The sequence below is a fragment of the Theropithecus gelada genome, chromosome 11 (assembly GCF_003255815.1).
Source record: "Theropithecus gelada isolate Dixy chromosome 11, Tgel_1.0, whole genome shotgun sequence".
NCBI classification, from domain to species: domain Eukaryota; kingdom Metazoa; phylum Chordata; class Mammalia; order Primates; family Cercopithecidae; genus Theropithecus; species Theropithecus gelada.
This window is the reverse complement of record NC_037679.1, coordinates 56,232,989-56,305,077: the sequence shown is the minus strand read 5'-3', so window position 1 is coordinate 56,305,077 and position 72,089 is coordinate 56,232,989.

Here is a 72,089-nt window from a genome sequence, read left to right as displayed (position 1 = left end):
GTTTTCCTGATGGGACTTATTTAAAGATTTACCTTTGAGAATTCTCCCGTCCTCTTTCTCTCATTCTGCCAGCTCTCCTTTTGCTGTTTGTCACATTCACAAAACAGAATGCTGGATTCTTTATTCTATTACCTATTATGAATGTAAGTAAACTAAGTATTTTATATTTATCTTTTTTAAGTCACATACATTGCTTTGGATTTTGTGCATGACTTACCAACGTTTCTGCCCCCCAAAGAAGAAAATACTCAGTTCTGGTTATATAGAAATATAAGATTTTCAAGATTGTCTTTTAGATAAAAAGAAGAAAGATGAGATAAATTCAAGTCCACTATAAAATCCAAGGAATAAGTCACTTGGGATATAAAATCTATTCCATAGAGATCTTCTGGAATTATAGCTAAATACTCCTGATTTAAATAGAGCCTTTCTGGCAACCCTTGAAATGGCCTTTCCCAATTCCTCACTCAAATACCCATAAAGTCATAGAAAAATATGAAACTCACACTACCAGTAAAATAAGAATTACAGAAAACTTATTACTAGACTCTAAGAAGTATTTCAACTAAATACATGGCTCACAAACATGGATTAAACTTATGCTTGCAGAGCCTCAGAGACCCTGATCTGGAAGACCATAAACCTCAGCAGCCAGAGGCTGTTTACTCACTCTCCTCACCTTCCCCTCTACCTCCCCTAACCCACTCGTCTTTCTCTCTTTAGACTGAAACTCCCAGAAAATAGCAAGGCAAGAACTAAACAGTGAATGATGCATGACTTGCTCTTCTAGTGCTGGACATTGTAGAAAAACCTCTCTCCTTCCCCAAGGGAGAGCTCTGTACTTAGAGGAATCAGAAGGAATTCTAAGAATTAGCTTGGCAGCCTCAATTGAGTACTGTGCAAGAGGATGTGTCTTTCATGATCCTCAAAGAGAAAGCCATTAGGAAAGAAAAGAGTCAAGAATAAAAGACAACAGGATGAGTTCTGGCAGCAGTAAACTGAATACAAAAGTTGCTGAGTGAAACAAAACAAGGAAGAATTTCAAGAATGTGAAAATTGCCGTAACAGAATTAAAAATTGAAGCTCGTAACAGTGGAATTCATATTGCAAAAAACCAAATCAGAAATAGGGTGGGAGAGAACATGAGAACTCAGTTCTTTGTGAATGCCAGGTAAGAAGGCAAGACAAATAACAGAAAGTGCTCAGTATGGCCTTGGTTGTGATAACAGATGCAGACAAAGGCATGAGAGAAGATCAGCAAATTACCTCTTATGAAGGATGGCTCTTCATGAAGATTCTGCGAATGAATCAACAGTCCAATCCGGCAACAAAGAGGTTAAGAAGAGAGTTAGCTGCAACCTTAGTAGGAAGATGACAAAACTAAAAACATAACTTGAACTTAGGAGACGTCACTGCCCTCTAAAGGCTTGGACTCTGGTCTCTTTCGATCTTAGCTACAGTACAAAAATAATACTTCCCAGTGAGTAAGCATAAAGACAATGCTAGGGTTGTAATCCTGGATACATCACTATGTGACCTTTTATTTCTTTTTTGCCTAAAAACTTAAAATTATAATGCAATCATAAGATAGGAAAAATCATAGTTTCTTTATCATAGAACTATGATAATTAAAAGAGTTACATTATACAAAGCACTTAATCTGGCACATAGCAAATGCACAGTAAATCAGTTGTTGTGTGTTATTCTTATTGTTGTTATTCCAACCAGAGGAAAGAACTTACATACATGGCTCTAGAGATGAAGAGAAATACAGTAAAATAGAGACATTAAAGAAATGCAAATTCCAAAAAAGCAGTTTTGGAATTAGTTGCAATATTTAGTAGGCTGCATAATTTGATCCAATAGGCACCAACCTTATCCACAGGTAACAGATTAGGAATTGCCTGTTGTCATAACAACAATACTATGCTGCCAAGCTAGAATCTATGCACTCTGGTCAAAAATCTCTCAGCAATATCCATTCTCAGCCAATTGATGAAACACTGAATGGTACCATTCTCCCTGAATGGTAGTTCCATCCTCCAGAATTGTAGCTCCAGTTTTGGCAGAATAGCTACCTCAATTTTTTGATAATAAAATTTAGTGGCTATATGTCTTTGCACTATAAAAATATTTGTATTAAATATAGACATAAAGTAAATAAAATCTACCAACTAATACTTTTGTGTTAAGTTTGGGAATAAGGTTCTAATCATGGAGCAATATAAAAAGGTTTAATGTCTAACAGCATATGGCATATCAGTGAATATGACAGATTAGCCTTGGGAATTCAATTTAATGGTGTATTGAGTAATAGATTTTAGACTTCTACCTTTAAGTGGAAAGATTTAGAGAATTTAATCAAGTTTAAAAGTATTGGAATGGTTAAGAGAACATGTGATTCGTTACTTAATTTATTAGATTTACTGGAGTTGTTAAGGTTTGGCTGTAGGTCAGACATTTGAAAAGCTTAAAAAGAAAACTGAATGTATTAAATTTATAAATGGAGTTTAAATACTTAGGGGAATTTTATTAACCAAGTTGTAAAGGGACTTGCTTGGGAGTTCAATGTGTTCAACTTAAATTGACCAAACCTTATTCAAAATCTCCCTTGAAAGCAATTGCTAAAATTTACTAGATTCATAAATCAAGTAATAAAATATGTAAGGTGAACTTAAGGGCTTGAAAAATGCTGGAGGTTTTTTTTAAATGTACCTTTAATAAGTGAATACCTTCAATAAGTGTGTATTAAATTAAAACTATGGATAATAGCATAGATTTTTTTTCTCCACACAAAATCAACCCTCGCAACTGACATGGAGATTCCATCTAAGAATTATAAATACTTTTAAACTCTGTACAAGTGAAACAGAAGCAACAAGACTGAAAATTACGTTCTAAAGCTGGAAAAAAATGACTCAAGTGTGCAGACCAATTGGGCTTACTTTGGTCTAAGTAAAATTAAGAATTAAGATTACATGCTAGGGGGAAAAAAGTGAATTACAATGATAAAGGGAAAAAATCATATCAGACTTCAGATAGAAAAAAAGGTTGTGATTCACAAAGGAAAAATAAATCAGGCTAGTCTCAGACTTCTCTTTATAGTAAAGACTAGAGGACAACAGATCAACAGCTACAGGGTTTGAAAGGAAGAGATTACTATCTAAATATTTTATACTTCACAATTTGTTATTCATGTACGAAGCGAAGATAAAGACATTCTCACATATGTAATGAATCTAAAAAATACTTGAAAATACATTCCCATGAACAAAGATGAATTTTAAAAAGGAGCTAAGAAATCAAGCAGTCACGTCTAAGACGATGGAGATGAGCATCAGCATGAGTTAAAAGGCAAGCTAAAACCATTGCAAGTATTTCTTTCAGGCCAAATGCATTAAGTCCAGCCATTTAATTTCTTCCCTCCCATTTTCCCCATGAATAGAAGAGGAATCTTTTAGCAGTATGCCCTGGAAGGAAAGGAGAGGATCCATGTGGCAAAACACTAAAAACTTTCTCATTACTGAAGATAAAGCCAGATTAAGAGATGACTTAGATGCATTCCATTTACATGGCCCCTTCCTAAGAAAGAGCATTAAATCCAGGATGAAATGAAGGGAGTCTTGGCTCCACCTTCTTGATATTTCTAACCTGGAAGCTTGGGCTAGATTTAGGGCAACGAGACATCACTTGTACTCTGTTTCACCCCTGATGATTATCATTGACATCGGAAAGAAGGTGGTCCTAGGTTCCACTGGGCAACCACTTAAAGCAAAAAGCTGGCATGATATTGGGAATATTCTGGGCTGTGTTGCAGAAGGAGACCAGATACTAAACGCAAGTACCAAGCCACAGCTCGATCCAGACATGGTGCATACAGAAAACTGGTCTGTGGTTCAGAGGTTTCACCAAACCCAGAAGAAAAAAAAACTTCCACTGCCATTTATTTATTCATCCATTCAATAAATATTTACTTGAGTGTCAACAAGGGAGTTAATGAAATAGTCATGATCTTTGTGCTCTGTCTATAGAAGACATGAGACAAATAAATAGGTAAAGGCCATAATATGCCCAATCGTAGGTGAAGTATGTGGAGATAGCAGACTGTCCACAGAGGCATCCAGCTCAGGCTTATGCATCTGGGAAAGATTTGTTAAAGGAAATTGTTATTTGTATGTGAAAAACAAGTTGTAGTGAGAGAAAGCTTTGCAGTTAGAGCAAGTGGGTAAGTACATAATAGAAGACTTCAAGCAAAGAGAGCAGTAAGTGTTAAGGCCAAGAGCCAAGAGGACAGAACCTGAAACAGAGGCAGCGTGGGGCTAGGTCATAGAGAATTTTGTGAGTCATGTTTAAAACTTTGAACTTTACCCCATGAACAATGTAAGAGTGCTAACGGGTTTCAAACAGTGGAATATGATTCAATTTTAATTTTGAAAGATGATTCCGCAAAGAATAAATTGGGGTTGGAGGCCATAAGACAAATGGCAGAGTGATGGGTTAAGGCAGCTGTAACAATGCAGGGAATGCATGATCATGCCTGAACCATCTGATGGTAGTCAGGGAAAATATATCAGATTTGAGAGGTATCAAAAAAACTGAAATAACAGAACTTGATAATTAGTTTTATATTAGTTATTTATTGCTGCATGGCAAATTACCACTAACTTGGCACAAATACATTTTCTATCTCACAGTTTCTGTTGGTCAGGAGTCTGGGCATGGCTTATCTGGGTCCTCTGCTTCATGGTTTCACCCAAGGCTGCAATCAAAGGGATGGCCAGGGCTGAGGTCTCATCTGAAGGCACAACTGGAGAAATATCTGCTTCAAAGTTCAAGTGGTTTTTAACAGGATTCAGTTCCCTGCAGTAGTTAGATTGAGGGCTTCAGTTCCTTGCTATATGGTCCTCTGCAACATGGCAGCTGGCTTTAGCAAAGTCAGCCAAGTATACAGTCTAGTAACCAGGCAGAAGTCATAATCTTATGTAACCTAATCATGCAAGTGATATGCCCATGCCATCTATTGGTGACAAGCAAGTTGCTAGGTTGGCCTACACTCAAGAGGAAGGGATTCCACAAGGGCAGGAATACCAGAAGGCAGGATCATTGAGGGCCATCTTTGAGTCTGCATGGCTATGTGGGGTAGGATGAATAAAAAGGTGGCTAGCCATATTATTGGGAACACTGAAACAGGGATTAGTTTTTACCAGAAAGTAATGAGTTTTGAAGATATTGAGTTTGGGGGTCTAGGAGTACATCCATGTAGAGTTGAGGAATGCTTGCTGGAATACAGGGTTCTAACACTTAGGATAGTCACCCGGGCTAGGGTAGGAATCATAAGTCCCTCAATTGTAAAGTGCTTACTGAAGCTTTGACACTAGATGAGATGACCCACGGAGGGCAAGTAGATAAACAAAACCCTAAAGTATGTGTAATGCAGCCCAATTAAACACTTTGGAAGAAAGTGTTTTAAGAAAAGACTTACTGAATATGAATCTCCAGAGATGAGGTCTGGTTATTCATATTTTTTTAAGCACCACAGTTGATTCTGATGTGCAGTCAAGCTTGAAAACTGCTGAAATGTACTCATTAAAAAAGAAAAAATGATTAAACATATGTACACATAAGCTTCTACGGTGGTTATCTCCAGTAGGTAGGATTACAGGTAATCTTTATTTTCTCCTCTTTGCTTGCTTATACCTTCCACCTTAAATGTATTTCTTTTTTTTTTTTTTTTTTTTTTTTTTGAGACAGAGTCTCACTCTGTTGGTTCACACCATTCTCCTGCCTCAGCCTCCTGAGTAGCTGGGACTATAGGCACCTGCCACCACATTCGGCTAATTTTTTGTATTTTTAGTAGAGACGGGGTTTCACCATGTTAGCCAGGATGGTCTCAATCTTCTGACCACGTGATCCACCCACCTCAGCCTCCCAAAGTGCTAGGATTACAAGCGTGAGCCACTGCGCCTGGCTGTATTTCTTTTACAAAAAGGAAATCAACTTTTTATTTTTAAAAATACTTCTAGCACAAATAAGCATTTGGAAAACTCAGAATATACCCATTTTTCACCTGTACTAAGATTTTCATCTTAGTGATGATATGGTTTGGGTCTGTGTCTCTGCTCAAATCTCACGTCAAATTGTTACCCCAGTGTTGGCGTTGGTGCCTGGTGGGAAGTGACTGGATCATGGGGATGGAATTCCCCTTTGGTGTTGTTCTCATGATAGTGAGTGAGTTATCATGAGATCTGGTTGTTTAAAATGTGTAGCACCTCCCCCATCTCTCTCTTCCTCCTGCTCTGGCCCTTTAAGATGTGCCTGCTTCCCCTTCACCTTCTTCCATGATGGAAAGTCTCCTGAGGTCTCCCCAGCCATGTTTCCTATACAGCCTGAAGAACTGTGAGCCAATTAAACTTCTTTTCTTTAGAAATTACCCAGTCAAAGGTATTTCTTCATAGCAGTGTGAGAATGAACTAATACATGATAACACTCAAAGCTCATAATGCTATCACTGAGGTAGGAACTATTACACAGTATGGGTTGGAACATAAATTAGTACACTCTTCCTAGAAGGCAATTTGGCAGTGGGCCTCAAGACCTGTAATATTATTTATACTCTTAGGTTTAATTATACTTCCAGGAATTTATCCTAAGCACATAATCAGAGATACAGACATAGATTAATATGCAAGGAATTCACAGTCCTATTATTGATGATAGTGAAAAATTAGAATGAGCTGTTACATAATCAGACATGTTGAAACAAATGGTTCATAAGCATGCCACCCTAACATCCTTTGACCTCATCCAAGTATATATAAATGTGTCATGTTCTTATAATACTATGTATATTTACTAGATACTGTAATACTATATACTATAATATATACTTTAAGACTATACATGTTATATATACAGTCATATATTGCTTAATGATAGAGATTCAAATGTGTTGTTAGACAATTTTGTCACTGTGTGAACATCATAGAGCGTGCTTACACAATAAGCTATACGGCATAGCCTATTGCTTCTAGGCTACAAATCTGTCAGCAATACTGTAGGCAACTGTAACACAATGGTAAGTATCTAAACATATCCAAACATAAAAAGGGTATAGTAAAACACAACATAATATAAAAGATAAAAAATGGTAAACCTGTATAGGGCACTTACCATAAATTGAGCTTGCAGGACTGGCAGTTGCTCTGGGTGAATAAGTGGTGAGTTTATAAACACTGTACACTTAGGCTGCGCTAAATTTATTTTTTTTAATTCTTTCTTCAGTAATACATTAATCTTAGCTTACTGTAACTTTTACTTTATAAACTTTTTAATTTTTAACTTTTTGACTCATAACAACACTAAGCTTAAAATAAGAACATTGTACAGCTGTACAAAAATATTTTCTTTCTTGTTCTAAAAGCTTTTTGCTATTTGAAATTTTTTATAACTTTTTCAACTTTTTTATTAAAAACTAAGACACAAACACACCTATTAGCTTAAGCCTACACAGAGGATCATCAATATCATCATCTTCCACCTCTACATCTTGTCCCACTGGAAGATCTTTAGGGACAATAAATCACATGGAGCTGTTATCTCCTATGACAACAATGCCTTCTGCTGGAATACCTCTTGAAGGACCTGCCTGAAACTGCCTTACAGTTAACTTTCCCTTTTTATAAGTAGAAGGAGTACACTCTAAAATAATGATAAAAACTGTAGCATAGTAAATATGTAAACTAGTAACAATTATTTATTATCATTACCAAGTATCATGCACTATACACAATAGTGTGTCCTCTACTTTTACACAACTGGCAGTGCCACATGTTGGTTTACACCAGCATCATCATAAGCACATGAGTAATGGGTTGTGCTATGACATTTCAATGGCTACTATGCAACTAGACAATAGAAATTTTTTAACTCATGATATAGTTTGGATATTTGTACCCACCCAAATCTCATGTTGAAATGTAATCCCCAATGGTGGAGGTGGTGTCTGGTGGGAGGTGATTGGGTCATGGGGGCAGGTTTCTCATGGGCTGGTGCTATCCTCGTGATAGTAAGTGAGTTCTCAATAGATCTGGTTGTTCATAAGTTATCAAGAGATCTGGTTGTTCCTAAGTCTCTCCTGCTTTCACCATGTGACATATCTGCTCCTGCTTCACCTTCCACCATGATTAAAAGCTCCCTGAGGCTTCCGCAGAAGCCAAGCAGATGCAGTTGCCATGCTTGTACAGCCTGCAGAACCATCAAACCTCTTTTCTTTATCAATTACCCAGTCTCAGGTATTTCTTTATAGCAATGCAAGAACAGCCTAATACAGCTCCATTATAATCTTATGGGACCACTATGGTATACGCAGTCTGTCACTGACTAAAATATGATGCATCAACACAAATGTACTAACACATATTTACCATAATACTAAGCTATAAGGTCTCACTGGCTTGATTATCAGTAAGACGAGACTTCTCAGGAATGCCTCCCCTAGTGATCCTCTCTTTGATTCTGGGTGGAGGCAAGAGGAGGGTGAAGAGGAAGGTGGTCATAGAACCGAGCTACCCAGCCCCTCTTCTCTTCACCTAGCTTTCCTGATCCCCACAGCGCCTCTCCCTTGACTGCCACCGTCTCTGCTGGTCTCCTCAGGAGGGCCACCACCTGGTGTTCATCTCTGGCCAAGAAAATAGGTCCTTTCACTTCCTATAAAAAGCTGCCTTCAGGGCTTTCCCACAGCAGAGTTCATGAGTCCTCAGAGACATGATTCTTTCCTAGATTCAAGAACACACGGCTCTCCAGAGGCTTGGATTAGGTACAAGGTATTGTACCCAGAACCACCACTCTCTCAGAGCGATCATCCTAGTCAGTGCGCTTTGGCCAACCTCCAGATGTCTGCCTGATGTGATTTCACTCCGAGTCCCTCATGTGCTTCCCTCAGTGTGGTTCCCTCAAGGAATCCCAGTCCCTTCCACAACATAACTTCAGGGATGGACCTGCATCTGGTTCCTCCCAGAAGCAACTCAAGGATATGACTGAGAATTCTTTTCAATGTCTCCAATTGTCCATGACAATTTAGAAGTCCTCTCCCACATTTGACACTGATGGAAGCTGATCTTCTCAGAGAATGCAGAGAACCTCCACCAACAAAACTCTCTTTCTCCCCAAGCCAGCCACATCATCCCACACTGCTTTGTTTTTTGCATTTTTAATTGTTTATTTTTTTAACTGACAAATACAAATTGCATATATGTATGGTATACAACATGATATTGTGAAATATGTATACATTGTGGAATGGCCAAGTCAAGTTAATTAACACATGTATTATCTCACATGCTTATTTCCCACTGCTATTTAAATTAGATCTTCAATGCTGTGTTTTTCTATTTTGTATGTAATATACCATTCTCACAAATATGCGTACATCTCTAAGTAATCAAATAGATTTTTTAATTGTAAATAGCTTCCTTTGGATATATAACAACCCCAACTTTTATTATACTGTACTCCATTAAGAACAAAGAACCAAGAAAATACTTAATTACCTATTTAAGAAATACTATTTTTTACTTACAATGTAGATACTGCAAGGGTCACTAAAATGAGTGAAAGTTTGGTCCCTGCTCTCAAGAACAGGAGAAAGAGGTGAACAAAAATAATTGTGACACAAAACAATATAAATTAAGTGTGACAACAGTGATAGGAATAATGAAATATGATTATTCACTGAGGGAAAAATGAATTTCAAAAGAATAATTTTAAAAAGTGTTGTAGAGGCAGTGATAAAATAAGAATAAATATTAACATTTCAAGAGTAGCCTGCTGGGTTTTAACTTGTTGCTTTTTAAAAAAGCAATTCAAAAATTAATGTATTATAGTTTGTAAAAATTTAGTTTTGGGTTTTATTTGTTGGAATTCTTGGTTGCAGATCTTAGAAATCCAACTCAAACTTTTTGGCTTGGGGAAAAAAAGGAGTTTATTGATTTGGGGGAGAAGAATACTGGAGACGTCTCAGAAAGGGTTACAGACAGAGTCGTATTATGACTGGTTTTTATCAAATAACCATACCTGAACCAATCAAATAAAGCTGTGAGCATGGACATGTTTTATAAAAATGGGAGCTCCCAGGAACTCACAATGTTGAAATAAAGGAAGTATAGTTTGCAAAAGGAGAAAGGGAATATGGAACGAATAAAGCCATAAAGTTATGCATATTTAATTGCATAAAATTTTAGTCCTTTATACTGCAAGAAAGACCCCTCCCTGAAGATTATTCAATATCACATAAATATAGTTTGGCAGCCATCTCTCCCTTTCTGTTTGAGGCTTATATACATTATAAAAAGCAACACAACAACGTGTTCTATGAGCCAGGTGGGGAAGGACAGACACCTCTAGGCATTCCTGATAATCTTCATACCAGAAGTACAGAGAAATTCCAGGTACAAATTTCTCAGGAATCACCAGAAACATAGGCTTTGGTGTAATCTATTTCATGTAACAACATTTAAAACAAAGAGATACATCTTATTAAATTGCTCCAGTTCTATAACCAGGGCATGAAAAATGCAAGTTTTACACTGGTCTCTTCTCTGGATATCTGAATAAGTTAAACAAAACTTTATTTAACATCCATTTTACCAGGTTAAATGTAAAGACAACTGCCCCAGCGCCTAGCATTTCATTGTTCCCAGGCTATGACCTCATAGAGGGAGAAACACTGATTGTCAGGGGTTTTCAGACTCCTACAAAACTCTATGCCTATTTAAATTCACTTTTATAGAGTAAAGAGAGCCATTACAATGTATACATATTAGAGAACAGCAGGCTTTGCTCTGATAAATATCAGCACATTGCAGAGGAATATTCATGGTCCTCACTAGCACTCTCCTGAGATTTCCTGAAATAATGGAAAGTCCTGGGGCCCAGCACACAGCACTACAAACAACTCTCAGATTGTTCTCTGAGCCCTCCAAGTAGACCTGCCAGGTTTAGCAAATAAATGGACGAGACATCCAGTTAAATTTGAATGTCAGATAAACAACAAATAATTTTTTAGAAGAAGTATGTCCCATGCAATACTTGAGATACACTTTTCCCATGCAATTCTTGAGATACACTTTACTAAAACTTAATTGTTACCTGAAATTCAACTTTAGCTGAACCTCCTGTATTTCATCTGGCAACTCGATCACCCAAAGTCTTTTTGATATTGCCTTTCATTATTTTCCCCAAAAGTTTGCAGTTTAAACAGCTTCTCAGAATTAATCTTTACCATGTTTTTTGTTTTTTGTTTGTTTGTTTGTTTGTTTTGTCAATCCAATAAGCTTTTAACTTCTTCCATTTTCTGGTCATGAGACTGAATCCAGAGAAGATCCAAAAGATAATAATAAAAAGAGGGAAAACAGGAAATAAATAATTAAAATTACTTTTGCTTTTAAATAATTTCTTCCCACCCCCTATGTCACTATACCCCCAAAATAAAGTATTAACAGTGCTGCCAGTGATTCCTTAGGTTAAGCCTATCCTAGATTCTTTCCATTTTTACTTCCTAAAATCCCTTATAAGACATGCTGGTAACCCCAATATGTCCTTGCCGGGATACATGAGGGCCAATGCAGAGAAATGCTACTGCCATGGCATTTTCCTGTCCATAGATCACAAGCATGTGCACATCCTTGCAATAGGCTTGCCGCAAGGGAAGGAAGAGGTCATATATCACCTCTCAACATCTAGAATTTATATTTAAACCTACCCTTGCAATGTCAGGTCTGGGAGGTCCTTGTATTAAACACAAATCACAGAATACTTGAAGAAAGAACACGAAAACCATAACTCTTCCTTCAACTCAATGCCTCTACTGTCACTTCTGCTTGAAAATTTTTACTAGTTTCTAGTCGGAGGCAGGAAGTATGTGAAGCAGTAAGAGGGCTGCATATACTCAAGGAATTAATATAATTCTAGACAGGGGAACAAAGGCATTTCACCAGTGACCTTAGCAAATCGTTTAAAAACAACCCCCCTCATTACATGTTAGGTGGCCACCAATCCGGTTGCTGGGGCCCCAACAGAGGACTCTTAAGGCTGATAAATGAAGAGAGTAGATCAGGCATTTATCCTGCCCTTCATGTACTTTATGGTGAAACTTTCTGTGTTTTATGATAATCAAATCGTTGATGAGGGAAATTCTTCTTTATGGAAAAATTTCCACTAACAAATGCAGGAGTGATAGAACTAGAAAAATCACCTTTTGCAAGCCCCTAAATGAAATAATGGATCTAGGCAGCAATCATCAATGGAATGGAAAGTTGATAATGCAGGGATGAGGCTGACACACCTGAACCCACTCATTGATCTTAGCATCGCTTAAAATGGGACAACCAGACCTTTTGGCCTCACGACGTGAAGGAACAAGAGCTGCAAAGCACTGCTCAGAAAAGAGGCTTGCCTAAAAAATTGAACTTGAGTCTAATTGAACCTCTAGATCATTATATCATCCTTTCTACTTGTGTGTATGTTTGAAATTTTTCATGTAAAAAAACAACCCGGTTTTTTAAAAATGTATTCAGAATGTTCTTGAACTCTTTGTTTCAACTCTTGTTTTATATCTTTCTAACATGCGTCACTAGATCCCATTCCAGCCTATGTACTTTCATCATCCTGAACACAACTGTGTCTTTCTTTGATGACCGAGCTCATCATTTCAAGCTTATTATAAGAAACTTCAAGTAGGAGTCTCCATAGCTACTGATTTAAACCATGTAAAGTAGATAGAACTGACTCTACACTAATCCCAGAATATTAATTTATTGATCATAAATAATTCTCAGGACGCTTCATGTATACCATACTACCACCATCTATGTTCTTGATATTTGACCATCTTCTGATAAAATTTTACAAAATCTTCAAAACTACAAGGAGTAGGGGTGGAAACTGGGACTACTAAAATGTCCTGCTTAATTGGGTTCTGCTTAGGGAGGGTTTACCTTTTCTACAAAAGAACCTAGAGCAGAGGATGGGGAAGTTTGGTTAGTTGCCAGAATCTTGGCTGAAATAGGATCAGTTGCCGGAATGCAATAAAACCAATGAGGTTAATTTGAGGCATTATGAAGATAACAAGTGTAATGAGAATGAACGAAACTTTACTCACACACAAATAGAGAGGAAGGAGAAGTGAGTCAGGTTCTAAAAGAAACATGTTCTTTTTTATGCAGTACTTGCTGAAAACCCTCAGCCATCGGAGTGGGGGGTTGGCCTTCTGATAGTACCCGAATTACTCCTTTTCCTCTATCCTCACCATCTGATTCTTATTCCCCTCTGGTCCACAGTGGAGTAGCTGCATTTCTCATCAGTGCCTTTTTGTTATGCCTGTCTTAATGTACTTCAGAGTTCACTTTCTCCACCTTAATTATCAATCATATTGCTGAGGGCGCTTTGTTTTCTTCCAATATCCTCTGTAACATGCTGGCTGCCTACCTTCTGTGCCAAGTCCCAAAATACATTGTTTATCTCTCAGTTCATGATGTTTGGGGACTTCCTGCCTGCCTATTCTCTGAGCTCTCGGTGAGCTGTTCTGTATTTTCTGTCTGCCTGTGACAAAGGAAAGAGAAGGTTTTGGTTGGTCGGTTGCTGTTTGTTTTTATTTTATATTTGTAGGAAGGTTAACTTCCTGGTTGGAGTCCTTGCTGAAAGCTGACTTTTTTCTGCCTTCGTTTGTTTCTGATCCAAGGACATTGGTCTTGGATCAGAAATACACTCACTCTCCCCTCCGGCTGTCTCTGAGGGGGGTGTATGCTTCTTATCATGCCAGGCCCAGTACCAAATAGGTTCCAATAGCAAACTTCCTGAGGTTGGTTTTGCCTTTTCAAATTCCACAGACAAATTGCTGAAGCTTTGCTTATTGGTAGAAGTAGAGATCAAGGCTCTAAGAAAGAAAAGGAAATTCTACAAAACTCAGAATGGAGTTTAATAGAAAAAAATTCCCTGTCTCTGTGACTCTTGCCCTTTTCCGATAAGAGTGAAATGAAGATCTCTTGCCTCTTTCTTCTTTAAATACTCCTTTTCTCCCCTCATCCAACCCCATTTCCTAGACACAATAAAACTTGAAGATTAAGCCCACCAAGCGTCTGCTACTCCGGAAGCACGATAAGTAGAAGTCTCAAGTTAAAGACCTGTGAAAAACTGCCATTGCCTAAAAAGGACATGGTAAATTCAGAGGGCAGAGATGGAAGTGCTAATAGGTACCTATAGAGAAATGAGGGCAAAGAACAAGAAAGAGTCCAGGAGAGTAACAGAAGACTTGATAAGAAAGAAAATAATTATCGTTCAGATAGAAGAGGATCAGAATCTACAATAAAATGAAAGAGCCAGGAAGCAAGGAAAAGAGTCCTAAACTAGGGATTCTCAGCAACTGACTACCAAGGGAAAGAGGTGAGAACAGGGAAAATGGGCAAGTGAATGGAAAATCACCCTAATACAGATCCAGAGGGAGTTACTTCCCCTAATGATCCAGGTCTCAGGCCAGAGGAAGAAAGGAGATTCCGAAGAAATTGGATAGACCTTTCTCTTCCAGTTGACAAAGAGAAAAGGTAAAGATAGAAAATAGCTCAACTTGGAATTTCAGGGTAGAAGTTGGGTATACTAGCCAGCATTCATAATTGAAGGTGACAGAACCCAAAGAAGAGACTGAAAGCCTGAAAAAGAGATAAATCTGTGCCATTATTGGCATAGCAGGGATGGTATTTAATGTTCCAGACTTGAGTGGGGTGAACTGAATTAAGACAGCTGTATCCATGGGAGGCTTCCAGGCCTTCTCACTCCAGGAGTCTTCAGTTCTGCACCCAAGCTGTCAGCATTTGCTGAGCTATAGTGGGTGAAGTACCAGGGAGGGAAGTACCACTGGGGTAGAGAGAAAAGGAAAAAGGTGGCTCCAGGAGGTCAATTTTAAATGAAAGAAATCTCTTTCTTGCCTTCCTAAAGAGAAGGACTCCCAGGTTATCCAATGCTACCATCTGTTTAAACCTAGACCTATGGCCAACAATCCTTTAACAAATAGTTACTGTTCACCTACCACATTCAACGCGCCAGCCATCAAAGTCAGAATCAAAAGAAAATAATCAAGAAGGTGACATTGAAAGGTATGGACCAAAAGAGGAATTCATTTCCAAGTTGGAATATTAGTAGTCTGGATCATAAAAAATATCAGACTACTGACTATCATCTGCTCTAAATACAGACTATTCATCCATGCATCTATCCAAGTATCCAACAGACAGGCATGCCAAACATTTACTCTGTGCCAGGATTTGTACCAGATGGTGGAAATAGAAAAATGTCAGACATGATGCCTGACCATGAATAGCTCTGCCTTGTAGGGAAGAAAGGGAAAAAGACAAAACACAAAATTACCATACAACATACCACAAATTAAATAGAGGCCCAAGGTACTATGAAAGCCTAGGGATGATAATAGTTTACCTCCAAATGGTAAAAGTGGAGAGAAGCATTCTAGTGAAAGGTAGCAGAATGTGTGGAGATAAGGGCAAGCAATGCAGTATGGGCCTGCTCATGGAGGAGCAAATAGTTGCCTGTGATTGGAGTCCAGGTTGCACAGGAGAAAGGAGCAGATCACATAATAGCAGGGCTTCTCAACTTCACCACTACTGACGTTTTGGACTGTGTCATTGTTTGTTGTGAGGGTTGTCCTGTGCATTATAGAAGCTTCAGCAGCATCCCTGGCCCTCACCCACTAGATGCTAGTAACACACATACACATTCCAGAGTGATCATCAAAAATATCTTCAGACATTGTCAAATGTCTTCTGGACAGTAAAATTGACCCTGCTTGAGAATCACTAGATTAGAGAGGTGGAAATGGATCCATTTATGACTGGCTTTGCATGGAGTCTGGATTTTATCTTCTAAGCAAAGAAAATCATAGAGGGTAGAGTGTGGGATAATAGATATTGGAGAATCTGAATGGTGGAATGGTGAGAGGTGGGTGAGGGCTGAGATATCACTTAATGTGTACAATGTAACTATTTGGGTGATGGTTATACTAAAGTTCAGACTTCACCACTAGGCAATATATTCATGTAACAAACTATACTTGTACCTCCTAAATGTGTACATTTTTTTAAAAAGAAGGAAAAAAAGAAAATCGTGGAAGGAATTGTGATCAGTTGTATCCCTCACACACACCATGTTCACATGGAGTATGTGCAGAGGGTCAAATTTGGAGTAAGGAGTCTGCTTGGGAAGAGGCTACTGCAATGGTCCAAGCAAGGAAGGATGCAAGCTTGAACTAGGGTAATGGCATTGGGAGCAGAGAAAGCAGGACAGAAGGTGGAAAAGAGATGTGAAAATGATGTCATGCTCTCCTCCTTGCCCTCACGGTCAAAATAATAACCAAAGAGCAAACAAACTAAACCTTAAAATGATTATAACTAGCAAATAGGTTTACAGTGTGGTGATAGAAAAATGAATACTTCATGAAGCTTTCCTGAGGAAATGTTACTGCATTTTCAAAAAATCATTTCACATTAAAATTTATACATTCATTTATTTAACAACAACACTATTAACTTCTAGAGCTACCAGAAAATAGGAGAAACTATGTGTAAACATATGTAGGATTACGTGTATAAAATGAAACCATGAGACTTGCTGGGTTGGAGGCCTGTGAATTCCAAAGAGACTTCCATCTCTCTCTCTTTCTGCTACCTCAGAAATTTACCCTATTCCGAGGGTGAGAAAAAAATAAAACTTCTAGCAAGCAACACTGCCTTTTCAAGGAGATGCTTTCTTTATATACGTAAGCACATTCTATTCTTGAACTTATATATTTGTCCAATGACCATAAAGTGTCAAGGCATTTCAGAAGCCAACTAATTGTGTTTCCTCTGAGAGCACTTTTAGATGAGAAAATAAAATGTTTTTGCTAGGATGACTCTCAGATCATGACATATAGATCTACACTTACCATTACCTTGATTCCCACTGAGACCTGCAAAAGCAATGACAGGATGAGGCTAGACCACAGCGCACCACCATATTCCACACACGGGACTGCCCAGTCAGACAGCCCACCTGGTCATTCCTCTAACACCATCTCCAGCCTCTGCTGCACCAAGCCTAGATCTTTACATTCACCATTTTCTCCGTATCAGCTCTGCATAACCAAAACACAAAACCCTGTGTTTGTGGCTACCATCAAGCAAACTGAAATGAGAGGGTCAGCCAGCCTTGAATAGCACTTTGGTAGGAACAGCACTGAATTGGCTAAATTAACATTTTTCTCCTTCTAAGTCTTTTTGATTCCCCTACCTTTTCTATTTCATTTTCAACACTCAGGTAACTGACTTATTAACCAATCTCTCTAGAGACGGCTGGTCTTTCTAAGGAGGCTGTTGCAGAAAAATCTTTTTCTGCCCAAACTTACCATTACTGGAACACCTCAGGAGACATAACATTTATAAACTTCCTGTCACCCAATATGCTGTTCAGAAGCCATTCATTTTAACTTAATTTGCAGGACTGAAAATCTCAAGCTCACTTGCTATATAAAAAGTGACTTTTTCGCTATTACCCATTATCATTTTGCCTCCTGCCAACAGTACAAAGTTAAAGAGCACTCCAGAGCTGGAAATCCTTCATTTGTAGTTAAACAATGAGCTCCAAGACAGTTCTTACCTGGAAGGCGACCTTTCTCCCCACTCAAAATCTAATAATAATATCAATATACAAGCTGCTACTTTTCTTAGGGTGCTGAGGCTGGTAACGTACTACTGTAGTGTCAATGAATACTTCATGGCAATCTTTGAAACATGTGGTTTAAGGATTATTTTTCCTATTGCCTTGTTTATTCTAATGTTTATCTGAAAGAAAACAAAATGTCCACCCGCTCCCCCAAGAAAATTCTCTAACTGCTTATAGAAGAAATTATGGACCATTTTATGGTATGGTAATGGATAAAATAATCAAGTAACACACACGTCTTCCTAGTAGAGATTGCCAACTCACAGCTAAATACAATCTATACCATTAAGATCCATAATGATATGTAAATTACATTCCTGGAAAATAAATTGATCTTCTGAACAAACTTGGCCCAGCTTGTTTCTGGCCTGAGGTCATCACTGCCACTCATCTGGAACCAGAAGGGACAATTAATGCGTAGTAGGTAGTTTTTGAGTAAAAGGTAGAGGCTGTAAAGTCACTATCCATTAAACTATAGATGAGTTGGGATTATATGCTGGTAATGAAATACAGGATTCCTTTCTACTAACTTTAAGCCATTGAGCCAATCTTCTTAAAGCAACCAAATAGAACCACATCATTTGGATATTTATGTTTTATCCATTCTATTGCTCCTGTGAAATTATTTTTGGCAAGACCACCACCAATGGCATCATTTTTGCTAAATCCATCCACTGGACACTGAAATCCTCATCTTTTTTTATTATTATTTCAATAGTTTTGGGGGTACGGGTGGTTTTGGATTATAGGAACAAGTTCTTTAGTGGTGATTTCCGATATTTTGGTGCACCCACCACCCAGGCAGTGTACACTGTACCCAATATGTAGCCTTTATCCCTCACCCCACTCCTACCCTTCCCCGAGTCCCCAAAGTCCATTATATCATTTCGAACGCCTTTGCATCCTCACAGCTTAGTCATGAGGCATAAGAACATATCCTATATTCTTAGGCATAAGAACATAGGCATATGTTCTAAGGCATAGTTCTAAAGCTTGAGAACATAGGATATTTGGTTTGCTATTCCTGAGTTACTTCACATAGAATAATGACCTCCAGCTCCATCGAAGTTGCTACAAAAACCATTATTTCATTCCGTTTTATGGTTAAGTAGTATTCCACAGTGTATACATACCACATTTTCTTTATCCACTCTTTGGTTGACGGGCGTTTATGTTGGTTCCATATTTTTGTAATTGCGAACTGTGCTGAGATAAACGTGTATCTCCGCGTCTTTTTCATATAAAGTCCTTATCTTAATTGACCTCTGTTTTATCTCCTCTTACCCTCTCCTGTTGTGCTATTTTTGAGAGATTTCCTCAACTTTTTCTCCCACTCATTCCAGCAAATTTTTTTCTTTTTTCTTTTTCTTTTTTTTTTTTTTTGGACGCAGTTTCACTCTTGTTGCCCAGGCTGGAGTGCAATGGCACGATCTTGGCGCACCGCAACCTCCGCCTCCCAGGTTCAAGCAATTCTCCTGCCTCGGCTTCCTGAGTAGCTGAAATTATAGGCATGCACCATCATGCCCGGCTAATTTTTGTATTTTTAGTAAAGATGGGGTTTTGCCATGTTAGTCAGGCTAGTCTCAAACTCCCAACCTCAGGCGATCTGCCCACCTTGGCCCCCCAAAGTGCTGGGATTACAGGTGTGAGCCACTGTGCCTGGCCACCCAGCAATTGTTTTATTTGAGTCATCATCTCTCTAATTTCCAAGGGATCTTCCTTTTTTTTTTTTTTTTTTTTTTTTGTATTTTACATTTTCATAGCGTTTTGTTCTCCCCTTATGGAGGTAATAGCTTTCAGTATCTTAAATTTCAGAGAACAGTAGAGTTGTCATCATTTTAAAATTATCTTCAGTTCCCTGAATTTTGTTTCTTCAGAGGTCAGTTTTTGTGATTATCTTCTACTTTATCTTCCAGGAGGTAAACATCCTTAAATATAAGGCTGACTAGGAGCAGAATTTATCAACTGGTAAGCTTCGCTTTAGGGTAACAGGGTGAGGAAGTGAAAGCCAGCTTTACTGAAGTCTATCTAAATGATAGAATGTGAAGGGCTTTACTCCAGGGCGAAAACACCCACACTAAAAACCCAAGTTCTTCCCAAATATTTGTTCAATTTCTCTAAAAAAGAACATTCTGGGCTTTTGTTTTGTTGCTGCTGCTGTTTTTGCCTGGAGGAAAATATTGGGTTGCTGGGCTTTCTGAAGGAGAAAGTGGACTATGTGTCCTCACATAAAAGGGTCTTTAAATATAACCTTTGATTCTCTGCTTTCTGCAAACTCTCACTCCCCCTCTCTCAGCTGCTGTCTCTGAGCCTGAAGTCTGGAGACATTTTGGAATATTCTAGACGGGCCCTCCTTTCTCAGCTGCAACCTCTAGTGCAAATATTATAGCAGGGCATCCTCCATTCAGTTCCACCAATCTTCGATTTGCTTTTAGAAGTGGAAACAGTCCATTTGTCATTTCTTCCTATGTAAGGTGAGCATTGTCTTTCCCTTAACTACTTGCCTATCTTCATATTGGTAATCCAATATGAAATTCAATAATCATTATTAAATTTCTTGTAGTGTGTATTTTATCATTCCAGAAGCCATCAGCAAACTTAACTTCAATTTTTTTCTAGACATGATACATATGTGAGTCTTTCCAACACTTGTATATATGAAAATGTTCCGTTGATTTCACACATTAATAAAAACTTGGATGACTTCTTAGGTCACACTTTTTTTTTTTAAGATGGAGTCTCACTCTGTCACCCAGGCTGAAGTGTTGTGGTGCGATCTCAGTTCACTACAAGCTCTGCCTCCCGGGTTCACACCATTCTCCTGCCTCAGCCTCCCGAGTAGCTGGGACTACAGGTGCCCACCACCACACCCAGCTGATTTTTTGTGTTTTTAGTAGAGATGGGGTTTCACTGTGTTAGCCAGAATGGTCTCAATCTCCTGACCTTGTGATCCACCCACCTCAGCCTCCCAAAGTGCTGGGATTACAGGTTTGAGCCACCGCGACCGGCCACAACTTTTTTTCCTCAAAGCCTACCACTATCTACTGCTTCATATTATAGAGATTGCCCTATCATTTTCTGGTGTTTAATAATGTAGAAATGAAGTCTGAATTTAGCTTGGGTTTTATTTTTTTAAAAACGTTGGGGACTTGGGGTTTTGCATCAGTGCTTTTGTGTGTCTATGAGGTTCAAACATCTTTTGCCACGATGAGTCTGCAAGCAGGTCTTAACTCTTTATTTTCTCTGGGAGCTATAAAGTGCTATCAAATGCTGACTCAATCTTTCTTCCATTTGGAATGTTTTCTTTTTTATATCTTTTATTATTACTTTGATACCATTTATGCTGACTTCATCTTCAGAAGCCCCTGATACTCATGATTTCACTGTCTATTCTCTGGCTTCCATATTGATTAACTTTGCTGTCATCACGCTTTCCTCTCTAATGACTTCTGCATTCTAAAAGAGCCTCTTAACTTTCTCTTCATGGGAACTGATAACAACTTTCTGCAGTTTCTGTTACATTCTTTCATCCTTCTAGAGAAGATTTCAAAGATATTATTCTGTTTCCTTTAGTTTCCTTTTCAAATATATTCTATCTCTATCTCCAAGGTGATGGTCCCCTACTCTCAAGTTGCAGAAACTTTGCAAAGGCCTCATGTTGATTTTTATTTGTTAGCTTGCTTTACCAAAGAGAGTTTTATTCAGGTCCTCTCTTCTAATGGATAAATATTGATCTTAATCCCCTGCCCACCTTACACCCCCTAATAAACAAATCCTGTATTCCCTGACACCTGGATGCCAATAAAATTCCTCTCTCAGATCCTAACATGAGAAAACAGGTGATTATTTATACACACAGACACACACATATACATCCTTGTGGTAGATCGTATTTCATTTTCCAACATGGCCATGACAAAATCCACTCTTCTACATGCTCCTCTGCCACAAAACCTCACCATTTCTCCCTCAAGGAGAATCTAATGCCCTTCCCTTGAATATGGGCTTGCCTTAGTGATTCACTTATGTCAAAAGAAGGCAGAAAAAGTGACCACTTCATGATATTTGAAACTAGGCCATGTGGCTCCATCTGCTTCACCTCTGGATGCTTCCTCTTGGAACCAGACATTGTGCTGTGAAAAGCCCAAGCCACATAGAGGCCATGTGTAGATGCCCTGGTTGACATTTTCCATTGAGTCAAGGCTTCAAGTCATCCCAGTCAGACATGCGAGTGAAAAGCCTCCAGAGGATTGCAGGCCTCAGCCATTTGGAGGCCCCATTCATTGTGGAGGAGGGATTAACCATCCAAGTTACTGGCTTATAGACTCTATAAGCATAATTCATTGCCTGTTACTTTAAGCCACTAAGTTTTGGAGTAGTTCGTTGCACTGCCATAGAGAACCAGAACAAGCTTCTAATCAAATTTCTTATATAACTCAGCCATTTCTGTAGTACAATTTTGATAGGCTGAGAAGGAATCAACTCTTAGTCCCACTGTTTGGTGAACTATTTGTAGAACACTTTATTTCTAGAGATAGTTCACTCAAATCTGAGAAAGAGTTTAAAAGAAGCTAACAACCGCTGCTTTTACATCCCTTCTCATCTTCGTCTCTTTCTATGGCTGACTTCACATCCCAGGATGCAGGGTTACACTGTCTATCTACTTCAACGGTCAGCCCTTTGCAAAACTGAGGAGGGATGTGAAGGTAGAAAGGCCACACCTGCCCCAGAAAGGAGTTCCCATGGGTGGCACCAAGGCTAATTATGTGGCTTTCTCACTAGTGTGGGCCTCATGGGGTACACGATAGCACCAGTGGAAGTCCCAACCTGTCTTTCCCACCCTCCACGCCCCCTGCCCCAACCATGGTAAGCTGGTTAGAGGTTACATAATGCATCCACATTGCAGTTGCTTCAATCCCACCCCAGCCTTCTTGTGTTCACAAAAATAGCTCCCAGCAACTGACAAGCCTCAGGCCTTCCAGAAGGAGTAGAGAGTTTTCTTAAAGCAAGACATCCTTACAGACTGAGAAAATGGCGTCCATTATTTAAATTTTTTGAGGCATTTGGCAGAATAAAGTGTTTCCTCTTTAAGGACATAAGTTTTGTCTTATTAGATCAACTGCAGAGTAAGCATAGCTTAGCATTCTGTCTTTGACATAGTACCGATCCAAACATTAAACTCCAGAGAGGTACCACAGGACAGTGTAATTCACCCTCTAAAAACCACTGTCCCTCTATGACTCATAAATACATTACACCTTCTTTGAACCTTTATTCTTTTCTACCCAGACCATGTCTTGGGAGTGATTTGTTCCAAACATTTATGACTCACTGTGTAAACTAATTTTTGTTTTCTATTTTTTTCTAAATTTCTCTTCTTTCAGGCTTCAAAGAGTCTTCCCTGCTCCTTCTCATACTTTGGAATTTGGTGAACACAAACATATTGATGCCCTTTGTGGCTTCGCTGTCTTTGATCATCTCTCCATGCAGCCTTCATCTCTGTGGGCTGAAAGTCTTAATCTTCTTAGTTTGACCTCATGTTTTAGCCCACATATTCCCTCTATTCTTCCATGTGCCCTTCACTGGCCTTTCTAAGAATCATATTTCTTTGTTAAGAGGCACTAACCACACACACTCTTTCAAGAGCAGGTGTTCCCAGTCTTGCCTTTAACCCTCTCCAGTGGGCTATTCAATCAAGCATGCTTATATGTTTGCAGTGGGTGGGGGCAAAGAGGAAGGGAGAAATATTTCAAAGTCAATGTCAGAGCACAGTTTGGAAATATTTTGTCGCCCAAACGATGCAAGGAGAAATTACTCCCCGGGCTCCTTTAGTATCTGTTCCAACTTGAATGGCATGATTTCTAAAGCATGTGGGAGCTTCAGCGGTAGGCAGTGTAGAAAAACAAAGAGCCTATTTTTATACACAACGTTCAGAGGTTGGGGGTGGGGGGGCGAGAAACAAAAAACAGAAAAACAACCCTAAATTTTGTGCACAGGGAAATAATAAAAATAGGATGGCAGCTTCATTTTGATATTTTGGTTCTTAGACGCTGTTGTTTTTCTAGGAATGGGAAAAAATAAACAAATGGAACAGAAGGTGTTATACACAGGAGGAATATAAACACAGACTCATGGTATGTTAGTGCTGGGAAGAGAATGCCAAAGTTCCTTCACAACAGCAGTTTCCAAAAACCAGTCTGTCAACCAGAAATGGGCTGCGCCTGTGAGGTCCATGTAGGGGGTATTATCAAGGCCTCTGGAGACCCTATTCTTGGAAATACTGATTCCATAAGTCAAGGGTGAGGTCCAGGGAATCTGAGTTGTTTTCCTTTTCTTTTTAAATTCTTTTTTTTTTTTTTTTTTTTTTTCTTTTTTTGTGAGACGGAGTCTCGCTCTGTCGCCCAGGCTGGAGTGCAGTGGCCGGATCTCAGCTCACTGCAAGCTCCGCCTCCCGGGTTCACGCCATTCTCCTGCCTCAGCCTCCCGAGTAGCTGGGACTACAGGCGCCCGCCACCTCGCCCGGCTAGTTTTTTGTATTTTTTAGTAGAGACGGGGTTTCACCGTGTTAGCCAGGATGGTCTCGATCTCCTGACCTCGTGATCCGCCCGTCTCGGCCTCCCAGAGTGCTGGGATTACAGGCTTGAGCCACCGCGCCCGGCCTTCTTTTTAAATTCTTTGGGGTAATCTGATGTACAAGTAGGTTTGGGAAACACTAGTCTAGATCAGTGTTTTCCAAACTTTTTTAATTGTTTGGGTTTGCATTGCTTTTTATTTCAGCAGCAGAACCCTCCTCTGAAATGAAATCATACACAGAACCTAAACATACAAAATCCATAAGAGTGGCTGCCCCAGTTGAACTGAGGGTGGCAGGGCCAGGACCTCCATTTTCAACTGAATCCTCTCCCTCCCTAAGTGACCCAACAGAATCACCAGGGAACTGTAAAGGTGACACTGACACAGGCTGATGACGAACGCTCCTGTATCATCTTTTAATTTTACTGATGAGGGGACTGGAGCCCAGAGAGATGGTGTCTGCCAAGTTCACCCAGAATTTAGTGAGTGGGTCAAGGATAGAATCCAGAACAAAATCCCAGGTTGTGTGTTGCTGCCATCATCAGCATCAGCACAAGGCCCATGGTCAGCTTCTTCCAACACTAGACGAGGGGCCCCTCACCTCCTGGTGGACCCAGGCATTCTCCCTCCCAGCAGGTGAGGCTGATCTATCACCCCACGGTTGCCCTTCAACAAGTCCAAGAGGACTGTATGCCCTTACCCTCCCATGAAGGCTACCTCAGTGATGGCTCTGGGAGGTTTCCTGTAGCCTCCTAGAAGGAGCCCCTCCTAAAGCAAGAAGAAAGCAAAGCCCATATATTTCATCGCTGGTGCACCATCCTTCTGTTAGTTACCTGCTTCTGTTTGATCAGCCTACCATCAGTTCTATTTTCTTTTCTTTCTTTCTTTCTTTCTTTCTTTTTTTTTTTTGAAACAGTCTTGCTGTGTTGCCCAAGTTGGAGTACAGTGGTGTGATCTCGCCTCACCACAACCTCCACCTCCTGGGTTCAAGCGATTCTCGTGCCTCAGCCTCCTGAGTAGCTGGAATTACATGCATGCACCACCATGCCCAGCTAATTTTTTTTTTATTTTTAATAGAGACAGTGTTTTGCCATGTTGACCAGGCTGGTCTCGAACTCCTGGCCTCAAGTGATCCATCTGCCTTGACCTCATCAGTTCTATTTTTAACAACATGTGTATATTCAAGGAATATTAAGATAGGAAGCATAATAAATTCCCATGAACCTTCCACCCAACTTAAGAAACAGAACATTTCCAAAATAAGTTTCTATGTGTCCCTCTCGAAAGTCATATTCAGGTCCCCAACCCTCTACCGCCACAACTACAATCCTGAACCTTGATCCTTTATCCTTCTCTTGTACTTATTTATAGAGTTGTCACACTGGCTATTTACCTAATTATTCTGTTATTTAGTTTTGCTTGATTTTGAACTTTAAAAAGTGGCATCATACCGCAGGTATTCTTTGGCCTTCTATGTTCGCACTCATGTTTCTGACATTCATCCCTGTTGGTGCATATAGCTGTAATTCATTTGCTATTTGCTGCTGTCAGATGGACCACATAGTGGGATTTTGTAAACATACTATATTCAGTGCTAAAAGAATAGCGGAGTGTTTATTTGAATGTTTACCAGGCATGGTTCTAGGTGCTGGGATCCAGCAGTGAACAAAAGAGACACAATCTCTCCCCTCCTAGCGCTTAAATTCCACTGAGGAGCATGCACTGCACAATCCTTTATCCTGTCTCCTGTCGAGCATTTGGAGTTTCCCACCCCCCACATCCCCAATATTTTGCTATTACAAACAGTACTGCCCTGGACATGTTGCAGTGGTTTGTACTCACATGGTGGAATGTCTCTAAGACAGTGGCTCTCAACAGTGAGGCAATATTAGAACCACTTGGGAAGCTAATCTATCACATCTGCTAATAATAACAGATTAAGAGCTTAGAACCCTCGGGCTGCAATTTGCCACAGCCACAAATGCAAAAATCACCTCAGGAGCCCACATAGTTTCTAGCTTCACTGGAGGCTAATAACTTTTCAAGACCTCAGAAAGCTAATTATTGATCATTTTACTTCCAAGGAAATGAAAGACAGCCTGGTGTAGTAAAAAGAAGATGGGCTTAGAAATAAGAAAACCTCATTTAGCTTCCTGATACTGCACCAATAAATAAATCAACTACCCTTTTTGGGTTTCACTTTATAAGTTCATGAAATGAGAATATTTCTAACTCTTAGCTTATCAGGTTTATGGTAATAATTGAACAACACGTTGTCAGTGATGGTTATGTTCTCTGTGTTTACTGCATGCCAGGCACCACGCTGAAGTCTCCTTAATTGCCATCTCCCTGAATCTTACATGGTAAGTGTCATCTCCATGATAGGCCCAGTTAATTGGCATGCCTAAGTTCTCACAACTAGGGGATCCAGAATTTGTGTCCAGGTCCACCTGATTCCAAATTTTGTTTCCCTAATTCTTACAAGTGTGACCACTAGCAAGTTCCTTCACCTTTCTGAGCCTGGGTTTCCTCCTCTGTAAAATGCACATATTAATATTAACTAGCACATTGCCTTGTTGCCCATGTTAAATGAGATAATGGATGCACAACCTGGAATTTACTAAGTGCAAAAAGCCTTCTTACCTCTTACTACTACTACCACTGCTGCCCTCATTTTGTTTTGTTTTATGCCCTGTCTCATGAAGGACATCACCATCTGCCCAGCTGTCTAAGCTAAAAGCATGTAAATAGTTCTGGATAACAACATTTAAACTCCACATCCACTCAACAAGGCCGATCCGTTCTCCACCTCTTCCCATATCTCTGCCACTCCCACTACATTGGATAAAGGCCGCTGTCATTTCTCACCTGTGCTATGTCCACAGCCCCTCTACTGATCTCCCTAACTGCATGCCCCCTGTCCTCCCCTATGCAACCTCCACACTACAAGCAATGGATTTTTCAAGTCAAAATCTGATCACCAAACTCTCCTTCCCAAAACTCCTGCCTGACAGCTGCACGCATCCTTCAAGACGAAGCACACAACATGAGGACCCACCCAATCTGGCCTGAATTCCCTCTCCAGGCTCTCCATTTCTACCTCTTACTACTTCAGCAGACTTAAAAATGCCAAAAAAAATTAATTTTAAATTTTAAATGATTTGCCTTGCATAGAAGAGCCATTCCATTGACATAATAATTCTTCTCATTATTAGTTTCACTGCATAGATTACTCCTTTAACTCTCACAGCCCAGGCTAGGACTTTTCAGGACCTCAAAAGACAAATGTCTTTCATTTTTGCCTAACTTTAATCAAGGGCCTAAAGAGTTAATAGGATTTAAAGGAGAATCCCAGCCCTGACCCCACACAAACCAAGTTCAGCAGAGAAGGGAATCCTCAACTCCTAATGTATTTATAACTTCCTCAAAGCCCTAGAGCCAGAACCAAACACGTAGTGTTGCCAAAGATGTGGCAGTTTCTGAAGGAAGAAGAGTAGATGAAGAGTACCTGGGTCTTAGCCTTGGCAGGATATCAGCCAGTGCCCGCCAGGTGTCCAGAACATGTGGCCTGGGACCTTCGACTTGATCAGGAAAAACTGCCCATTGGTTGAGAAGTCACAGCAGTTTGCTGACCATCTCTAGTGGAAAAATCCCACTAGACAATTGTGTCCTCTTTCAAAGCAAATAATGCTGACTTCTAATTAAGTCGAGAAACGTCCCTCTTTCCCTCCCAATATATTTGAAACGTCCTAAAACCCATTTCCTTCCTAGTTCCGTGTGTCTCAATGGGCTCTGTCAGGCAGCACGGCCTCCACTCCTCCCGTATCTCCCCAGGGCAGACAGCTCTGTCCTGGGTCCCAGGGCTGCCCTGAAATTGTAAAGGATGCCTTTTGAGGAGCTTCCTCCTTAATGCCACATTTGCTTCAGCCACAGAATTTCTCTCAGCAGATTCTTGAACTGAACCTTCTGAGGTTGAGCCCCTGGCATCCTGGTGATGCCCAATGCCTTTGCCACAGGCTCTCCAAGACAGTCTTTTCTAAGTTTCGAATGTTCCAGACCATGTAGCAGTTCCACATGCAACATCTTCTGTAGTAGGAAGGTGTGTCTCTAGAGTTTTATCTCCCTGCACTGCCTTTTAATAACATTCAAGAAGGCTAAGTGGAGTTTGTAACAGCCTTAATCTCTTTAATTGGCCTTTTTTGTCCATAATAAAGTAAAGCTAGTATTATTTGCTGAAACTGAATGTCTCTTTACTTGTACTATCCCTTTGTTTTCTGGCCAAGGCATCTGTTTTCCTAACGTGCTCTTCTAACAAGTTTTGTGGGGTCTCCCCATAGTGAGGGGGAGCTGTCAAGTCCATGAGTTCTGAGTCTGCCAGTGGGTTTCTTTGTTCAACAAAAACTGCTAATTTTTTTGTATCTTTTCTTTCCTTAGTGGAATAATACCAACCAGTATGTTCCTATCAGACCAACATCTAACCCAGATTCAGTCATCTATTTACATCCAAGCTGGTCCCTCCATTAATATATGTCCTCTTTCATGTGCCATCTTTACAGCGAATCCTATACATCTCTTGGGCATATGACCCCACCATCACCATGCTATGCTTTCAATGTTTGTATCCCTTCAAAAGGTATGTGTTGGAACTTAAACTCCCATGTGCTGGAATTAAAAGGTGAGGCCTTTAGGAGGTGATTAAGGTGGTGGTTGACTCATGAGGGGAGACCCATACCGGGAAGGGGAAGTGGCTGAGCTCAGCGTGCCCAGGTCTTCCCCAGAACTCACCACCAGAGGCGTCTCCTCTCCTTCTGTGGGAGCAGTGATGACGGAGCAGCAGAGGCCAGGTAGAATGTCTGAAAGATATCCCTCCACATGGAGGAAACCTCAGAAATGGTGTTTTCACTTACACCACATGAAAGTAAAGGCGTAGAGTCCACACCTCTGACCGCTGAATATTGCTATACTCCCTGTGTTTATTCATTTATTCATTTTTAAAAAGTATTTTGTTATTTTTTATTTATGTATGTATTTTGGAGACAGAATTTCTCACTCTGTCATCCAGGCTGGAGTACACAGTGGTACGATCACGGCTCACTGCTGGATTACAGGCATGAGCCTCCGTGCCCAGCCTCATTTATTTCCTTACACATGTAATTATTGTTTTAGTATTGTCATTCTACATGAAACAGTTAATGACATCAGGGCAAAAACCTAGTCCATTTGAGCCACCACCATAATTCTAGAACCTAGCACAGTGCCTGGCACATTAAGGCAACTTCATTAATATTTGTTAAATGAACAGTTCAGATTAGATACATTTCACTCCATCAAAAAGAAAATCACTTATATGTGACATGTACAAATGACTGAGTCTGCAGTACACAGTTTGACTGTTATTTTGTTATTTGGAGGCTTCAATTAGCCCAATACTTGTTGCAGGGCCCCCTTCACTTTGTATCTGGAGACAGCAGCACAGGCTGTGAAACGGCAGGTGTTACAGTTAATAAAAGACACCACTGAGTCCAATGAGGCATCTGAGTGTTTTCTCACTGAATGCTGTATTGTTTCCGAATATTCCTAACTATCTAAGATTCACTCATGCAAGGAAAAACCATATTTGCAATGATTCCAAATATATCTCTCACGGAGCGCCAACCATTTCTCCACAATAAAATTCAAGCTCCATTACTGTTTTTCCGGGGAGCCTTGACTTACTGAAAGCTGATCTCTTCCCCTGCCAGTCTTCTGCAGTGTACTAACAAAGTCCTCAGTTCTTGAAACCCCCGAATTTAACCACGAGGCATCCCAGCAACATCTTCCCTCATTCCTCTCCCTGTTGTCTTTCTGTCAGTCTGACCTTTCTTCTCTGCGATCCTCATGAAAGCCTTTGGGGCTTCCATGCTTCAGGCCTCAGCCCTTTCTCTTCCCGCTTTACCATCCTGCAGTATACAACTTCACCTCCTCAATCTTTAGGACTCCCAAACCTCTGCCTTAGCCAGAATTTGACACCTCCTATTAGACACAGGCTTAACAGGAGCCAGACTGAACTCACTGTCATCCTCAAACCTGTTCTTCCTCCTGGAGTCCTCATATCCAAAGCCCAACTTCTTTGTCTGCAATATCAGATCTACGTTTTCTTTTTTTTCTTTTTTCTTTTCTTTCTTTCTTTTATTATTATTATTATTGTTATTTTTATTATTATTATTATTATTATTTTGAGGCTGAGTCTCGCTCTATAGCTCAGGCTGGAGTGCAGTGGCATAATCTTAGCTGACTGCAACCTCCGCCTCCGGGAGTAGCTAGGATTACAGGTGCCCATCACCACACCCAGCTAATTTTTGTATTTTTAGTAGAGACAGGGTTTCACCATGTTAGCCAGGCTGGTCTCAAACTCCTGACCTTAGGTGATCCACCTGCCTTGGACTCCCAAAATGCCGGGATTACAGGCACGAGCTACCACTCCTGGCCCCATGTTTTCTAAATATGTCTGCACTCTATTGAGCCTTCTATATCCCTGCCATCAATATCTTCATCTGGGTCCCCATTCTTTCCCTGCAGAACTGCCACAAGAGCCTTTAACTGGTCACTTTTTCTCTCTAGCCTTGACAATTTTATGTCTATGCTCCTGCTGCCAACAATGTTATTAAAGATCTAAATCGAATTATGTTGTTCCTGCTTAAAATTCCTTCTCTGGCTCCCCAGCATCTGCACAATAAAGGCCAAGGTCACTAGAAGGGCACTTAAGGTCCATCTAGATTCAATCCCTGCTCACTTTTCACCGTTACTTGCCACCTATCCTCACCTCAGAACTATCTTTCAGCAATTTATAGCAGCTTAGAGTTCCCTAAGCTCATCTAACCAGTAAGAATTTTCTTCATGAGACACTTGAGAAACATCATATTTATTTTTCTAGATCAAATTAAAACTGCCTCAGCCTTCAATTTTTATTTTTTTGCCAGGGTTGGTGAGAAATTCAATCCCAGTCACCTCTCAGTGCCATAAGAATCCCAATTCTGTAAGGGCTCACACAGGAAAGAGGCCTTCTCCCCAGTCCATGTGGTCAGCTTCATTGTGACTGTTCTTCTTACATAATGCCTGTGTCAAGGCTCTCTGCGGGGCATGTGCAAATGCTTTTTCCAGAGGGTAGTAGTAACAATGGCATATACTTATAGAGCGCTTACTACATGCTAGCCCCTGTTCTAAGCAATTTGTATATATTAGCTTACACATTCCTCATAGCAATTCTATGAGATAGATACTTGAAGGGTAGCAGAATATTCTGCCTCAAAACGTGCCACTTTGGCATGAGGATTATTTTGAGCCAAAGACAATAGAGAACAAGCAGATGTAAGACAATCTCTCTGTATCCCTTCTATGGCCTAAAAGCAGGACACAAATTGTGTCCAGGGAGGACAAAGAGTTAATCACCAGACAGACATGACTTGAGACCCCTATCATCCTGGAGCCGGCACCAGAAGAATCTCTGTCATGAACTTCACTATTAGCCTTGACTCGCCACTGGTTTCCCATACATTTGCCCTCCCTCAATTGGCTACGTTAGAGACTCAAGCTTCTTTTCTTTGTCTTGTCAATTCTCTAAAAAGGTATTCTTCTGTGCAGAAGATGCTGTTTTAGCCAAAGTTCTAAATCACCTCTTTGAAGTACTCATTTTTGGGTATTCTCAAATGTCACAGGTGCAATGCAACATGTTAATAAATGTGTTTGTTTTGTTAATAAATGTGTTTGTTTTTCCCTTGTTAATCTGTCTTTTGTTACAGAGACCCCAGTCGAGAACTTAGAAGGATGAGGGGAAAATTGTTTTTCCTTCCCTGCTGCTATTCCCACCAGCCCCTCTTTCAATGTGGGGAAGCCAAGGCACAGAGATTAAGTAACCCCCAGGGTGCTGGTAAGTCTGGGATTTGACCCATCAGCCTGACTCCAGAGTCCCTGCTCTTAACCACTGCACTCTACAACCTCTTGTGAGTGATGTCGTTCTGCAGTGGTGTAGGGTTGGCCACAGAGGAACTTGGCCGTTGCTCCAAGACTGCTGGACTTATCCACCACCTCCACACAAGCATCCATGTACATTCCCACTGTATGATGCCTTCCCATCCTGTGCTCAAGGAAGTCCCAATCAAACTCTTAGAAGTTTGAATCCCTATCAAACTCTAAGAAGCTACCACACCCCTCTCAGGTTACTTCCCTTTTCAATTCAAAGTATTAAGATTGCTCCCCCTCTCCCTCATCCTTCAACTCCAGATGAATCCTTTGATGGCCCCCAAGCTCTTCCCATGGCTCTAGGGCATTTGACCTGCTGTCTTGCTCCTCTTATTTGTTGGCAGTCCATCCCTCTAGCCTCCTGTTGTTTCTTCACACACGAAGCAAGTTTATAGTTTAGGATCTTTACACTTAGCTGTTTGTGCCACCTAGAACCCATTTCCGAAGACAAACCTTAAACCACAAGCTCTGCCAGACTGTTCTTAGGGCACAGGGCAAGAATTTGAGGATCGTTGTTTCAATACTTTGAACCTGCTGCACCACTAAGAATGAAACAGAAACGAACAACTCCTGCTTATACTGCCCTACAAATCTTGCTTTTCCTGCTACCAAGAGGGAAACTCTGGAAAGCTTATTTCTCTTTCAAGCTACAGCTTCTCACAGATGCCCTTCCTGCCTTCTTTTTTGGTTCTGCATCTGCACCTTGAATGTATTTCTATTGTTGTGCTTGCCAAAACACATTGTAATGTTCTTAATATTTTTTATAGTTGTCTCTTATATAAGATTGAGTTCCTCAGGGGTAGAAATTGGCTTTTATGTAACTCTGTATCCCTGGCCCTTAGCAAGATGCCTAGAAAATACAGGTTGAGTATCCCTTATCCAAAATGCTTAGCACCAGAAGTGTTTCAGACTTCACATTTTTTAGGATTTTGGAATATTTGCATTATATACTTACTGGTTCAGCATCCCTTATCTGAAAATCCAAAATGCTCCAAAATCAAAACTTTTTGAACCCTGATATGATGCTCAAAGGGAATGCTCACTGAAGCATTTCTTATTTAAAATTTTCAGATTAGGGATACTCAGCCTGTAATAAGTACTTAAAATTGTTTGATAATTGAAGCGAACTAGACCAAGGTCAATGTTGTAATCATCATTATCTTATCACCTCTCCACCTTCACTGCTTCCCCCCAGGCCACAAGCTTCAGTCATTCTGCTCCTGGATTAGTGCAGTGACCTCCCTCTCTGCCACAGTGCTTCTACCCTTTTCCCTTTTCCCTTTCAGTTCATTTTCAGCCCAACAGCCAGGATAATCTTCTTAAAATCTAAAACAGAAAAAATAGCTAAAAACTTTCCAGTGGTTCCCACCTCAATCAGAAAGTCCTACATGGCCTACACCATTCTCTCTGATCTGCGCCCCCTCCCTCATACTTTTCTGATCTCACCTTCTACTACTGTGCTCATCACTCCAGCCATACCAGCTCCCTGTCATTCCTCAAACACACCAAGCATTGCCCCTCAATGCCAGGGCCTTCATTATACTTCCTATTCCCTCAGCCTGGAATATTCTCCCTCATATATCATCATGGCTCACTCCCTCACCTCTTTTTCTGTGCAAATACCACCTTCTCACTGAGATCTTCCCTGATCACCCCATTTTAAATGCCTTGCTTTTTCTTCATAGCATTTTTTCACATTGTATATAATACAATATGATACAACATATTTATGATACACGGCATAATTTTCTCATTCATCTTTATTGTCTGTCTCCTTCACATGGAATGTAAGCTCCATGAGGACCTGGCATCTAGGAGACTCTCAATAAATCTGTGTTGAGTGACTGATTCTTAGACTAAAGGATCCCGATGTCTAGTATCATCTCTGACACTAATGGAACAAGTCATACAATCTAACTGTCCTCAGCTGCTTCAGCTCTGAAATAAGGTTGTACTAGAAGATTCCTTAATAGGAGATTTATGATGGCATCACAAAAGAAAATCTAAGACTTTTTCCTACCCACTTATTGTCTTTTGTGCTCTTTAACAAAAAAGTGGCAGTAAGCTCACAGTGTCAAAACATCTATTGATCCTTATACATAAGAATTAGCCTCCGGGAAAAATCCAATCCCTTGCTCCAATAGTGGCCTAGTTCTTGATAAAGAGCCACACGCACACAACCCCACATAACAACACATTGTGCACCCTCACACACACAGCAAAGTGAGAAAGCATCACAAGCGCTCTTTGCCACAACTCCTATCTCCAGACTTTGGGATCTTTCCCAAGTTTCTGCAAACACTATTCAGCCCTATTCCCTGGGCAACCTCAACCTCAAATGTATTCAGAGAGTTGCAGGACATCCAGAAATCTCCTAGATCCTCCTCCCCTTTCCTGGGCTTCCTAGGAAGGGCTCCTCTACTATATTTCCCTTTTTGCCTCAGCTCCAGGTGCCTCTGAGAGGTTGCTTTTGCCCTGTTTCCCACACTTTCTAGGCTCCTACCCCAAGCCCTTTGCTGATTCACCTCGTAGGCTCCACACTGGCCATGGCAAAGCTTCTCCAATTATGCAAATTTCCTGCTGGGACACCAGTCTGTGTCCTTTATATATGCAGGGACTCAGCTAGACGCTGGGTGAGAGATTATAATGAATAAGACATTACCCTTGCCCTCCAAGTGCTTACAGGCTAATAATACCTATGAAACTAATTAACTTTGAAGGGAATAAGAGGTACTATCTTCAGTTGTCCCATTTTTGCTAACACTCAGTTTACAGAAAGCCACCCGAATTGCTTCCAAGTCTTTGTAAATGAATACCAAGGAGAAACCACTGCCAAATCAATACATTTTAATTGGAAGTGTTTATGAAACCCAGGAGAGTTTCCTAAATGTATTAATTGCTTCCCAAGGAAATGTAAAATTCACAATTACTAAAACCATGAAAATTAATACAATGACAGCTCTAAAAGATTGCTTTGTAAACTGTTGCTAAATACATGAAAATAAACCAATTGACCTTTTAGAAAGTTAAAAAAAAAAAATCTCTGATGATCAGTATACAAGAATTGTTTGCCTTGAGACTAACCAACTTACTTAGGGCAGCACTGCACTTCACTGAAAAGAGATTGCATCAACTGTATCACTAGTTTTAAAAAAAAGTTATTTCAACAAAGAAGGTAGCCAAAAAGTTAGATGTGAATTATCCTCCCCTTCCTCACACCCCTACCATATATTAGTACAGGTAAAAAATTCTCTATTAATTCTGACTTTAAAAAGCAGTTTGAAGTAAAAAATAGCAATTGTCTTTCTGTATCCTAAGATTCTTTTTTCGTTTAAAGTTTCCACTGAATTGCATCAGATAATAGGATGAAGGGCTAGTTCTCCATAAAATACCAGATTTGCAAAGCTTTAAAAACCTGAAATTTTCCCCTGGAAAAGAACCTTCTCATTTGCATTTTGATGGCCAATCTTTCAATAAACATTTCTGAGCAGCTTCCATGTGGCTATTGCTGTGTGAGGCATAGCAACATAGACAGAAAGACCCAGGCCCTGGCCTCAGAAGTGCACAGTCTTAGGAGAACAGGGGTATTAGCTTTATTAACGAGAGCCCAAGAGAAGCAATGCTTAAGTCTGCCCACCAAGGACCAAGCACTTCACCTGAGAATTGAAGGATGAGTAGGAGTTTGCCAGGCAGTCAAAATGGGCAAAGGCATTCCAACAGAAAGACAGGCATAAATGAAAGCCACAACGACCTGAGAAAATGGGTCAGGGTCAAAGAGCAATTAGCTGGGAGTAGACCCTACAGTGTGGGGGATTCCATGGAACATGAGCCTAGATAAGTGAGCAGAGGGCAAATTAAAATAATGATTCATCATTGAGCACTTATAATGTACCAGGTACAATGAGAGGTATTTCACATAGATTATTTGATCTCCCAAAAAACCCTTTAAAATAAGTACTATTATTATCACCCCAATTTCACAGATGAGGAAAGTGAGGCACAAAGAAGTCAAGTTACTAGCTCAAAGTCTCATAGCTACTCAATGACTTCGAAGCAACATCTTCGTCTCTAGAATCCACAGGTTTAACCACCTTTCAAATTTTGAAGGATCTTGCAGACCAAACAGGAGCTGAAAAATATCTTTTAGGCAATGGGGAGCTACCGATGAATACTGAGCATGGATACTGAGTAACATCATCTGATATGTACAACAAAATGATCACTGTGGTGCTCTAAAAGATAGATATTTCAGTTTTACTTGTTTGTGTGTTGGGGCAGGGGCAGCAGGAGGAGGGCAGAGCACAAAGGCTAGAATCCCCATAATGAGGAGAATGCAATTCTTAGTAAAAGAGAAAGCAAAGGCCTGATTTGGGCAGTAGCAGTGTAGGTAGGGGCAAAAGGGGTAGATACACAGATTTTTAGGAAGTGGAGAAAAGGAAGACTTGGATATTGGATAGATGCATCAGCTATTAGGAAGGGAACATCTCTTTCCCACTCCAGATATTTCCCTAAATGTGAAAGAATATCAATTAATATAAACTTTCTGGCTTATGTCTGTCCTCCTACTTCCATGCCCTTCCAGCTATAACATTTTATATGATAGTGAATTTGGCAGAAATAAAAAAAGGACATTCCTCTTTCTTCTCTCTTGGTGGCAACTTGCCCTCAGAAAGCACATTTTCTACTCTGCATTTCAACAGAGAAAGGAGTCTTACAATTTTAGAAAATAAACTCAACGCCATCCCCCTCAACCCCCACAACTGATGCATGAACCAGGAATATTGAGAACTGAGAAAAAATGGTGACAGCTGAGGATGCATAAGTCCCAAGCCTTTGGTGGTCCCCATGATTTGAGGCCCTTTGGTGAGTAGAGAAGCTTAGATGTTCCATGTAGCAGGTTTTGACAGTTAGGCAGTTGGTTTTTAACTGCCCAGCAGGACAAGAGGCCATATGCAGTTTTCCCCTTGGCTGATCTTTGCTTCTTGTGGCTTATTCCACAAACAAGAGACAGAATGGCATGTACAGAACCCTGCAAAGGCCCAGCCTCATCACAAGAGAGCAACAGACCGTGGAGGGGTGGGGCAGAAAGAGGAATGATTCTTCTTTTTAACTGCGCCTTTTAAACTGCAAAGCAACTAAGCTCCGTATATACAGAAGAGTCCCATGGAAGTCTGGGTATATAGGGGTATGTTTTCCAGGTATGCTAAGTTTCTAGTGCCCAGATTAGCCGACTGTTAGCTAGAATACTTTTCCCACTGTAATTGCATTTAAGGTCACAGACAGTATTATGTTTATGTATTATTATGTAATATGTTTCAGTGTCTTGTAGACAGGCAGTACAAAAGGGGAAAAGAAATTTTTAAAAAGTTTCAAATGTATGAGATAACAAAGAGAAAAAATACAGCTCTATTAAGATCCAGTGATACGAGTTGTCTCCATTGCACATTTTTATGCTTTTTCCGGGGTCACCAATGTCTCAAATAGCATGTCAAAGGGAGGAGACAGGTGTTTAGGAAATGTCTCCTCTCAGGTCTCAGGTATGCTAAGTTCGCAGTGCCCAAATTAGATGACCTCTTGCTGGAATATTACTCTCATTGCAATTGTATTTAAGGTCACAGGTCGTATGCTTTGGACAACTGATATCAACTGACTGGCTTCCTGGCACAACTGAACCCTTCCTCTTTTGGGACTCCACGCAGTTACCATTGTATCTCTAGCTTGTGACAAGTCTTAAATAAAATACTGTGTCCTGGGAACACAATTTTACCAGGGATAGGGAGCAACAGTTCAAAGGCTACGGGATGGCTTACTTTCTAACCAATAATCTTAAATGCCCTATTCACTTGAGATTCTTGACAAGAGGTACTCACGGAGACTTGGAACTCTATCAAGGCAACTGCTAAGGGACAGAACTCCCCCGTTCTACTTAGATTCTACCTGGGCTACAGTCTCTGGAAAATTCCCAATCTATTCAGAATCCAGAACTTCTGTCACTGAAACTAATCAAAATAACAAACTGAGGAGGATGAAATATTGATTTTAATTTCCTTGGACTTTCAAATCACTGTAGCAAGAAAATACGATTTTGGACTTGAATTCATCTGGATTTATTAAGGCTGTAGATTTTCATTTCTCCCTAGACATCTCATAGGGAATTGATATTCACTTTGGATGCATCTTTATAATGTTGGTATTTTGGTTTTGAAGTATGGTAATGCTGTCCTTTAATCCCACGGCAGGACATGGGCTATGTACCATCATCATCTGTGATAGAAAATAGACCAAGGGCAAATAGATGGCCTTGAAAATAGTGGCCTAGGAGTTAATTCTAAGGAACTTGTCTGATCCATGTCAGAGCCTTCTCAGAGCAAAATCTTCATTGCCCACCTGTGGCTCCAGGATGATCTCCCAAGAAGAAAGGGAAGCAGGGAGGTGAGAGCAGGCTGATCCAACAGGCTGCTGCTTTGCCTCTGAGGACTGGGAGAGCCCTGCTCTAGCTTAATGAACCAAATCGTTCATTAAGACTAATAGAATAAAAATATGGTAACTAGTGGAAAAGGAATGACTCTTCCCCACTGTTGATGTTCCCCCTTAAGTGAAGGGCCATCAGTTAGAATAACATACCTGGCTTTGTTCTACTTCTTGACTCTTTCAGCGTGAATCTCACCCTAGACCTAGCATCAGAATCTTCTGGAGCTGGGGTCCAGGCACCAGTATGTTTTAAAAGCTCCCCAGGTGATTTTAATGTGTAAGGAGAGCTAGGAACCAATGAACTAAATGATCCCTAAAGATATTTTCTAACTCTTTTTTTAAAAAATGCTACGATACTACCAGCAGTTAGAGAAAATGACTTCAAGGCCCTTGGGACACCCTTTTCTAGCAGCCCCAAGGCTCCATTGCATAGTGTGCAATCAGCCTTCTAATAGGAGAAAAACAATACAAGGCTTCATGTGTTGGTCCCAAAGCTTGCCTCTTCTGTCTGCCCCGCCATGTCACTGCCATACAATCAGTAGGAAAACTGTTCTTTACCGTAACTTGAGAGGGAGATAATCAGGAACAATCCAGCTACACCACAGCCTAATCACAATGACTGATATTTCTAGGGCTGCATTAATCAAGCCTTCAAGTAGACAGACTCTTATGGTCAGACCAATTCTAGAATGATTCTGCCTCCATGGTGGGAATCTTTTATAAACGGAAATTCTCCATTCAGCCTTCCATCTCACCTAAGTGCAAAATCCCTCCTAATGGTAGCATCTGTTGTCTGCAGCAAACAGAGTTGATTACAGATGCTCTGAAAGGAATTTAAGTCTTTTCTCTTGCTACTCAGGAGGTGATGGTGTGATGGGAAACAGTAACTCTTTTTAGAAAATAAAAAATCTTTGGCTAAACAGTGACTACAATAATAAGGTAAAAGATACATCGTTGTATAAAATATTAATATTTGCTGGATTTTTATCTCTTTCTTCAGTACTAAATACGGCCAATAACCATACATGCACTGTCTCTTATAGCTACAGAGCAGGTGTGCAGGTAACTGGTTACCAAGCAACGTATTGGCTGGGGATTAGAGCACACACTTGCATGGGCATAACTCTGAATAATGCAAACCTTGTTAAGTGATACATTTTTCATTATCCTAGTATCACATCAAGTTCTATGCCACCTTTTTTTCTTCTTCTTTAATGTAGGAAACATATTTCTATTAAGAACCTTGAAGAAACCTTACCATCAGATATTTCTTTTTTATTAAAAACAATGAAAAGAACAGATTCATTATATCTTATCCATCAAACTTGTTATCTACCTAAACATCTGTTCAGTTTTTGTTGTCGTGTTTAGAAAGAGTAATTATCCAGCAGACCTTATAAGAAATGAATTCCGATGGAGCGAATGAACTTTACTAATGACATGCATTTATAGCTCCTTGAGGAAAAAGTTACCTATTCTCATAATCCTGTTTGTTCTTTCAAATTAAAATGTCTTTGGTGGTTATTTTAGAACTTAGAGGGTTTTTTAAAACTAGCTCTCAGAAGCCCCCTGATCCTTAATAAAAATGATCAAAATATATTTAAAATGCTTATAACTCCTCAGTCTCTAAGTATAGAAAATGCCTCTGCTCTTTCCCTTTAGCTTCCTAATTTAAATATCTTGCATGAAGAACTCTAAGTAACAACTAGAAAATTCTTAGTTTATAGGAAATTTCTCTGACATTTGTGGTGACATTATTTTTCTTTTTTAAGTTATAATTAAATGTTGTGGAGCAAATTAGCAGAGTATGGAAGGAGGGAGAGAAGAAGGGAAGGCAGGAAATAAAGAAAGTAAAAAAGAAGAAGAGTATTTAAAAGGGGTCTGGATTCCTCCTTTCTTTGGAAACGCTAAACAGGTGGGAGATCTGTTTCTGTGACTCTTCTGTATATTTCATAGAACGACTTGGTTTCCTAAACCCCACTTTGCAATTGTTGAAGTGATTTGCCCACTCTAGAGAAGGTATATGAAGTGGAAATGGAATATGAAGAGATACTTGTACAAGGGAACAAGGTGTGTGTGCCTAGCCTTAATTTTAAGGTTATATGTCTGTGATATTAATTTTATCACAAAAATGGACAAGTTCATTTTTCTAAACCTGAAAAGATGCCAGTGGGGTTCTGTCTTAATTATGAGGACAGAGAAAGAAAACATTTTACCCAGTGCTTGGTGCTAAGGTCTTAGTTATGAATATAGAGAAAAGATACATTTTACACAGCCTTTGGAGTTCATGCAAGGCCGCATACAATTGCTTGCCTCAGAGAACGGAGCAGTGAGAACTTGCTTCTGACCTGGTGGCTCACTGAAGCTCAAACTGGCAATTTTATGAAATTTCCAACAGCTTTGTAGCTGTGTCTATTATTTATGATTCAGCATCTTCAATTTTTTAATGGTATACTTAACTTGAGCTGAACACTAAAAAATGGCAAAGCTGGCAGTTTCAAATTTTGTAGGGAACAAGCTATGAAAGCTATTCCTACTCCCTCTGTCCACTCTTTATTTTAGAAAGGAAATACAATATTCTCCATTCTAGGGGTAGGATGGAGAGTCAACACATAATTCCTTGATGTGAAATGGACATTTCTTTTGTTTAAATTTAAAATTCATATATTTAATGCTATCCTTATATATAACATAAGTATCTGGAATTGGTACCTCTACAAAAAAGCAAGGTGAAATAGCTTTTATTCTTCAAGACCCTGCCATAAGATACACACAGCTACGTTTCCTCCATCGTTGTTTTTGTTTGGTAATTTTTTCTCCCAGATCTTTCCTGATAGAATTGTCGTGTGAAAAGGTCTTTTGAATGCTAAGTCATCAGAGTTGTTTTAAGAAAAATACTGGTAACTATAGGCTACCAGATACATGCAGCTTGAATTTTGTTCTAAGGTCTTTCTGTTAAATGAAAAAAAATACATTGTTATCAATCTATCTTTACTATTTTGGGCATTTTAAACACCATATCTGTATACAGAGTCTTCTTATAATCTTAGCCAGTTTATATCAAAAAGATAATTTTCCCAACAATATTATTTCAAGCAAAATCACACTTGAAAGACATTCATTGCAAGGAATTGTAACTTCCTATCACAGATATTTGTGCTGACCCAACACAGATAGATTTATACATATACATCACTAACACCCCAATTCATATACTCGTAGAATCTTATAACAATCCTATAATAAAGACATCACACAAGCTAGGTAAAATTTTTAAAACTAAAATTTTCTAAAATCGTTGTCTGTCTAGTATGTCTTGATTGGTACTATTCTTTACTCCAAAAAGAACTTTTTCTAATTTTGTTTGCCTAAATTTGTCTCCATTTCTCAGAATCCAGTAAGAGATGAAAAGGAGAAAAGATGGTCTATAAGCCTCTTTTCTTTTGAACTCTTTCCTACTGAAAACAATTGTGATACACTTCAGAATTGAGCCTTTAGTTATATAAATTAGCCAACATTGCCTAGCCTGTTGTTATTTTAAAAGGCTATTTGTACTTGCTGTTTTCTTTACAATAAAAACATCCACATTTTAGATTTGCAATATGCAAAAATAAGTAATAAATTCACATTCTATATCAATTTCTAAACAAAAAAACATGTTTGTGAGACTCAAAATGAATGAACAGCTCCTGCTGTTAGTTTCTCCCGTCTTATGAATCACCTGTTCTCCTCTTCTTGTGCCTCCAGAGCTGCTCGAAAGCCACAGCCAAACTAGCTTCTTTGTTTAGCAAAGAATATGCTCAGTTTCACCTTGAAATCTGAATTTATTAAAAGGTATAGAACTTTGTACTTTAAACATTGTTATCCAACTCTTTTTCCCTGAAAAGTTGAAATGTAATCTAAACACTATTCTCAGAGTGGACACCTACATAATTACATTTGCTGTTTATTGCATTTTCTTAGGCTGTTTGAATCTTTTCAGAACTCGTGTAGGCCAAATATTTTATTACTGAGAGAAAATTTATTAGAATGTCTACTATGCCTGTATTTAACATGTCAGCCTCATGATTCATTTTCTTTTGTCAATTCTCCTATTGCTTGAACATGTAATTAACAAAGTCTTTCTTATTTATTTATTTTGAGATGGAGTCTCACTCTGTTGCCCAGGCTAGGGTGCAGTAGTTTGATCTTGGCTCACTGCAACTTCCACCTTCTGGATTCAAGCAATTTTCCTGCCTCAGCCTCCAGAGTAGCTGGGATTACAGGCGCCCACCACCACACCTGGCTAATTTTTTTTTGTATTGTGGGCATAGGGCTTCACCATGTTGGCCAGGCTGGCTTCAAACTCCTAACCTCAAGTGATCTGCCTGCCTCAGCCTCCCAAAGTCCAAGGATTACAGGTGTGAGCCACAGCGCCCACCCATTAACAAAGTCTTTCTTAACAAAATCTGCTGGCTGGGAGGGCAAGGGTGTCTAGAAGGAAGAAGTTTGAGGGGTAGGAGGGATGCAGATCTGGGATTAGGCCAGGTTAAGACTAAAGGAGGGGTCCCTGGGCCAGCCCTCAGGACTGGAGAACCCCTGAGCTAGGCAGGAGCAATGCCCCATCACCCTTACCCCAAATACACCTGGAGGATCTGAGTGTTGTCCTTCTGCTTGACTACTGAGGAAGGAGAACTAGTCCCTGGAGAAACAGATAAAAGAGGTCAGTATCCTGGATTGCATCCTTAGACTACCAGTACTATTTTATCATCTACTAATTAATTCTCTGGGCTCTAGAATGTGTCTTTTCCATAATCAGCTACAAGTTTAGTTTCATATGTGGGTACTTAACGAATATGTATAAAAGGGAATCAGTGTTTAAGTACATGCTTGTACCTGACGCTTTATTTTCATTTCCTTATTGAATCTCCTCTACACCCACGTGTAGTTGTATTCTTACCCATCTATTGTATATGAGAGAAACAAAACTCAAAAAGGCCAAGTAGCACACTTATGCAAAGGAACACACTTGTGAAAAATTGGTCTGGCATTCAAATTTAGGTCAGATTCCAAAGCCCCTGCTCTTTCTACAACTGCCTCGTGGAGGCTGGTGAGATGTAGATTTCCTCACAAGCTGAGGAAATTGAATTTGGCATTGAATAGCGTCATCCAAATTCTTACCTCTGAAAATAGTTCTGGCAGCTCCTCAAGTAACTGCTTTGTATTTTGTTGCCTAACATTCATTTTTGTTTGATAACATTTCCAATATTTAAATACATTGAAGATTTTGTTGATCTGCTGACATTTAAATTAGTTTTTGCATCTTTCCTTCTGACAATTTTAGGTCATTGAATTTCAGAACAGAGTCATGATTATAAAAAAAGAGTTTCCACCATATGTAAAAAGACTATGATATTATACACAGAAAAAAAGGCCAAAGATGAAAGTTCTGAAACTATATACTTCTCAGAGAGGAATTCAACAAACGCCTTTACCAAATCATGTTGGGAGCTGGTTAGAATGCAGAATCTTGAACCCCACCCTAGAGATACAGATCTGGACATGGGACTTTATTACCTACATTTTCAACACAAAAGTTCAGGAGTCACCGCTATAAATAATGCACTGTGAAAGCAATTATGTTGTAAAGACCCAAACCTTGGAAGTTTTTATATCTGGAGAGTTCCAAAGAGCGCCACTTCCGGTTCCAGAGGTCTTGGATTTGAAATGGACGTAAGTGAAACTGACTGGACTTTCTCTGTGCAAATACACTATTTCTATGGGGAAGTAAGGGTTTTGAGCATGTTATTATTGGCATTAACTGTGGTAAATAAGATTAACCAATCCACATTTATCACAAATCAGCAAACTAGAACATGTACAAAAACTAAGAAAGGTCCTAGGCCTTAGGCAACTGGCTCACTGTCTTCCTCTCCTTCCTGTTCTCCCTGAATTAATCTTATCCCTCTATCACCGTGATTATGTCTGCTTTGCTCCCCCTACTTTTTGCTGTTTCATAGTGATTATACTGAAAACCTCATATGTCAACATAAAAGAATTTTTGCCTTATGTGTATGACATGTAAAACCACTCGTTTCACACCCCTGTCAACTCCATGCCTGCATCACCTTCCACCTTTGCTAACCTCTCACTTCAACCTTGCAACAATGCCAGACTGTAGTTCCCTGACTACCTAATGCTCATTCACACTGTATCCTTCACTTTTGGCAAAATGGCCTTCAACTCATCACCTTCTTGACCTGATTGATATCAACTTATCTTTCAACGATTACTTCCTAGAAGCCTTCCGTGATGCTCTACAGTCCCATTGTGGGTAAAGTGAGGTGTTCTCATTTCTGACTGCACATCAGAGTCATTTAGGTAACTTTCGATATAAATACAGTTTCTAAAACTCTCTTATGGTTACTGTTTGCAAGGTATATCTTTCTCCATACTTCTATTTTTAACATATTTATGTCTTCGAATCTAAACTATGTCTCTCAAAGATAGGATATAGTCAGGTCTTGCTATTTTTACATAATCTAATCATGTTTCCCTTCTGATTTGAGTGTCTGTTCCATTTACATTAATGGGATGATTGTTATGGGTGGATATATTTGTTTTTCCACTTAATGTGGTGGATGTATTTGCTTTTAGACTGATTTTTTTTTTATTTTAGTGTAATTATTGATATACTTGAATTTGTTTTTAGTATGCTTCATCATTTTTGTTCCTGTTTCTTCATGTACTGCTTTCTTCTGTGTAAAGATTTTTTAGTATACAATTACTATTCTTCTGTTAGAAGAATTTTGAGTTAATTATGCATAATTTTGAGTTATTTTCTTAGTGGTCATTCTAGGGTTTATCATATACATCTTTCACTTACCCCAATCTACTTCAGATTAATACCGACTTAATTTTGGCAACATATATCAAGTTAGCTTTTGTAGAGTTTTATTTCCTCCTCCCTACTTTGTGCTATTATTCTCAGACATATCACACTTCATCTATGTTATAAAGCCAAAACTACATTGTAATAGTTATTGGTTTAAATAATATTTTTTTAAAGTTAAGAGAATACAAGAGAAAATAATTATACACACACACACACACACACACACACACACACATATATATATCTCCATCCTATATTTACCCACATGTTTCCCATCTCTGGTTTTCTTACTCCTTACTGTGTATTTATGTCACCATCTTATGTCATTTCTTTTCATGAAGGACTTCCTTTAGTATTTGTTGTAGGACAGGTCTGCTAGCAATGAATTTTCTCAGTTTTGGTTTATCTGAAAATGTTTTTATTTTATCTCTATTTCAGAAGATAATAGTTTCACTGACTATAGAATTCTTTGTTTACAGGTTTTTCTTCTTTTAGCATTTTGACTATGTCATGCCACGGCTTTCTTATCTCTCATGTTTCGCATGAGAACTCAACCACATTAACTGTGTAATGGTTTCCCTGTACATAAGTCAATTTTTTTTACTGTTTTTAACACTTTCTCTTTACCTTTTTGTCCTTCAGTAGCTTAATTTATGGCATATATACCTCTGAATCACATTGTATTTTTCCTTCTTGGAGTTTGTTGTGTTACTCATATCTATAGATTAATGTTTTTTTCCTCAAATTTAGGAAGTTTTTGGCCATCATTTCTTCAAATATTTTTTTCTGACCCTTTCCCTCATTACTCCCTTTATGGGACTTCCACTACCTGAATATTGTTTGCTTGTTGGTTGGTTGGTTGGTTGGTTGGTTGGTTGGTTGGTTGGTTTTTTGAGACAGAGACTCTGTCACCCAGGCTGGAGTGCAGTGGTAAGATCTCAGCTCACTGCAACCTCTGCCTCCTCAGTTCAAGCAATTCTCCTGTCTCAGCCTCCAAAGTAGCTGGGATTACAGGTGCACACCACCACATCTGAGTAATTTTTGTATTTTTAGTAAAGACGGGGTTTCACCATGTTGGTCAGGCTGCTCTCGACCTCCTAACCTCAAGTGATCCTCCTGCCTCGGCCTCCCAAAGTGCTGGGATTGCAGGTGTGAGCCACCATGCCCGGTCTATATTGTTATTTTTGATGTCCCACAGATCTCAGATCCTCTTCATTTTTTTCTGAAAATTTTTATCTTTGCTCTTTGGATTGAATAATTTCTATTGCTCTGTCTTCAAGTTCACCGATTCTTTCTTCTGTCATCTCAAATCTGTTTGTTAGGCCTATTTAGTGAATCTTACACTTTGGTTATTTGACTTAACTCTAAAATGTTCACCTTTTAAAAATACAGTTTCTGCTTCTCTGTTCGGATTTCCTATATGTTGAATCATTTTTGTCATATTTTCTTTCAATGCTTTGAATATATTTATAATAGCAGCTTTGAAGTCTTACATAAGTCCAACATCTGGACCCATTCAGAGTCCATTTCTATTGATAATTTTTTTCCTCTGGTGTATGTATGCATCACACTATGCTTTTCTTGACTCATAATTATTTTGTTTTAACTGAAATTTTAGATCATATATTGTGGCAACTCAGGATTGTGATGTATTTTTCTAAAGGCCTTTTTTTTCTTTTAAATAACTTGCCTGTGCTTAAACTGTGGACTCTGTCTCCCCTGTAGTATGAAGAAGTTAATTTGTAACTCAGTTTTTAAGTATTTATTTTTATTTGTTAGGCTGACTTCTGATGGTCCACCCTTTTATCCGCATACTTTAGTGGTGGGCCAATGATTTAGCTGGAGGTTGTGGTCAAACATCTCAAGTGTGTAAAACTTCTACACTCCACCAATCTGTGTATATGTTGAGGAATGCATTCAAAGTTCAACAAGTTTTCAATTCTTCATTGGCTTCATTTTCCTCTGGACTCTCTTAGGTCTTCCCTGTGCATGTGCATAGTTTCCCAGTTAGCTAGCATGTGTGGAGAGCTTATCCTAACCTTTCTATTCTGTGTCATTTCCAAGTTTCTCCAGTTAAACGTATGGATGGTCTATCGCTCACCCAATCAGGGCCACAACTTCAAGCTAGCAAAGCAACAGGTTTTCCCCATTTGCTTACAACTAAGTTGGTCACCTTTAACTGACAAAGCTTCAAGTTTTTGCCCTCAGTCCAAATCAAGTCTAACCCTCTGTTAGAAAAAAATGATGGGTATTGTTCCAGCCCTGTACTGGTAAAACTGCTGTTCTTGCTAATCAAGCTTGGATGGAGAGAATGAGAACCTTATAATTGTTTTTCTTGTAAACATGACAGTTAACATTAAATTCATATCTGACTGAAACACAAAGTCAGGCTTTACAGGTGAACAGGTTAATAAACTAAGATGTCTTCATTTTTGGGGAAAAAAATAAAAGTACAGGCTCTGATTATTTATCATTAGAAATATTTTAGTTTTCTATTATTATTTTGGCTATGAGGTATTTTTCCTTGTTATTTCCTCTGTAATTTAGCAGTTAGCCAGTTTCCACCTGCCTAATTTTCTCCCACTGTACACACCTGGCTGTTTATTCTGATCCAAATCTATTGATGATTTTACATATAACCATCATACAGATGGTAAAGGTACTAGGAAAAAATGGGTCAAGTGAACTGGATTCTAGTTTCCAGCTTAGTTGCTAACAAAGCTAAATCATCTCAGCCAAAGTAGACAACATGTAGAGGTTAATTCATGTCCTCTAGTCCTTTTATGCAAGGAACAGCCATTTGTTGGCTCGACTGAATAGCCAAAGTGGGTAAGAGAAGGTGAGTAGTAGTAGTAAACCAAAGGTAAAGAAAGAAAATACTAGTACAAAGTGGCAGTCACAAAAAAAAAAAAAAAAAAAAAAAAAAATCTTTCCCTTTCTGGCTTCCTTTAGATTCTACCTTTTTTTTTTCAAAGAAACCAAACATAATAGATAAGATAAATGCATACATAAATATAAGCCAATGTAGTCAGTGCAAAAATGTATCATGAACTAAGACAGTCAAAGGAAGAAGAGATTGCTTTTTGAGGTGGAGATGAGAGTTGAGAAGAGGGTATAATGGAGCTTAGGGACAGAAAAAAATTTAGTGATGTTCAAATTAGAAATGAGTCTTTGTATTAAGGTAAAACTAGATACCCTAACAAATGCAGATGATGTCTTAGTAGGCTAACACAACAGAAGCATAAATCTCACTCATGTGAGAAACCAATCAGGTGGGAGAAAGAGAGGTCAGGGTGGACTTTGCTTCACATGATCATTAACATTCAAGGATCCAAGCTGTTGGAACCTTCAGCAACTTCAATATATGGCTTCCAAGATTACTCTGGGAATCAATATCTAGCTAACAGGTGGGGAAAGAGAGGAATGTTTAAGGGAGAGATTTGTAGAACAGACTTTTACTCACATCCTATCGTTAAAAAATGAGTCATTTAGGTCCTCCTAGAGGGTAGGGGGATGAAGGAAGAGGCCTTGTTGCTACATTTAGTCCCTGGTAAGTCAACTGCTTCCTAGCAAGAATTCTTTCCTTTAAGAGAGGCCCAAATTATGTGGACAGTTAACATTTCTGCCACGCTTTAAATAACTAGTAGACTTCAGATGATCAAGGATTGGGAAGCAATGAGAGGCATCATTGCTATTTATGGTTTTGTCTGTATTTGAGTTTGATTTTCCTTTATGGAAATAACCTTTACTCTTCCCAGTCCATGTGATTTGATAGGACTCATACCAGTGACAGGTATGGAAACCATGCTTGACCAATCAGTACATTCCACCTCCAACTACTTTGCTTGATTCAAGGGTGGGTAGGGATGTAAGCCAATGAGATTCACATCCAAGATTTTTACAGAAGTTATCAAGAAGACATCTGAGAGGTGTTCTTTTTTCTTTGTTCCAACAGTTGCTAAGCTGGTGGGATATGTTTGCAACTCCTGGTGCCTACGTATTACCTTTCATGGAAGAGCCTACCTAGAAATAATAGTCATACAAAGGAAATCAGAAAAAAAGAGATAGAATAAAATGGCTTTCTTGCTCCAGGAATGCCTGATACCAAGGACATTAAATTCCCCTTTTTCTTAAATAAATTCAAGTTGGATTTTTTTAACTTGCAATTAAGGGCCCTTATTAATATAGGTGAAAAATAGGAGCCATTTGTTTTAAAAGCAGTCTAATTTGTGTGGAATTAGGAAACATGGAGGAGAATAATAAGGGATAAGACTGAAAAGTCAGGTCGCTTTGAAGCATAGAATTCTTTAAAAGTTAGGTTAGGAATATGGAGTTTAATGAAAGCCTACTAAACTGAAGCCGAGAGAGGAAAGTAACTCAGGTCACAAAGCTAGAAGGTAGTGAAGTTAGGATTCAATGCATACCTCTGATTCCAGTGCTGCATGTCTAATACAGTAGCTATTAGCCACAGGTGGCCATTAAATTTAAATTTAATTTAAAATTCAATTCTTTATTTGCCATAAACATATTTCAAGTACTCAATGATGATATAAAACTACTGGATACAGCAGCGGCCTCCAACCATTTTGGTACCAAGGACCAGTTTCATGGAAGAACATTTTTGCACAGGGTTGGAGTGGGGGACAGTTTCTGAATGAAATTGCTCCACCTCAGATCATCAGGCATTAGATTCTCATAGGGAGCACACAACATAGATCCCTCGCATGCACAGTTCACTATAGAGTTTGCACTCCTGTGAGAAGCTAATGCGGTCGCTGATCTGGCAGGAGGCAGAGCTCAGGCAGTAATGCTCACTTGCCTTTTGCTGACCTCCTGCTGTGCAGCCCAGTTTCTAACAGGCCAAGGACTGGTACTGGTTTGTGGCCCGGAGGTTGAGGACCCTGGGGCTACAGTATTGGACACTACAGATGGGAAGCATTTTCATTACCAAAGAAGATTCTGTTGGATAGCTGTTTTCTAGAGGTGTGTGTGTATGTGTGTGCGTGTGTGTGTGTGTGTGTGTGTGTTCATGACTAAAACAGGAGGCCAGATTACCATTCATTTAAGTTATTGAACTATATTTGGGCTGAAATCTCTATTAAGAAAACCTAATCCACAACTTAATATTTTCACTTCAGAAAGTCTTATTTATTTATTTATTTATTTATTTATTTTCAAAATGTGGTATGATTTATTATTCTTGGCAACTGTTGAGATCCTTTTTTTTTTTTAATTATACTTTAAGTTCTAGGGTACATGTGTACAACGCGCAGGTTTGTTACATATGTATACTTGTGCCATGTTGGTGTGTTGCACCCATCAACTCGTCATTTACATCAGGTATGACTCCCAATGCCATCCCTCCCCCCTCTCCCCTCCCCATAATAGGCCCTGGTGTGTGATGTTCCCCTTCCCAAGTCCAAGTGATCTCATTGTTCAATTCCCACCTATGAGTGAGAACATGCGGTGTTTGGTTTTCTGTTCTTTCGATAGTTTGCTGAGAATGATGGTTTCCAGCTGCATCCATGTCCCTACAAAGGACACAAACTCATCCTTTTTTATGGCTGCATAGTATTCCATAGTGCATATGTGCCACATTTTCTTAATCCAGTCTGTCACTGATGGACATTTGGGTTGATTCCAAGTCTTTGCTATTGTAAATAGTGCCGCAATAAACATACGTGTGCATGTGTCTTTATAGCACCATGATTTACAATCCTTTGGGTATATACCCAGTAATGGGATGGCTGGGTCATATGGTAATTCTAGTTCTAGATCCTTGAGGAATCGCCATACTGTTTTCCACAATGGTTGAACTAGTTTACAATCCCAGCAACAGTGTAAAAGTGTTCCTATTTCTCCACATCCTCTCCAGCACCTATTGTTTCCTGACTTTTTAATGATTACCATTCTAAATGGCATGAGATGGTATCTTATTGTGGTTTTGATTTGCATTTCTCTGATGGCCAGTGATGATGAGCATTTTTTCATGTATCTATTGGCTGCATACATGTCTTCTTTTGAGAAATGTCTGTTCATATCCTTCACCCAATTTTTGATGGGGTTGTTTGTTTTTTTTCTTGTAAATTTGATTGAGTTCTTTGTAGGTTCTGGATATTAGCCCTTTATCAGATGAGTAGATTGCAGAAATTTTCTCCCATTCTGTAGGTTGCCTGTTCACTCTGATGGTAGTTTCTTTTGCTGTGCAGAAGCTCTTTAGTTTAATTAGATCCCATTTGTCAATTTGGGCTTTTGTTGCTGTTGCTTTTGGTGTTTTAGACATGAAGTCCTTGCCCATGCCTGTGTCCTGAATGGTATTACCTAGGTTTTCTTCTAGGGTTTTTATGGTATTAGGTCTAACATTTAAGTCTCTAATCCATCTTGAATTAATTTTCATATGAGGAGTAAGGAAAGGATCCAGTTTCAGCTTTCTACTTATGGCTAGCCAATTTTCCCAGCACCATTTATTAAATAGGGAATCCTTTCCCCATTTCTTGCTTTTCTCAGGTTTGTCAAAGATCAGATGGCTGTAGATGTGTGGTATTATTTCTGAGGGCTCTGTTCTGTTCCATTGGTCTATATTTCTGTTTTGGTACCAGTACCATGCTGTTTTGGTTACTGTAGTCTTGTAGTATAGTTTCAAGTCAAGTAGCGTGATGCCTCCAGCTTTGTTCTTTTGACTTAGGATTGTCTTGGCTATACGGGCTCTTTTTTGGTTCCATATGAATTTTAAAGCAGTTTTTCCAATTCTGTGAAGAAAGTCATTGGTAGCTTGATGGAGATGGCATTGAATCTATAAATTACCTTGGGCAGTATGGCCATTTTCATGATATTGATTCTTCCTATCCATGAGCATGGTATGTTCTTCCATTTGTTTGTGTCCTCTTTTATTTCACTGAGCAGTGGTTTGTAGTTCTCCTTGAAGAGGTCCTTTACGTCCCTTGTAAGTTGGAATCCTAGGTATTTTATTCTCTTTGAAGCAATTGTGAATGGAAGTTCATTCATGATTTGGCTCTCTGTTTGTCTGTTACTGATGTATAAGAATGCTTGTGATTTTTGCACATTAATTTTGTATCCTGAGACTTTGCTGAAATTGCTTATCAGCTTAAGGAGATTTTGGGCTGAGATGATGGGGTTTTCTAAATATACAATCATGTCATCTGCAAACAGGGACAATTTGACTTCTTCTTTTCCTAACTGAATACCCTTGATTTCTTTCTCTTGCCTGATTGTCCTAGCCAGAACTTCCAACACTGTGTTGAATAGGAGTGGTGAGAGAGGGCATCCCTGTCTTGTGCCAGTTTTCAAAGGGAATGCTTCCAGCTTTTGCCCATTCAGTATGATATTGGCTGTGGGTTTGTCATAAATAGCTCTTATTGTTTTGAGATACTTTCCATCAATACCGAATTTATTGAGAGTTTTTAGCATGAAGGGCTGTTGAATTTTGTCAAAGGCCTTTTCTGCATCTATTGAGATAATTGTGTGGTTTTTGTCTTTGGTTCTGTTTATATGCTGGATTACGTTCATTGATTTGCGTATGTTGAACCAGCCTTGCATTCCAGGTATGAAGCCCACTTGATCATGGTGGATAAGCTTTTTGATGTGCTGCTGGATTCAGTTTGCCAGTATTTTATTGAGGATTTTTGCATCGATGTTCATCAGGGATATTGGTCTAAAATTCTCTTTTTTTGTTGTGTCTCTGCCAGGCTTTGGTATCAGGATGATGTTGGCCTCATAAAATGAGTTAGGGAGGATTCCCTCTTTTTCTATTGATTGGAATAGTTTCAGAAGGAATGGTACCAGCTCCTCCTTGTACCTCTGGTAAAATTCGGCTGTGAATCCGTCTGGTCCTGGACTTTTTTTGGTTGGTAGGCTATTAATTATTGCCTCAATTTCAGAGCCTGCTATTGATCTATTCAGGGATTCAACTTCTTCCTGGTTTAGTCTTGGGAGAGTGTAAGTGTCCAGGAAATTATCCATTTCTTCTAGGTTTTCTAGTTTATTTGCGTAGAGGTGTTTATAGTATTCTCTGATGGTAGTTTGTATTTCCATGGGGTCGGTGGTGATATCCCCTTTATCATTTTTTATTGCATCTATTTGATTCTTCTCTCTTTTCTTCTTTATAGGTCTTGCTAGCAGTCTATCAATTTTGTTGATCTTTTCAAAAAACTAGCTCCTGGATTCATTGATTTTTTGGAGGGTTTTTTTTGTCTCTATCTCCTTCAGTTCCCCTCTGATCTTAGTTATTTCTTGCCTTCTGCTAGCTTTTGAATGTGTTTGCTCTTGCTTCTCTAGTTCTTTTAATTGTGATGTTAGGATGTCAATTTTGGATCTTTCCAGCTTTCTCTTGTGGGCATTTAGTGCTATAAATTTCCCTCTACACACTGCCTTATATGTGTCCCAGAGATTCTGGTATGTTCTATCTTTCTTCTCATTGGTTTCAAAAAACATCTTTATTTCTGCCTTCATTTCGTTATGTGCCCAGTAGTAATTCAGGAGCAGGTTGTTCAGTTTCCATGTAGTTGAGCGGTTTTGATTAAATTTCTTAGTCCTGAGTTCTGGTTTGATTGCACTGTGGTCTGAGAGACAGTTTGTTATAATTTCTGTTCTTGTACATTTGCTGAGGAGTGCTTTACTTCCAACTATGTGGTCAATTTTGGAATAAGTGCGATGTGGTGCTGAGAAGAATGTATATTCTGTTGATTTGGGGTGGAGAGTTATGTAGATGTCTATTAGGTCCGCTTGGTGCAGAGATGAGTTCAATTCCTGGATATCCTTATTAACTTTCTGTCTCGTTGATCTGTGTAATGTTGACAGTGGGGTGTTGAAGTCTCCCATTATTATTGTATGGGAGTCTAAGTCTTTTTGTAAGTCTCTAAGGACTTGCTTTATGAATCTAGGTGCTCTTTGTAGTGGGTGCGTAAATATTTAGGATAGTTAGCTCTTCCTGTTGAATTGATCCCTTTACCATTGTGTAATGGCCTTCTTTGTCTCTTTTGATCTTTGATGGTTTAAAGTCTGTTTTATCAGAGACTAGGATTGCAACCCCTGCTTTTTTTGGTTCTCCATTTGTTTGGTAGATCTTCCTCCATCCCTTTATTTTGAGCCTACATGTGTCTCTGCATGTGAGATGGGTCTCCTGAATACAGCAGACTGATGGGTCTTGACTCTTTATCCAATTTGCCGGTCTGTGTCTTTTAATTGGATCATTTAGTCCATTTACATTTAAGGTTAATATTGTTATGTGTGAACTTGATCCTGTCATTGTGATATTAGCTGGTTATTTTGCTCATTAGTTGATGCAGTTTCTTCCTAGCATCAATGGTCTTTACATTTTGGCATGTTTTTGCAATGGCTGGTACTGGTTGTTCCTTTCCATGTTTAGTGCTTCCTTCAGGGTCTCTTGTAGGGCAGGCCTGGTGGTGACAAAATCTCTAAGCATTTGCTTGTCTGTAAAGGATTTTATTTCTCTTTCACTTATGAAACTTAATTTGGCTGGATATGAAATTCTGGGTTGAAAATTCTTTTCTTTAAGAATGTTGAATATTGGCCCCCACTCGCTTCTGACTTGTAGAGTTTCTGCCGAGAGATCTGCTGTTAGTCTGATGGGCTTCCCTTTGTGGGTAACCCGACCTTTCTCTCTGGCTGCCCTTAACATTTTTTCCTTCATTTCAACTTTGGTGAATCTGACAATTATGTGTCTTGGAGTTGCTCTTCTCGAGGAGTATCTTTGTGGCGTTCTCCATATTTCCTGGATTTGAATGTTGGCCTGCCTTACTAGGTTGGGAAGTTCTCCTGGATGATATCCTGAAGAGTGTTTTCCAACTTGGTTCCATTTTCCCCCTCTCTTTCAGGCACCCCAATCAGATGTAGATTTTGTCTTTTCACATAATCCCATACTTCTTGGAGGGTTTGTTCATTTCTTTTTCCTCTTTTTTCTCTAGACTTCTCTTCTTGCTTCATTTCATTCATTTGATCTTCAATCGCCGATCCTCTTTCTTCCAGTTGATTGAGTCAGTTACTGAAGCTTGTGCATTTGTCATGTATTTCTCGTGTCATGGTTTTCATCTCTGTCAGTTCATTTATGGCCTTCTCTGCATTGATTATTCTAGTTATCCATTCTCCTTTTTTTTTTTTCCCAAGATTTTTAGTTTCTTTGCGCTGGGTATGTAGTTCCTCCTTTAGCTCTGAGAAGTTTGATGGACTGAAGCCTTCTCTCAACTCTTAGTAAACGGCACACCGGGAGATTATATCCCACACCTGGCCAGGAGGGTCCCACACCCACGGAGCCTCCCTCATTGCTAGCATGGCAGTCTGAGATCTAACTGCAAGGCAGCAGCCAGGCTGGGGGAGGGGCGCCTGCCATTGCTGAGGCTTAAGTAAACAAAGCCGCCAGGAAGCTCGAACTGGTTGGAGCCCACAGCAGCTCAAGGAGGCCTGCCTGTCTCTGTAGACTCCACCTCTGGGGATGGGGCAAAGCTAAACAAAAAGCAGCAGAAACCTCTGCAGATGTAAAAGACCCTGTCTGACAGCTTTGAAGAGAGCAGTGGATCTCCCAACATGGAGGTTGAGATCTGAGAATGGACAGACTGCATGCTCAAGTAGGTCCCTGACCCCTGAGTAGCCTAACTGGGATACATCCCCCACTAGGTGCAGACCGACACCCCCCACCTCACATGGCGGGGTACACCCCTGAGACGAAGCTTCCAGAGCAGGAATCAGCCAGGAACACTGGCTGTTCAGCAATATTCAATCTTCTGCAGCCTCCACAGCTGATACCCAGGCAAACAGTGTCTGGAGTGGACCTCAAGCAATCTCCAACAGACCTACAGCTGAGGGTCCTAACTGTTAGAAGGAAAACTAACAAACAGAACGGACACCCACACCAAAACCCCATCAGTACGTCACCATCGTCAAAGACCAAAAGCAGATAAAACCACAAAGATGGGGAAAAAGCAGGGCAGAAAGGCTGGAAATTCAAAAAATAAGAGCGCATCTCCTCCTCCAAAGGAACGCAGCTCATCACCAGCAACGGAAAGTCTTATTTATAAGCCTCCAAAGAACTTATAGTAATTGTAAATATAAACAAAAAGAAACCTGGCTGATAGTATATAAAGGAACTATAACAAAATTTTGAGAAACTAAAAAAAGGCATTTTATACTGGCAAATATAGAACGATTCTATGACTTCAAAATGTAAAACAAAATAATAGTGATTCATTGCTTTCTGACCTTTTTCTTGTTAAGGATGATCTATGCTTTGCCCAACACCTGTTGCCTTCATCATCTTTCCCAAAATTTCCTCTCTGGAAATTTCCAAAGAAGCCATATTGGATCACATTTCACCCTCATGAAGCAATGAGATAATTTATGTGAATGAAGCAATGCATAAAACAAAGTACCTCCCATTGCCATAAATTACATATCCAGTGAAATGAAATGAAATGCATAAGTATGCACATGCTAAAAAGTCTTTTACATAATGAAGACTGACTCGTCCTTTGAGAATAACTTCCTACCAAACATTTTTAATCTACTTAGACTTATGGAATAATCACATGGTTCAACCTTTATCTTCACCTAGTTCAACAAGGCCACCTTCATCCTCTCTAGGACCTACGTGGCATGCTTTCATAGAAAACGCTTGGACCCACATCTAAAATGCACATTTGAATTGATGACCAAGATTTGAAAAGGGCAGTCCAGTATTACACTCATTCTGCCTCTACTTCTAGAAGAAAGGATGGGCAAGATTTATGCAGTGCTCAACTCTGTTGTAAAGATTTTTTTTATATAATAACTTACAGTTTCTTTCAGTTCCAAGTCTTGACAAAATCAGCTTCTCAAATAATTGGCTTTGAGGTTATGTAAGACATCACATGTTCAGCTCTATTCCCTGTGCTCCTGCCCCATAATCTGGGTTTATGTCACAAGAATAATTGGGAGTAGAAACAAGGCTAATAATTGTACATGTTATCATGCCCAGGTAAACAGACTTGCAGCTGGTAGGTTCCAGTGGATTTCTTTTATGTTGTCTGAGAACTTCAATGCAGGTTTTAAGAGACTGGAAATAAAAATTACCTGGCTTGATTGAACCTAATGATTGCTAATGATTGCACAGTTTGTTTAATTATCATCTTAATCCCAAAGTGTGATGGAAGGTGAATTTCCAGTGTGGGAGGAAAAGGAATAAGATACTACTAAGAGAATATTATCATGCACTTACTGTTCTCACCTCTCCTCCCTCCCATAATCAGCTCTTGAGCCTGGGAGGACCCTCTGACCTACCAGAGTGGCACTCCAGAATCACTTTACTGTGACAGTTAATGAGCCTCATTTCCAGAGGACAAACACAGCAGGCTGTTCTAGACTAACGATGATGTTCTTACCCGACGCAAATGCAGAACAGTGCAGCTTTATGAAAAATCACCCCAAGGAAAAGAATCCTTCAACAAAATAAAGTCAGGTGATGCCACAACCCACAACCAATAATCAGGGAAGCCCACTCATGATACCTGTTCTGTCTTTGATGGTCAGGCTCCCTGCTCAGTTTAAGAACGTAAGTAAAGTTTATCTCAGCTATCTGCCCATCCTCAATAGCAACTCCATCTCTTTGTGTGTGACAGCCACCTACTCTTCCTGGTTATCTAGGAGGGGCCTTATTCTGGTGCCCATGTCTTTCCATTCCCCTCTTTGCAATAAAAAGTTATCCTTCTTCCTATTCCATCCAGGCCCTAGATGACAGGTCCACTCACTGAGCCAGGACACTGATGGCTGATAATTGCTTCGTCTGGTTTCCCCTTCCTAAGATACCTGTCTATTTTTAAAAGTCACTGCCAATATCTTTACCTAAAGAAATAAGTAATGTGAAAACTCCTTATAACCCAGCATGATATGTTTGACAGGAGAGAGGGAAGAGTGTCTATTCATGTCTCTCAAATCATAACCAGAATGTCTCTCAAATCATCCCTTATACACTTGTACTGTATAAGGGATGCCCAAGCAGTAGGACATCCCTGCCCATTTCATATGCACCAAGGCCAAACTCATTTACTTACCCACCTTTGAGATTCTATGGGGCTAAGGACCTAAAGTAAGGCAGAGTATGAGCTAATCAGAGACACAACAAAACTGGGTGTTGGAAGCTAACATTACATGGCCTGTATGTGCCCCATTAAGTTCAATTAAGTGACATGACTTTGCCAGACTTTCTTACAAATTGTCACACAGCAAAATAGCACACATGATATACCATTTCCTGGTATAGCAGGAAAACCAGCCAATGATTATCTGGGTGAGTTCAGCTGGGCAAACATCAAGTCTAAACCCCAGACTCCAGGTACACAAACTAGGAATAACAATATCCACCATCCAGGGCTGTTGGGAAGATTAAATGAGATGGTCCTGGAAAAGCAGCAAGCTCCTCCTGGCACACAGGAGGAGCTCAACAAGTGCTCTTCGTTCATCTTGGCCCCCAGCTTCAGGATTAATTTCTTATCTAAAGCCCTTTTAATGTGAACTTGAATAACCTCCAAAAGTACCTATTTTTCTCTTTACCATAATCACTCACTCTCCTCCTTACATTATTTGGCCAACCTCTGGGGAGAACCAATCCTTTCCCAGGGTTCTTTCATGCTGGCTATGGCAATAGATGTGAAAGACCTTATGCAAACTCACACTTAGTCAATAAGAATCTTGGGAGAACTGACCCCGAGCCTTGCATAGGTACTATGAGGGCTCCACCAGAGTAAAGACAAGGACCTGTTCCATACAGAGCTTCCAGATCAGTTGACAGAATAGGCTAAGCATATGAAAGACATACATATCATAGGACAATGTGAGACTGTTTATTATTTTTACTATGTGTTGTGGGTTGTAGCATCTATATAACAATAATAATAGCTAAAGTTGAATGAGTGCTTACAGCAAACAAGGCACTATTCTAGATACTTTACATATATGTGTGTATGGTACTGTTGTTATTTTTGTTTTATATATAAGGAACTTGAAGCAGAGAAAGGTCAGGTAACTCACTCAAGATTATGCAGTGGAGGGGCTACCATCATTATTCAATTCAACAGAGATCTACAGAACACTTCACTGGGCACAGGGCTGAATGTGCTGAATTAATGTGAGATCAGGGCAGGAATCACCTCTTCCTGATCTTTATTTCCAGTTTGTTGATTAACTGACTCATGAATGAAAGAAGGCTTGTTGGAAGACACAGGGTAGACTATAGGTAGACCACAGAAAGGCAAAGTGGAGCTTACTCATAGCAAGCAGAGTAGGAAGCCCACATGCCCAGAGACTAGATTAAACATCACATTAGACAGGAACCAAGAAAATTGACCTTAATGAAGCCCCAGGCTTCTTTTGATGATAATAATGGATACAGGGAGATGGATGAGATAGAGGGAAATAATGAGAATGCCTTCAAAACTAAGTAATGAAGTATAGACTTCATGGGCAATAGGGGACACCCATAAATTCTTCAGCAAGGAAACAATTTGAGAAAAGTTGTATTTTAGAAAAAATGGTCTGGCAGGAGTGAAAAATTGGAAGGGAGTAGACTAATCCAGGTATGAGGTCAGGATGGGATGAATTTGATTTTGCCAAATGGTTGAATTGGAAGGAAGAGCTACAAGAGCCAAAGCACAAAGAGAAATGGCAATCCAACAATTAGTGAGTACCTTTTATGTGCCTCAGAAAGGGGATGAGGATAAAAGAACAAGGAAAACATAATCCTTGGTGACCAATCACTAAGAAGACAAAAACAAAGTTGAGAGAGATCTGCCAAGGTGATCTCAGGCATCAGACTGGGATGGCACCACTAATGCCTAAGACCAGACGTAAGATCAGAAGGGTGAGATACCCATTCCAGACATGCAAACTGATGGAGATACAACTCATATTCTTCTCTAAACCCTTTATAAGTATTTATCTCTCTGATGAGATTTTAATCTTCTCAATAAAGGAGCTGTATTATTCATCTCATTCAAGGTCCCCAGGGCACTATTAAAAATAAAGAAATCACACAATGAATATCTATCATCAATTTGCTAAATATCTTTAAATCCAATAGGAATTTCTTTCTAAAACTGTTACAATAACCTAGTCTCCATTCCTCCATTATCATTTTACAGTGTCTCCTACCTTTTCTCTATTCCTTTACCATTCTCTCTCTACTCCTGATGAGATAGGCCTCCTACTGCTCCTGCCATCTGGCACGCTGAGCCTCAGACAATTTATCAACTCATAAAATCATTTTTTTTAACTTTGAGAAAATTAACATGAAGAAAGAAAGAACTGTATGTGAAAGCTGAGAAGTTGATAAAACACTGTGTGATAGGTGTTAGAAAGGTATATTAGGTTGGTATTGAAGCTTGGGAAGCCGGGACTCCCTCTTGACTTTCTGCCTTATGCCTATACATTTATTTTCTTGGTGCCTAAATTGTTCCATCTGTAAGTGGACTACACTCCTGTCTGACAGACTCTACAAAGAATAAGTCCAGAACCCAGCACAGGCTTCAGCACAGTGTTGGATTAATGGGGAAAGTCCAGGGTGGGTAGGAAATAAATATCCAGCACCCCATCTCATAGATGATTATAAATTCAGCACAGGAAAGACAGGAGCTGTTAAAACAAAGCACTGCCTACTCAGTAATAATCTACAGATACATGATGGATGATAAGACTCAAGTTAAATGGCTGATTAAGTTCCTCAGAGCATTCATGCCCACTGCAATGACCCCAAAAACAAAAGAAATAGGGGTACAAACTCCTGAAGGGATGAAAAATAGGTTTCAATTCTCTTACAGAACCCAGTTGATTGACACTAACTGCCTAGATCCCTGTGTTAGGACTTGGAGGCTGTTCCTGGGATCATTAAGAATACGGTGCTCAAGCCTGTAATCCCAGCACTTTGGGAGGCCGAGACGGGCGGATCACGAGGTCAGGAGATCGAGACCATCCTGGCTAACACGGTGAAACCCCGTCTCTACTAAAAAATACAAAAAACTAGCCGGGCGCGGTGGCGGGCGCCTGTAGTCCCAGCTACTCGGGAGGCTGAGGCAGGAGAATGGCGTGAACCCAGGAGGCGGAGCTTGCAGTGAGCTGAGATCCGGCCACTGCACTCCAGCCTGGGCGACAGAGCGAGACTCCGTCTCAAAAAAAAAAAAAGAATACGGTGCTGTAACTGATGGGTGATACCTGGCACAGGGAAGGAAGAAGTGGTGAAGATATGTATGCAATCAGGCTTGCCTAGTCCTGTCCAAACCCCACCTCCATAATCAGCATAAATATTCTAAAGGATTGAATAAAACTCAGAGAGTGCCAGTGAACCTAATCTATGAGTGTTTCCTGAGTCATTACCAGACATAGGGCACCATACATTACAAAGGGAAGCCTGGTGGTGAAGGAGAAAGACGACAGAGGAGAAAAATCTTTAAAACCTGCACATGTACTGCAAAATGGCTTTACAACCTTAAGGAAGACATTTTGTCCCCTGGATTTCCATATGCTCCTCTGAAAATGGGAGAGGGGGATGCACAAGCACTTTCTGCTACAAAATCCAATTTTGTTGTTGTCATTGTTTTAATTTCCAGTATTTACTATTTCTTCACCAAACAAAATTTTTTAAAATAAAAAGTTGCATCTCATCAAAATGCATGGATCACTTTTGGGCAAATAAGTCTACCTTGAAGACAAAAGTGAGAATGATCGTAGTTTAACCACACTATCAATGTATCTGACATCCCTAAATCTGAACTTTTATCTCTTTTCCCTTCTTGTAAAGCATCCTGTATTTATCTTCCACAAATGCTAGACTTGAGAAATATAAGTAATGTTGGTAGTGGCTGGTGAATTATTAACACCTGAGTAGAGGCTGAAAGTGCTGATGGAGAAAGAGATTAGTACTGATTCCCAGATTTCAGCTTTTATAGATAAGAGAATGGTTGGGGAAAAAAAAGATAAAGAACTTGAAGAGGAAAGAGCCCCCTTAGTTTCAGATATTTTGATCTTGAGGTGCTTATGAGATACCTAAAGGAAGCTGTCCAGTTTGATATGTAAGTCTAAAGCTTGGAAGAAAAATCTGGGCCAGAGATAAGATTCAGGAGTCCTTGGTATATTGATGCTAATTGACATAATGAGAATGGATTAGGGCAGCCAAGCGAGAAAGTATACAGAAAGGGAAAAGTAGTTTGCCTAGGATGAAAAGAATGCCAGAAATTAACTAGTAAGCAGTAGGGGGTTCCCTGAAGGAAATCAAGAAGGAAGAGTCTTTGAGGTGTCATGACAACCAGGAGAGTGAGGCATCAAGGAAGCCAAGAGGACAGAGATCTCATTAAAGTAGTGACAAACAGCAGAAAAAGCCAGAAAGGGGATTTTTTTAAAGTCCAGTGGATTTGGTGATTCAAAGACATCAGGGCTGTTAGTATTTCAGCAGAATAGAGTAAGTGGGTACAAACTAAAGTGAAGAAAATCATATTTTACTTTTATTTGGAGGAGAATGCAGGATTATGTGGATAGAGTCCAAAAGATGGAGAGAGAATAAATTCTACATACTTGCTCTTTTCTGTGGCCTGCAACTGGATAAAGGTGAGCTATTTTTTTACTTACTGGTATGAGTCTATCACAGGTTAATTTCAACTGACTCATTGCTGGAAGAACTGACAGACCACACTAAGAAGAAAATAACATCTCAGGAAGGGGAAGCCTTCTAAATCTCATTTCCTTGTCTGCCGTGTTACATCTGTCAGATTTTAAAACAATCATTCAGCCTCTTTGTTGATCCATTTCCTTAGCTGTAGAACGGAAAATACTTCCCTTTTAATTGGATCCTAAAGTGCTAAAGGCCTTTCAGACTGCCCAAGACTGCAGTGTTTAGAGACAATATCCTAGCACACAGATTTTCCAGCTACTTTATTCTATTATTGAGAAAACCAATTCTTTCTTCATATGAAATAACCCAAATGTTCAAGATGTACATTTGTTTTTGTGGGTTTATTTGGCTTTGGACCCTAAACTATCTCCTTGTGTCTACAGGATGTGTCTACAAAAGTAAAGTGGAGAACTAAGGAAACGATCCAGAGAATTCAGCTCCCAGTTCAATGTTTGCCTCAGCCTGTTCATTTGTTCAACCAGAAAACTTTATAAAACTAAATTCCTCCTGCATAGGTTACAGCCTCTGGTTTATTGGGTCTGTGCAGGTTCATTTGCATTCTCTGTTTCTTTCCTCTTGAATTTCAGCCTCTACCAATTTTGTATCCCCCAGGAGCTGTCATTAGCAGCCATACATCCTCTCTTGTAAATAAACCCCAACTGTCTGCTGGAAATTTCCACTCGCGTATCCAGCCATCTCACCAAAGGCAACACACCTAAAATCAAATCCATCAATCTCTCCCGCAAACCTTGCTCCTTCTCAGATGCCCCTATTTTTGTCAATTGACATCATTCTCCTCATCACCCTGGCTCAGATCCTCAACAACATCTCTGTGCCCTCGCCCTCCCTTGTCTTCTATATCCATACCCCAAGTTCTAAAATTTTTCCATTGAAATGCTCAACCCATCTGTCCCTTCTAGCTTCCAGTTTTTGTGTATGTTCCATGTGTCAGACACCATACCTGGTACTTTACACACCTCACCTCACTTAACTGTGATGACGACTCATTGTAGAGGTTGATGGAATTCCCCCCACATTCTGCGGAAGGTAGAATTGTGCTTCAGATGGTTATGAGAACAGTTATGGACTGAAGGTTTGCATTCCTCCAAAATTTGTATATTGAAACCATAGTCCCCAGTGTGACTATGTTTGGAGATAGAGTCTGTGAGGAGGTGATAAAGGTCAAATGAGGTCATGAGGGTGGGATTCTAATTCAATAGGGATGGTGTCCTTATAAGAAGAGGAAGAGACACCAGAGTTCACTCTTTCTACCATGGGAGGACATGGAAGGCAGGGGACCATCTGCAAACCAGGAAGAGCATCCTCACCAAGAACCAAGTCAGCCAGCATCTGGATCTTGTACTTCCCAACCTCCAGAATTGCAAGGAAATAAATTTCTGTTCTATAGGCCACCCAGGCTATCATATTATGTTATGGCAGCATGAGCAGACTAAAACAGGGACTATGCCTGACCCTCTACTAAGGAAAAGAGCTAGGATCCAAACCCAAGACCTCCTCTCTCTGGAGAGTGTGTCTGGAGCCAGCAACCTGCACAGCTCCCTGGGCTGCTGTCTAGCACAGGCCTCCACCACCTCACAGGGAAAGCTCGGGAATAGCTTCTTGTTGCCCATCTTGCTTCAAGTCTTCCTTGTCCTCCTCCAGTTAACCTGTGCATGTCACATTTGCTTTCTTCAAATACCACTCAGGTCACAACATTCCTCTGATCAAAGCTTTAGGTGGCTCCCCACTGGCTACAAGATCAGGTTCAATCTCTTTTGGCGTCCAAGTTCCCTTTAGTCTAGCCCAAGCCTTCTTATCCAGAAGGGGCCGACTCCCCTCACGGCCTATCCCAAAGGCTCACTGCTGTGCTTCCAAGTGCCACGAGTTATTTGTCGGTGAGTTGCAATGAGGGCAGGGGCCTTGTCAGTCAAATGTCTGCTTGACTAGAGTCTGGCACATAGTAAGTGCTCAATCAATAGCTGTTGAGTGAGTAAGTGAATGAATTGGTGCATGCCATTCCTCTGACTTGCTTGCCCATAGCACCAGTCACTCCTCCCATCTGCAACTTGGCAGGGAGCAGGACCAAGCTCAGATCCACCTCAACAGTAATGGTCTCTCCAGCCACCCCAGTCTACCATGATCTCCCCCTCCTCCAAGCCCCTCTTTAAGGACTTTCTGTCCTAGTAACTCACTCAACATGTGTCACTTACTGATATGAATCAGCATGGTTATCCATGTCCAAGAATGTTCATTTTACATTGTTTGTAATAGCAGAAAATTGACAATGATCTGTGGCAGAGACTGTCAGCTGCCTCCCAAAATCTCTATCCTTTTTCCTTATTATAAAAACACTGATATTTAGCTGAGCCCATTGCCGCCCAGCTAAACAAAACAAACAAAACAAAACAAAACAAAAATCCAAGTGTCCCATCTTTCATTGCAGATACTTATGGCCACAGGGACTAAATTTTGGTCAATGAGATGTAAGTAAACGTGTGTGTACAACATCTGGGAAGTGTCGTTAGGGACACAGCTTTCTCTTTCCTATACTCAGTCCCATTGCCTGGAATTCAGGTGTGGCCGTGGAACTCTACAAACCATATTGGACCATGAGGACAAGGACAGGAAAGGGCAGTGAGCTGAAAAGAGCTTGGGTATCTGCCAGCCTCCTGAGTTGTTACAGCATCCCTGTGCCACCCGCCTCGGCACTTCATTTTAGGAGAGGGAAATAAATCTCTATCTTGTTTGCACCACCGTTATCTGGGTTTCTCTATTTCATGCTGCCAAGCTGGCACACACTGCAAATGCCCATTAGTAGAGGAATGAAAAAATAAGATTAAGTAGGTTGATACGAAGGTAGTTAAAAGAAAAGAACTAGATATATCTATCCACTTACCTCTCTATTTACCTATTTGAGAGAAAAACAGACCACATGTACATTACAATATTCTTAAGTAAAAGAACAGATTCGGCCGGGTGTGGTGGCTCACACCTGTAATCTCAGTATTTTGGGAGGCTGAGGTGGGAAGACCACTTGCGGTCAGGAGTTCAAGACCACCCTGGAGAACATGGCAAGACCCTGTCTCTACTAAAAATATATTTTTAAAAAATTAGCTGGGTGTGGTGGCAGGCGCCTGTAGTCCCAGCTACTCAGGAGCCTGAGGCACAAGAATCGCTTGAACTCAGGAAGCAGAGGTTGCGGTGAGCCAAAATTATGCCACTGTACTTCAGCCTGGGTGACAGGGTGAGACTTTATCTCAAAAAAAAAAAAAAAAAAAAAAAAAAAAAAAGGAATAGATTCATGTATTACTTGTATAATAACAAATGACAAAAATTTTCATTACAAAAATTGCTAATTATTTCTACTCTATATATACCTTGCCTACTCAACAATCTTTCAGACTTCCCAGGGGCAGAGAAAAGAACTATTATTTTTCGTGTGCCTGTTATTCTCCCTAGCACATAATAGATCCTAATATTTGACTGGTGAAAACCTTAGGAGATTTGTCAAACATGACTATGTTTACAGAAACACCAGCAGTAAATGGGGAATGAAAATGGGGACATCATTCTCAGTAAACTAGCACAGGAACAGAAAACCAAACATTGCATGTTCTCACTCATAAGCGGGAGTTGAACAATGAGAACACATGGACACACGGAAGGGAACATCACACACTGGGACCTGTCAGGGGGTGGGGAGCTAGGGGAAGGATAGCATTAGGAGAAATACCTAATGTAGATGACGGGTTGACGGGTGCAGCAAACCACCATGGCACGTGTATACCTATGTAACAAACTTGCACGTTCTGCACATGTATCCCAGAACTTAAAGTATAATAATTGTTTTAAATCTGCTTATTTAACAAAAGTCCCAAATAAAATATGATTTTATAAATTACAGCCCTCATATTGTACATTAAATCTGTAGACTTGTTCATCCAAAAAAATGAGATCCCTCATCCTTAATAATTGTATAATCTGAAAGATCATTCACTTTCTGTTACCAGCTCTAACATAGATGATATTATGCTCAATTGAATATTAAAACATTTCACTTGTCTCCCAGTCCTCTACCCTCCACCAAATTTAATTCAGTTTCCAGTTTAAAATAAATAAGTGTTTTGAATTCTAAAATGTTGGTGGTGAAGCTCAATTGTAAGAGAGGCTGAGGGAAACAAAGGCATGAAAAGGAATAACACGGCATTTTTTATAATGTATGGTTTGAGGGATATAATTAAGACTCATCTATAGATCTGCCAGATTCACATCTACTCTTTTTTTTTTTTTTTTTTTTTTGAGACGGAGTCTCGCTCTGTCGCCCAGGCTGGAGTGCAGTGGCCGGATCTCAGCTCACTGCAAGCTCCGCCTCCCAGGTTCACGCCATTCTCCTGCCTCAGCCTCCCGAGTAGCTGGAACTACAGGCGCCCGCCACCTCACCCAGCTACTTTTTTTGTATTTCTTAATAGAGATGGGGTTTCACCGTGTTAGCCAGGATGGTCTCGATCTCCTGACCTCGTGATCCGCCCGTCTCGGCCTCCCAAATTGCTGGGATTACAGGCTTGAGCCACCGCGCCCCGCCCACATCTACTCTTACTCTACGTATTTAGTGGTTATGTTCCAGAGGACAAGATTTGCTTCTACTGACTGTGAAAATCCATCTTAATTTTATACTGTTCATCAGCAGACTTTGTTTGGGGCCCGTTGAGAGGTAATAGGGCACAGCATAGAAGTTTATTGGAAAGACCTCCTCTTGTTTATTTCATAATTATACGCTTGACATTTGGAAACTCCTGCTTGTTACTAGTCGCTTAATTAGGTGCCCCAAGGTTCATAAAAAATCATAGGTTTAACTTCAACTTAAAATATCCTTTAACTCCTCTTGCTCTGCAATTCGATCTCATCCACTGTAAATGCAATTACATCCCTGACAAATGATTGCTGATGATAATAGACCTGATTTAAGGAAGAGAAATCTAAACACACAATAACCTGATTTTTTAAAAAAAATCTGTGTGTCCTCGGAAAGAAGGTGTGGAACAGATAAATCAATAATAATTTAAAAACCTTAATCGTTAACTTAACATTCAGCAAATCATTATATAAAGCTTGCATTAATGGAAATTTATATAAATAGTCTGAATGGTGGGTGACCTTCAGGAAAATTGCTATAAGACAAAGGTCTTTGCATATCTCTTCAAAGATGTTTGACAAGAGAATGACTTTCTGCTGCATGTCTTCATTGATTATAGGTTTCATTTACATCACCAGGAATTCTCCTGAACTCTATCTCTTAGCTAAAGCCAACAATATCTGGTGATTTTTGGCAGTTTACAAACATACATACATACAATACCCAAAATAATTATGTCTATGAGTGCAAGTTAGAAAACATAATTTTTTTTGTTTTCTCATGAGCAGCCAATGATTTTCAGAGAAAAACGAGAATGACCTGAAAGCACTTTTGGTAACAAAGGGTACTATAAAAAAGGGAATATGCTACTCTGAATTAGTATTTCTCAAAATGCATTACTAAAAACGCTGGTTCATCAATATGCTTCACAAAAAAAAATGTTCTGTGGCCAAAAGAATATGAAATATGATGCTTACTATCTCCTTTTAAAGATAGGTCACATTAGCACATGGCATTCTATAAGCATATTAAAGACTCTGAAAAGCCCTGCAGTAAAGCAAGGTATGTAAAGATAACCAGATATTTTTCCCCAAAATAATTCGTATCACTATTCCACCTTGAGAAAGTATGCTCCAAATTAAGCGTCTAAGGTTGGGTTTTCACTTTGCATTATAATCCTCAACTGCATGCTATTTATTATGAAGGTTATTTACCAAATACTTGCCATAGTTAAAGTACCACAGGGAACAAGAGGTGAAAAAAGTAAGATCATTAATCTCCAGGAGCTTACACTCAAGTAAAAAACCCAACATGCAAACACCAAACTAAAATGTATCATGGTAAATGCAGGCAACAATTGCCATACTTAAGTTCAACAGGGAAGGTTTCAGAGTCGGTGGCATTTCGAGCTGAATCTTCAAGAACTAATTGGATTTCATTTGGGAAGAGATTGAGGTTTGGAAATACGAGGCAGAAAGATGAAGGGACAGAAAACTCAAGATGTTCTGGGAAATAATGAATTGACTAATTGGCTAGAGTAGAGATTTGGGGTAAAGGGTCAATAGACGAAATGCTGGAAAGCTCATCAGCGGTTTCAAAGAGAGGTCAGATCCTGAGGATGCCTGAATGAAAGGCTAAGGAGGGTGGACATTATTAGGTAGGCAATGTAGAACACAGAAGAATTTTGAGGGCAACACAATTAAAGTCCTTTGAAGAATAGTTTGTAATGCTGCTCTCGGTATGGAAGTGCAGCCACCAGAGGGTTCTCAGCCTCTGCTTGGATCACAGCAATATATAATTTGAGATCTTAAACAAATTTGTGTTACGAAGGTTCAAAGAGTGCACATTTTATTAGATATACTCAGAAGCAACCAAGACACTAGAAAATTATAGTTAAGGAATACCAGAGAAGGATGATAAATTTCTGCTGCCTTTCATAAATCCACTATGATGGCACCACAAATGAGTAAACCTGAAATATCACCTTCTGTAACTCCCACTCTCACTTGGGGAGGTAACCATGGAGTGTCCTGCAAAACTGATGAGATCAGTTTTGCCACTGCAACTTTTATTGGTTATAAGAAGTTACCTTTAGCCCTCAAAAGCCACACACTATTCTAAAAGTCTACATGGGACAGAATTACAGGTTGAGCATCCCTCATCTGAGAATCTGAAATCCAAAATGCTCCAAAATTTGAAAATTTTTGAGCAATAATATGACACCACCAGTGAAAAATTCCACACCTGATCTCATGTGACAGCTCACAGTCAAAACTTTGTTTTATTCATAAAACTATTTAAAATAGTATCTAAAATTACCTTCAGGCTATGTGTATAAAGTATACATGAAACATAAACGAACTTCATGTTTAGACTTGGGTCTCATCCCCAAGATCTCTCATGATATATATGCAAATATTCCAAAAATCTGAAAAACTCCAATATCCAAAACACTTCTGGTCCCAAGCATTTCAGAAGACATTTCAACCTATTTTTCATGCATAGAACAAACTGGCAACTCCATATACTTAAAGACCAAAAATAAGAAATATACTATTCGACTTTCAAAACCCAGTGACATTTGCTTCAGAAAACAGTTTCACTACCACAATTGCCTGCCCTCTACCAGGGTAGTTTAAGTGACTAGGACTTCATAATTGTGCTTCATAGGAGAGTGAAAAAGATTGAAATAAGATATGGACGTTTCTTTCAAAACTATAATAAAACACAGGCAGTCTGTTCTTAATAACTAGGGTGGATCTCTTCTTGGAAGGTGTGTTTCACTGGGAAATGAAGCACTTTTATCTAGGAAACACTCTATGAACTTTCAAAACAACTGATCGCAGAACATATTCAAAGTCTTGATTAATTCAAATAATTGGTGTAAACAAGGGTTTGGGTTAATTTACTTTACTAAGTAACTAAAGATCACTCTTTTGTTCTCCTAGTTCTTTGTACTCACATCTTCTTGAAATGAGTTAACTTGTATTGCTGCCTTATCCAGCACATCACCTAGATCAGTGATTCCCAAACGACAACTGACACTGGACTGTCTACATCTGAATCATGATCAGAGCTTCTAAGAAATGCAAATTCCTGGCCTGCGTCTACCCTAGCCTGCCCCACGCCCATCCTGATTCTGTGAGAGTCTAAGTGAAGTTTCAGAGGTATTTTTTAATTATCCAGATTTTGGAAACCGCTCATCTTGATGATCATTGGATTTTTCTTAGATGGTTCACAATATTGGAAAGGCCATAAGAACTCCAGAAGAACTGTAACGTTACTGCTATGACAGAGACAGGGCTGGGTGGATACCAAACCCTATCCCTTTCTCTTCCTGGGTATAGAGCTAAGCTACATTTCCCAGCCTCCTTTATGGTTAGGCAGCGTCACGTGACTGGGCCCTGGCCATTGAAATCTGGATGGAAAAGCTGTGTACCACTTTCAACCTTGGCCCCAGAAAACTTCCCAGAGAATCTTCTAACTGATTGCCTTCCTTTGTTTGCCAGTCAGGTTTCTTGGTCTCAGGGGAAGATGGTGAGATCCTAGAGGAATATTAGAGCCACAGGACAGAAATAGTCCAGGTACCCGCATGAATATGTGGAGCAGAGCAACCACCACCACCGACTACCATTGGATTGTGGGTGAAGAAGATATTAACTTTTACAGTTGAGCTACTAAAGTGCAGGGATTCTGTCACAGACATTAGCTTACCCTTACTAAAACAACCACATTCATGTTTTTAGCAGACTTTGCAATAGGCCAAGCATTTCAAAATCAGAAAGAAAGATGCTCATATTTTAACATCTAACAAAAAGGCATAAGACCATAGGCCACATTTAACCTTTAAAAGAAACGCTGATATAAGCATATTTTTTCTGTGTTTTTCCGTTTTCTTTTAAAAGTGGAGTATGGAAAATGTGGGGGGAAGTCTAGCTAATTGAGAGTTTTGGGTAATTAGATTTTAATCTAATAAGTTTTTGTAACAGTTATAGGAACAAAAATGAAATAAAGTAACTAATAAATCTGAATTTTCAGAGACCAAATGGATACAAAATGAAAGCCTGTAGAAATCTAAGAATTAATAGAATCACATAACCTGGAGTATTCAAAAG